The sequence below is a fragment of the Kogia breviceps genome, chromosome 9 (assembly GCF_026419965.1).
Source record: "Kogia breviceps isolate mKogBre1 chromosome 9, mKogBre1 haplotype 1, whole genome shotgun sequence".
Classification (NCBI taxonomy): Eukaryota; Metazoa; Chordata; class Mammalia; order Artiodactyla; family Physeteridae; genus Kogia; species Kogia breviceps.
The window spans coordinates 110,723,194-110,795,282 of NC_081318.1; positions in this window are offsets into that span (position 1 = coordinate 110,723,194).

Consider the following 72,089-nt stretch of genomic DNA (forward strand, 5'->3'; position numbering starts at 1 on the left):
ATATATATTAAGGCACCATAACAAGTTTAAAATAGCTAAACACAAGGATTGTCTTATGTAGGAAATTAAACATATATAATCACTTAAATGCTATTTCTATTTACATACAATAAGCTTCTACTAAGACCTAATACGGAAACTACTTGACAACAGGAAAGTGTGGACACTCACCTATGAGACCAGCCTTGGCTTCAGCTCTAGCGTAAGCTTCGGTGGGGTGCTTCTGGGCTGTTTCAGTTCATAGAGATGGGGGTCCCATGGGAGGGGCTGCCAAAGCAGTAGGTACACCTATAAGCTTGGGCAGAGACTTTTTACCAGAAGTACATTGTAAGAACAGGCCCAATTCAAGTGTGTAAAGGCTGAATGCCAAACCAGCACCAAAATAAATAGAAACAAGTGAATAAACCTATAGGCCTATTAGCCTGAATAAACCAATGAAAATACTTAACTTTATCTTAATAAAATAATTGAAGAATTAATCCAGAAATGAATTACTAAATGTTAGCCTATCAGTCTTACAAATGAAAGAATATGTAATGAGATGTACATGGCTGTCCTATACTGTATAGGAGAATCCATTGATTCTTTTTTTTTGGCCTCTCGCGTTGCGGAGCACAGGCTCTCGCGTTGCGGAGCACAGGCTCCTGACGCGCAGGCTCAGTGGCCACGGCTCACGGGCCCAGCCGCTCCGCGGCGTGTGGGATCCTCCCGGACCGAGGCATGAACCCGCATCCCCCGCATCGGCAGGCGGACTCTCAACCGCTGCGCCACCAGGGAAGTCCCTCAAATCTTTTTTTTTTTTTTTTTTTTTTTTTGCGGTACGCGGGTCTTTCACCGCTGTGGCCTCTCCCGTTGCGGGGCACAGGCTCCGGACGCGCAGGCTCAGCGGCCATGGCTCACGGGCCCAGCCGCTCCGCGGCACGTGGGATCCTCCCGGACCGGGGCACGAACCCGCGTCCCCCGCATCGGCAGGCGGACTCTCAACCACTGCGCCACCAGGGAAGCCCCCATTGATTCTTTTTAAGGTAATTTGAAAAGACTTAAACACACACACACACATACACACACACACACACACACACACATCATTCATGTTTAAATATCTATTGATTCAGCAATCCAACCTCTAGAAATCTATTCACAAGTAGATAATATTATATTGCAAGGGTATTCAGTGTAGAATTATTGTAGAACAAACATTCAGAAGCCATCAAATTGTCTATCCACATAACAATAATTAAATTTGCAGTACATCCACCCAAATTTTTATAATATGTAATTTACATAATCCAACAGAGGTAGACTATGTATGGACTACAAAGATTTTCATGTAACACCCAAGTTAACAATAACATATATGTATATTACACAAATGCATAAATATGACTTTATAAGCAAAGGGAAATAAAAGGCAATTGTGTATAATTGATGTAAAAGAGATGAAATATGTTTAAACTCAAGAAGCTAGAAATAAACACATCGAACCTAATAAAAACAAAATGTATTAATAACAAAGTTAGAAACAGACATTACCGAAATAGAAAACAAAACTTCTGTTGATAATATTAACTTACAAAACTAAATAAAAGGCAAGTGCCTGGGAAGTCTGACCAAAAGGGAATAAAATAATAAAGAGAAAGGGACAGAGCTATAGAAAATTTTCTGAGCAAGATACCAAACGCAGTGATCATAGATAAAGTTCAAATTCATAAAATTATCTTTTAATGTTTATTAAAAATTGCTCACAAAATGAAATGATAAGAGCATATCAGGGATAAATTAGTTACAACATATTTAAGAGTGGTAATTTCTATTATTGGCAATGTAGGGAAGAAAGATGTTTCATTCATGGCTAGTGAGACTGAAAATTAGTTGAAATTTTCTGGAGAAATTTGACTTTGTCTGAGTTTAAAATATGCACATTGTTTGATTCTATAATTCTTTCCCTATGAATCTATACTATAGAAATACTCACATACATGTGCTTGTTAAAGAATACTCTATATAGCATCTTTTTAAATAGAGAATGACTAACTATGGATTACCTGGCAGTGATTAGAAAGATGAATCAAATCCATAACCATATGACAGGAAAGCAAAACTGCTCTCCTTCCTTCTACAATAAGTCAACCTTACTTAGCCTCTCTCTAACTTTCCTTATGACGGAAGACAAGTTGCTAAATATTGATGGGGTCATTCATTTTATATTGCTGCTCTAACAAATTACCACAAATTTTACAACTCAAAACAACAAAAATATATGATCTCACAGTCTTATAGCTCAAAAGTCCCAGTTCCCTGGGCTAGTTTTGTACTTCAGGTTTCAACTGAATTTGCCATTGAAATCAAGTTGTTGGTCATCGATCATGGAGAGCCTCTGAGAAGAGCCTGCTTCCAGGTTCTCATGGATTGTTTGCAGGGTCTCGGTCCTTGCAGTTGTAGGACTGAGGTAGCCATTTCTTCGCTGACCACTAGCTCATGGCCACCCTCCTTCCATGGAGGCCTCCGCAGGGTCCTGCACCCTCCACACTGCAGAGCTAGCAAGGGCACATCAAGTCCTTCTCTCTGATGGGGAGTCTCTCTGATGTCCTCCCTGTTGCATCTCTCTGCCTTCCTATCCTGCCTGTAAGGGTTCATCTGGTTTCTTCGGGCCCACAAAGATAATCCTCATTTTAAGGGCACCTGACAAGTAAGCTCAATTACATCTGCAATGCCCCCCTACAGCGGTAGCTAGATAAATGTTGTATTGAATAACCAGGGGACAGAAGTCTTGGAAGAAGGGAAAATCTGCAGAAGTCTTTATCTCCCAACTGGTAAACAGGCCAGGAATTTCCTGGCCCCCTGGAATAAGCAGTTCTTATTCCCTACATTTGTCCTTTTTTTCATTGCATGCATTATGTAACTTCCCTTTTATCACTCCCTTTCTTCCAAGCATCTTCATAAGTGGGCTCAGGATTTTCCCTTGGAAGACCTACCAGCCAACAGGATTGATCTAATACTTCCATCCTAACTCAGAGTTGCCTGAAGTGAGTGTGCATTGTTACACCTACAGGAAACAAGGGTCACCGTTTTTACCTAAGGACATGGTCAGAAACACCACTTGTTCACATGTAAATGAAGCTGTTAATGCTACTTTTGTAATATATTTGTGAAGAATTTAGGTGATGCCTGATGTAAAATGAATGCTCCATGAATATTAATTTTGTAGTAATTGTTTATTGTAACAATAATAATTACTTGGGGAAGACTCAAAATGTTAGAGCAGCTAGTAGCAGCTTTGGGGTGCAACTGTATTTAGAAAAGTATTTATTTTGAGGTCAAGAATGGTTTTTCTAAGATCTCAAATTTGGCAGTTTTGTCTATGGTCTTGATGGCTTTTCAAGCTGGAGGATGTTTCCTCAGAGACTGTAAATGGCTGGGTGATTCCATTCTCCTCTCTCTATCCTTAAAGATCTGTAAGGTGAGTAGATACTTGTCAGGATCATGTAAGGCTTTTTCTGAACTATGAGTGTCAAACTGTTAGCATTCTGTCATTATTGTTGGGTTTTATTCTATGACACCGAGTTAGCCACCCTGATTCTGATTTCTGTTTTTTTTTTTTTTTTTTTAATTTACATTTTCTCATTCTGTTTTAAATTGGGGCTGAAATAGTCGTGGTACATGAAATGTTGAAAAAAGAAAGTAGGTGGCAACAATGATTTTCATATGGTCATTTCATACTGATTATTACCAGTTTATAGTTGGTAATGAAATAGCTGAGGACGGTCATGGTTTTGACAAGCAACAGACAGCAGAGAATGACTCTCAGCGCTTACTGGAAAAAGCGAGTGTCAGTGCAGAATTAAAAGAGCCGTATTTTGAGGCCAACATACTTCTTACTGGACTTCAAATATAGCAACAGAGCAATTCTGGGCAAAGGATGCCTTGGTTTATGCAAAATTTGAATGGAAACATTAATTTTAGGATTGACGATTTCTATTAATAGATTTAATGTTGCTGGATTGTGGAAAATTGATGGGGCCTAGGGACATGTTGTCCCCAAGACCCAGGGAGATTTCATCATTTCTCTCCTGCTTTCCCAGGCCACCCCTACCCAGTTTCTGCTGTATCTCCCACGAACAGCAGTGGGCGTGGGACTGAGGCAGTGGTATGGAAATCTGCTCCATTGGCTCTCGGAGACTTTGGGAAAGGTAAGCCCATGGGATCCTTGCGTGACGGAAACATCCACACCTGTGTCACTCTTGTCATGGTAGAGTTGTTGCCGGAACTGGTTGCCCAGCCAGGGCCCAAATTTCCAAGCCCACCTTCCATTGACGTGGCACTCTTTGAGTAATTGTCAAAGTGAAACACGAGTGATATTATGTGAGTTGCTCCTGGGATGATCCTTCATGGTTTCCCATCCGTTGCCTGCAAGTTTGGGACAGCAAGGTTTCTGGGGGTTGGGGGAAATCTTGAAACCCATCCGGGAAAAAGATGCCTACTGATCAGGAATATTATTAACTTGTGATCCCATGAGAGAAGTTTTATTGTGTTAAGTCAATAACAACTTTGGTTTAACCTCACAAATATCCAGGAGTTAAAAATACATGGATAATTAAACTATAGAGGTGGAGATGGAGCTATGAGCACTCCTGTTGAATAAAGTATAGTCTCTCCATGTTAGGAATTGTACAGTGTATAATTTCATATGTCCTAAAGTTCCAGCCCAATTGTCTTAATTAGAACACCGCTGAGCCAAGATAGGAAACAACTAGCACGGTAATAAATACACACACTGAAGCTTTCTGTGTAACAGCTAATTATTTTAAAAGTTACAAGTTTGTTTTTGAACTGCGTATCATCAGGAAAAAAATATTTAAGATGAAGACTGATTTTTTTTAAAAAATAAAAGCGGTTTTCAGCAGACTTGTAAAACGACTATGCAAATAAACATAAACTAATGCGCTATAAATAACACACCTTCTCTAGGCTTACTCAGCCAAAATATATAAATAGAATATAACCATTGATATAATTACTTAATTTTAACTTTCACGCCACAAAAACCTCAGTGCTCTGCAAAATGCCAGGTGTCACCAAAGGCAAACTTCTGCCCACACACAGACTGACCTCTCAGGTTATCTTAGTCCATTTCGCCTCATCCAGGACTCGGTGCTTGCAGGTTGCAAAGCTCACGCAGAGATACCGGCATATTTTGCTGATAACTCTGCCAAGGTTTATATTGACTATTGCCCTGAAAGGGTTAAGTGCTGAAGTTTCAACGTGTTTTTATCTTCTCCGTGGTCCTCCCACGAATGGTGCCCAGCTGTACAAAAACATAAAGAATGTCTTCCTTCCCAGCTCTCAAAAGGCAGCTAGCAATAATTGCCCATGGACATTCTTCTTTTGGCATTTGTCTGCTTTTTGTACATACAAGAGTCCATAAAGAGAGGCCAGCTTTGGGCTTCCCTGGTGGCGCAGTGGTTGAGAATCCACCTGCCGATGCAGGAGACACAGGTTCGTGCCCTGGTCCGGGAAGATCCCACATGCCGCGGAGCAACTAAGCCCGTGAGCCATGGCCGCTAGGCCTGCGCGTCCGGAGCCTGTGCTCCGCAACGGGAGAGGCTACAACGGTGAGAGGCCCGCATACCGAAAAAAAAAAAAAAAAAAAGAGAGAGGCCAGCTTTGCAGCATTTGAAACAGCCCATGATATTTACTCTCAACATCAAGCTATCCTCTTAGAACTTAATAAAATCATCTCCACATCATCTTCCAATAAAATAAACAAACATAAAATCACACTAGCCTCATCTAGTAGATCACACCAGACCCATCAATATATTTGACAAGATTTAAGGGTGAAGTCCAAGTTTTTGTTGTATCAGTAACACTTCAAGATGAAATAGCATTGTACTTGTATTTGCAGATTTTTAATTCCTCAAATATTTTCACATATGCTTAATTTAGTGTAGAACATAATGTTGGTATTATAGGAATGGCTAGAAGGTCAGATTAAGGAGCATGCCCTTTGTAGCATATTAATTCTGTGTCTGGTAGAAATACCAGCAATTTGCTAAATTTGCACAGTAAGTGAGTGGATGAATGAATGACGTCAGTGGGACAGGTTTGGAAGAGGCATCTCGGTGAAAAGAGCATTAAATTTAAATTCAGTAAGAATCAGTCAAAAGTTTTAATAATATCGTTGCATAGTACCAAAATTTCTGGAGCCTTGGAAGGGAGCAAAGCCATAACAAGTTTTTCAGAACAATGGGAGAAGGTGATTAAAGAGGATGGTTAACTGCAGGACTAGGTTTTCAAGATCAATGTATCTTGTTTATTTTGGAAACAAAAGTAAACTTCTAAAATTCTAGTTTAATCTGTACATATAGGTGCATTTATATACATAATGCCTTTAATTGTTTCCACCAAACCTCCAATACCTTGTTCCTACCAAAGACATTATTTTTTTCTTTACCATACTATTTTTAGAAATATAATTGCCCACATCTGGGGAGGCATTACTGTAGTTCTGACAACAGTAAAATGATAAAATTGGCTACTGTGCAGTTTAAACAGTAGGTAAAGTTATTTTTTTACCAAAATGATTTAATCCGTAAAGAAGATAGAAGACATACCAAGAGGTGGCTGAAAGTGAGGTGAACAAATTTTCTAAAACAACCACCGCAAAGTTTAAACATAGTGGAAGTTTTGGATTTATGGAGTGTTGCTTAATTTCTAGTTTTGTATAGTTGAGTCCCAGAAACATGTAAAGGAGGAGTTCTTTTTTTTTTTTTTTTTTTCATTTTTATTGGCGTAGAGTTGATTTACAATGTTGTGTTAGTTTCTGCTGTACAGCAAAGTGAATCAGTTATACATAAACATATATCAACTTTTTTTAGCTTCTTTCCCCACTTAGGTCATTACAGAGTATTGAGTAGAGTTCCCTGTGCCCTACGGTAGGCACTTATTCTGTGTGGTAATATTTTGCTGTTGCTGTCTTAGACTTCAGTCTCAATTACACAAGAAGATATAAAACGTGTCAAGAATGAGCACACAAATACTCCCCTAAAGAATTTTCAAAAGAAAAACAGTATTGCCAACTCTAGCAAATGTGATGACTTCTGACTCAAGGAAGAAAGTGCCAAAAAAAGTTTATAACTCAATTTTACAGTCCCAGATTAGAGCAGCTGCTATTGTTTTAAATGAAGAATGAGTCCATATGTTTTACCTCAGTTAGTTCTCTTAGTCCTACTATGAAAAACACAGGTAATTCCTAATTAGTTGATATTTATAGTATGAGGCAATTGTTGCCTGAATCATAGACATTGTTTTATAAATATCAACTACATATATTTGCGGACAGCCTAATTAGCTGGCTAACAGTAGGTTACTCCACCTACCTGGCGGTAGGCACCATAGCTATCTGCATATAGCTTAGCAGACATGACATGCTTCAGTAGATATGCATCAGAAGTCCTGGTTTATTTCATTGAGAATACTATCACTTCTTTAAAGACCTCTGGTGTAGTGTTACTATTTGTAAGAGTTTTAAAATCTTGTAAGACAATCTAAAGTTTATTTGTATTATAAGTATTGCTTTTATATTTCCAAAATTTCAAGTCGATTTATTGACACGAGGGTAAGAATAGTCCACTTTCTTTTGGACTCCTTGTTAAAAGAAACTTTAGCCACCAAACACATATATTGCATATTTGAAAAAGCTTCTAGGGTGTGTGCTTATTTGATAGAAAAAAAAAAAAGGAAATATTACTTAACTTGGTTTAAATTAAATTAAAATAGTTAAGTTAAATAACCATTGATTGGTTGGTTATTTTATTATTTCATTTTTATTATTTATTGGCTTACCTAATATTTATTAAGTAGAATTCAGCTATTGGTAGAGACAGATCAGATATTTCAAAACAATCTTCTCTTTGAGAAAGAAAAGCTGTGTTTTTCTACATCCAAAATGAAACAAAATGAAAAGGAAAACCTTCTGTCTGAAGGCAGTGAAGACTTCTTAAGGTAATGTGAATTTTCAGAAGTATGATCTAGGAGATGAGGGGAGATAAGACAGGAGAGGCTAGAATTTGACTTTGACCTTGCTTCTTTCCTTGAGGGGAAAGTAGCAGCTGAGAGGCTAACAAGGCAAGAAGAGTTTCTAAATCTCGGGGGCCTGGTGAGAGGGAGAAAAAAAAATTGAATTCAGGACCTGCCAAGCAGGAGAGGCCATGACATATATTAAGGGACGAACAGTGTCCTTCAAGTAAGAGTGACCAGTAAGTGACAAGTGCTGACAAGCTTTGAGACACAGCTTCAGAACATTATAATCTTCATAGACCGAGGGCTGACCTTTCCCTAACTGCCTAGAAGCATACATAAACACCCATAAAGTATCCCAGACCTCAGTATATGTCTACAATTTCTACACTCTGCATCTGGAACTCAATTTACAAAAAGCATACGAGAAGACAAGACTTAGCTGAGCACTAAGAGAAAACTGACAAAGGAGTAGAACAAGGAATAAAGTAAATGAAATGCTCAGGTCTGGGTATTAAAAATATGATGAGGAACATATTCATGCATTCAGAACACAATAGGATGAGTAGAAACAAACAATAAAATGAAAATTATATAATTAAAACATATTAGTAGCAAAAATAGGTTATTATAACTTTTAGTTTCTGGTCCCATTTGTAAAGTGTATGGAAGCCATGACTCCTGCCCTCACAATGATGACCACAAAAAACCCTGATAACCAGCAATTCGTCTTAAATCCATTAGATAATTGAAGTCAGATAGCAAACTTCTGCTCCAAAAACTGAAGAGAAAGAGAGATACTAAGGATCGTAGCTTTTTGAGAGCAGAAACCCAAGAGGACAGTCCTATAACTAGAGTCAATACTAGAAGGAACAATACTTAACTGGATATGATGAAATCCTGGAAGCTCCGTGAGGATAAGGTTGATATTTAAAAGCTCCAGGGAGAAGAGTGGGCTATCTTGAGTGAGGAGGCCACAGTTTTGTGAGTTTTACTTCCAGGAGAATAAAATATCTCCTTGTGAATAATGGAGAAAAACCCCTTTATGAAGCCTGCAGGGATGTGTGGGAGGAATTGAAAATATTATAACATGTTAACTGTACATGAAGTGATATAGTGTTACTTGAAAGGGGGCCTAGAGTATTTCAAAATGTATATTGTAAGTACTATGGCAATTATTACTTTTGAAAAATTGAAGTATAAATTATATGCCAGCAGAGATAAACAAGCAATCATATAAAATGTTCAACTGAAACCAAAGAAAAAATAAAAGAAAAACACTATTTTGGTGGGAGTGTAAATTGATAACAGCCACTATGGAGAACAGTATAGAGGTTCCTTAAAAGCTTAAAAATAGAGTCACCATATGATCCAGCAATCCCACTCCTGGGCATATATCTGGAAAATACGAAAACTCTAATTTGAAAAAGATACACACACCCCAGTGTAAATAGCAGCACTATTTATTGACACAATAGCCAAGGTATGGAAGCTACCTAAACATCCATCAACAGATGAATAGATAAAGATGTGGTACATATACACAATAGAATGTTACTCAGATATAAAAAAGAATGAAATATGCCATTTGCAGCAACATGGATGGCCCTAGAGATTATCGTATTAAGTGGAGTAAGACAGAGAAAAAATATCATATGATATTGCTTATATGTGGAATCTAAAAAAAAAAAAAATCAACTTAACTTATTTACAAAGCAGAAATATACTCACAGACATATAAAACAAACTAATGTTTACCAAAGCAGGAAGAGGGGGAGGGATAAATTAGAAATTTGGTGTTAAAATATACACACTACTATATATAAAATTAAAAACAAGGACCTACTGTGTAGCACAGGGAAACTATACTCAATATCCTGTAATAACCTATAATGGAAGAGAATGTAAGAAGTTATCTATCTATCTATCTATATATATATATATAACTGAATCACTTTACTGTACACCTGAAACTAACATAACATGGTAAATCAACTATATTTCAATAAAATTTATAGGAAAAAAGGAAAAGAAGAAAGAAAGAAAGAAACGGAAAAAGAAAGAAATGGAAAAAGAAAGGGCAAATTAGATAAATAATAAAGTTACAACACTGGCAGAGTTTTTGTCTAACTATATCAACAGTCACTTTCAATGGGAATGGTCTAACTATAACACTTTAAAATGTATATTTTCAGATTGGTTTAAAAAAATCAAGACCTAACTTATGCTGTCTATAAGAACTATATATTAAGTATAAAGACTTAGGTTAAAAAGTTGTAGAGAATGGACATGTGGACGGGGGGAGGGGCAGAGGGGAGGTGGCAGGAACTGGGAGATTAGGATTGACATATATACACTACCATGTAAAAAACAGATAGCTAGTGGGAACCTGCCGTATAGCACATGGAGCTCAGCTCAGTGCTTTGTGGTGACCTAGATGGGCAGGATGGGGGGTGGGGGTGGGAGAGAGGTCCAAGAGGGAGGGGATATATGTATACATATAGCTGATTCACTTCATTGTACAGCAGAAACTAAAGCAACACTATAAGTAAAGGATGGAGAAAGGTATACCATATTGACACTAATCAAAAGAAAACTGGAGTAGTGATATTCATTCAAACAAACTGACTTCGGAAAAAGGAATATTACTGGGGTTAAAATGTGACACTACATGATGATCAGTTATATAGTTAATTCTGCAGTGAGACATAACACTCCTAAACATGTGTACTCATAACAACAGAGTATGAAAATATATGTGGGTGAAACTGATAAAACTGGAAGAAAAAATAAATTCACTATTGAAGTTGGAGACTTCAATGATCTTCTGTCAGTGACTGATAATTCAAGAAGGAAGAAAATTAGTAAGGGCATGGATGTCTTGAACTGTATTATCATTGAACTTGATTAATTGACATTTATAGTATTCAATATCCAAGAAAAGAGCAATACACACTTTTCTTAAGTGCACATGGGCATTTGCCAAGACAAATCATATTCTGGGCCATTAAATACATCATACCAAATTTAACAATACAAATCTTACAAAGTATAGTCTCAGGTTACAAGGGAATTAAATAATAATAAAACCTGATAACAGAAATACAGCCAGGTAATTCCCTGGTATTTAGAAATTAAACAATACAATTTTGTGTGCTTATTTGTCATCCAGGTGCATTCTTTGGTGAAATATCTGTTCAAATAATTGCCTTTTTTTCTTCTAACATAGGGATTCAAATGTCATAAATTTCCTTCTAAGCACTGCTTTCACTGTGTCTCCCAAATTTTGATAAATTGTATTTTCATTTAGTTCAACTATTTTTTCAAGTTCTCTTGAGAGACTTCCTCTTTGATCCGTGGGGAAGTGTCATTTAATTTAATGTAGTTCAGGTCGTCTATATCCTTACTGATTTTCTGTCTGCTTGATTGAGTGGTTACTGACAGAAAGTTGTTGAAGTCTTCAACTGCAATAGGATCTTTGCCATTCCTCACCTATTAAATTGCAAACAGTAAATAGAATAAACATTCCACGTATATTGTAGGATATGGAGGAACTGAAACACTCACACACTGCTCATGGGAGTGTAAAATTGTTCAATACGACCATTTTGGAAAACAATGTGACAGTGTCTCAAAAACTTAAGTATATACCGACTAAATGATCCATTTCACCCTTAAGTATTTATCTGAGATTAAATAAAGCATATATCAATACAGGACTTTTGTATAGCCAAAATATTGAAACAACCCAAATGTTCATCACCAGGTAAATTGATAAACTATAGTACATTAATACAGTGGAATTCTATAAAGCAATAAAAGGAAGAGACTACTGAGACAGAATAACATGAATATATGTAAATAACTATGCCAAATGAGCTAAGCCAGAGAAAAAAATAGTGCATACTGTCTGATTACATTTATATAAAATTATAAAATGCACACTAATCTATCATGACAGAAAGTGTAGGAGTAAGTGTCCGTGTAAGAAGATATAAGGGAAGGATGGATTACAAAAGAGCACATGAAAATTTGGGGGGGTGATGGGTATGTTCATTATCTTGGATGTGATGATATTTCACAGGTGTATACATACATCAAAATTTATCAACTTTTACGCTTTATATATGTGCACTTAATTAGTTGCCGAATATACCATAATAAAGCTGTTAAAAAATAAAAATAAGTATCTGCGTGCAGGGCTTCCTTTCCAGACGGAGGTACCCAGCTTTGTTTAGTTGTGGGCTCAGGGCAACTGCATCTCCTCCTGCCCTCAGAACTCCGCTTCCATTTGAATGGTTTCAGCATCTTCAAGCAGCAGTTACATTCTAGTTTTTTTGAGCTTTCTAATATCCCCAGAGGCAGCCTCTGGCTGACCCCAGTGGTCAGCTTTATTATGTTACTGCTCTGGTTGCAAAGTTTTCTAGTTCTATCCCTAAATACGCCCAGAAACAGTTCTCTTCGGTGTGCAGTTTTCCGTAGCAGAAATGCCTGCACTGTTATTATACCTGTTTTAATAGATAAGAGTGTAAAGCAATTGAGTTTTACTGATTTGTATATAACAGAATAGAGAGCGAGTCAAGGTTTAATGCAGGTGGTCTGATTTAGGGGTGAGTAAATGACCCCAGCCACGTGTGTCTGGTGACAGACATGACAAATCCAGGAAACATTTTTTTTTTTTTTTTTTTTTTTTTGCGGTATGCGGGCCTCTCACTGTTGTGGCCTCTCCCGTTGCGGAGCACAGGCTCCGGACGCACAGGCCCAGCGGCCATGGCTCACGGGCTTAGTTGCTCCGCGGCATGTGGGATCTTCCCGGACCGGGGCACGAACCCGTGTCCCCTGCATCGGCAGGCAGACTCTCAACCACTGCGCCACCAGGGAAGCCCCCAGGAAACATTTTTAAGTGGCCGCCTCCACGCTCCTGCATCCCTTCAGTGGCGTGCTTCTCCAGTTTCATTATATCTTCCTGACATTGCAGCAACCACAGGCACATATTTATGGATTCTTTTAGACACATGATCCACTTTTGTGCAACAAACATACATCCAACAACAAACATCCACTATGCAACAAACATAGTTTTCAAAGTCGTTCCATTGAAGCTACCGTTGTGAAAGGTTCTTGTGCCTTCTTATGTCTTCTTGAAATATTTTGTGCCACAATTTCCACAACCATGGTTTTATTTCTTTTTTACTTCCTCTGTAGCAATTATGGAATTGTATAGAGTCCCAGGATACAAAACAGAGAAAGGATAGGCTTTCTTTAAGCAGAATAGTGGCCCAGAGCCACACCCTGTTTGCTTTATGTTCAAACCACCAAATGATTTAAAATTCTCCCACAGCATCACCATGGAAACTCTGACTTATTTGAAACACAATTTTCAAACCAGTTTTCTCCAGTAATGCCCAGGCACCGTCACAGGTCAAATCTGGGAACTCAGCTTTCCCTCTATAATGTGGATTTTTCTAGCACATCCTGAAGTTTCCCTATTGAAGTCAATCTGTACAATGTCTATCTCTGTCACACCTTTAGTACGGATATTTCCAAAGACAAAAATGATTTTAGGTATTGATAATTTAAAAAGTCTTCACATTTTGATACTAATAGATTTTTATTTATTTCCTCTCTATTTTCATTCTCACTTTCTGTCATTTTAATCTGACACATTAAAATAGAATATACAATTTAGGCCAAGGAATATGATTGTGAAAATTTTGACTTTTCATTATTTGAGTTTATATTTGTCTGTTACTGTTGCTAATGCTGATTGTTTTTAGCACAAAATGATGATCTTTATGGAGAAGCATTGCAGTTCAGCTGACACTGGCTTGTTCATGTTTCTTAGCAATTTATTTATTTTTACCTTTCAGTTTTATTGAGATATAATTGACATACAGCACTGTATAGGTTTAAGGTTTACAGCATAATGACTTTACATATATACACCATGAAATGATCACTACAGTAACTGTAGTAAACATCCATCATCCCATATAGATATAAAATTAAAGAAATCAAAAATTTTTTATTGTGATGAGACATTTTAGGATTTACTTTCTTAACGATGCTCATATTTAACATGCAGTGGTGTTTATTATATTAATCATGTCGTACTCTACAACCCTAGTATTGTTTTATCATATATGGCAAGTATGAAATCTTTGGCTATTTTTACCCAACACTGCCTCTGGTAACCCCAAATCTGATCTCTGTTTCCTATGAGTTTGTTTGTTTGTTTACTTCGGTCTGGAGTATAATTGACCTACAACACTGTGTTAGTTCCTAGTGCACAACGTAGTGATTGTATATGTCTATACGTTTGAAAATTGTCACAATGATAATTCTAGTTATCCTCTGTTACCATACAAAGTTATTGCAATATTATTACCTATATCCCCCACACTGTACATTTTATACCCATGACTCATTTATTTTGTAGTTGAACTTTGTACCTCTTAATCTCACTCACCTATTTCTCTCATCCTCCACATCCCTCCCCTCAGGCAACCACCTGTTTCTTCTCTGTGTTTATGACTCCGTTCTGTTTTGATATTTTTGTACATTTGTTTTGTTTCTTAGATTCCACATATAAGTGAAATTACACAGTATTTGTCTTTCTCTGTATGACTTATCTTAAGATAATACACTGTAGGTCCAACCATGCTGTCACAAATAAAAGTTCATTCATTCTTATGGCTGAGTAGTTAGTATTAATTATATATAATTATATAATATTAATATTTTATATATATATATATATATATATATATATACACACACACCACTTCTTTGCTACCAGTTTATTTATTGATGGGCACTTAGGTTGCTTTATTAATTGGCTATTATAAATAATGCTGCAACAAACATAGGGATGCATATAACTTTTCTGATTACTGTTTTTGTTTTCTTTGAATAAATACCCAGCAGTAGAATTGCTGGATCATATGGTCGTTCTATTTTTAATTTTTTGAGGAGCCTCCAAACTGTTTTCCATAGTAGCTGGACCAACCTATATTTCCCACTGACAGTGCACAAAAGTTTCCTTTTCTCCACATCTTCACCTATACTTGTTATTTGTTGTCTTTTAATAACAGCCATTCTGATGTGTGTGAGGTGATGTTTCATTGTGGTTTTGATTTGCATTTCCCTGATGATTAGCTATGTTGAGTGTCTTTTCATTTGCCTGTTGGCCATCTGTATGTCTTCTATGGAAAAATGTCTGTTCAGGTCTTTGACCATTTTTGTTTGTCTTTTTGTTTGTATTCTGATGTTGAGTTATATGATTTCTTTGTAAATTTTGGATTTTAAGGCTTTATTATATATATTGTTTACAAATATCTTCTCCCTTTCAATAGGTAGACTTTTTGTTTTGTTGAGAGTTTCCTTTATTGTGCAAAAGCTTTTTAATTTGATGTAGTTCTCTTGTTTATTTTTAGTATTGTTTCCCTTGCTTGAGGAGAGATAATCCAAATATATATATATATATATATATATATATATATATATATATATATATATATTGCTAAGGCTAATGTCAAAGGGAGTACTACCTGTTTTCTTCCAGAAATTTTATGGTTTCAAGTCTCACATTTAAGTGAGTTTAAATGTGAGACCATTTTAATGCATTTTGAGTTTACTTTTGTATGTGTTATGAGAAAGTAGTCCAGTTTAATTCTTTTGAATGTAGCCAACCAGTTTTTCCAAAACCATTGTTTGAAGAGGTTGTCTTTTCTCTATTGTATATTCTTGCCTCCTTTGTCATAGATTATTTGACCATATAAATGTGTGTTCTTTTCTGGGCTCTGTATTCTGTTCCATTGATCTATGTTCCTGTTTTGAGGACAAGATCATAGTGTTTTGTTTATTGTACCTTTGTAGTGTAGTTTGAAGTCAGGGAGCATGATACATCCATCTTTGTTCTTCCTCAATATTATTTTTACTATTTGGGGTCTATTGTCTTTTCATACAAATTTTAGAATTATTTGTTCTAGTTCTGTGAAAAATTACATTGGTATTTTGATAAAGATTATGTTAAATCTGTAGATTGCCCTGGGTACTATGACCATCTTAACAAAGTTAATTCTTCTAATCCATGATCACTATGTATCTTTCCATTTGGTAGTTGTGTTTTCAGTTTCTTTCATCATTGTCTTAAAGTTTTCCATGTACAGGTATTTTACCTACTTAGTTAGATTTATTCCTAGTTATTTTATTCTTTTTGAGACAATTGTAAATGGGATTGCATTCTTAATTCATCTTCCTTAGAGTTCATTGTTAATGTATAGAAATGCAACACATTTCTATATATTAATTTTGTTATGTTGCAACTTTACTGAATTCATTCATGAGTTCAAATATTTTTTTTGCATAATGTCGAGTATTTTCTATACATAATATTATGTCATATAAAAACAGTGACAGTTTTTCTTCTTCCTTTCCAATTTGGATTCCTATTTTTTTGTTTGTTTTGTTTTATTTAATTTTTCTTGCCTGATTATTCTGGATAGGACTTCCAATACTATGTTGAATTAAAGTGGCAATAGTGGGCATCTATGTCTTGTTCCTGATCTTAGAGGAAGTTTATTTCAGCTTTTCAGAGTTGACTATGATTTTAGCTATGGGTTTGTCATATATGACCTTTGTTATGCTGAGTTATATTCCCTCTATTCCTACTTTGTTGAGATTTTTAATCATAAATGGGTCTTAAATTTTCAAAAGTTTTTATCTATCTATTAAAAGTATCATATGAATTTATTATTCAATTTGTTAATGTGGCATATCATATTAACTGATTTGCAGATATTGAACCATCCTTGCATACCTGGGGTAAATTCCACTTGTTAATGGTGTATGATCCTTTTAATGTATTGTTGATTTGGATTACTATTATGTTCATCAGAGATATTGACACGTAACTTTCTTTTTTTGTGGTATAATTGTCTGGTTTTTATATCAGTGTAATGCCGCCTTTGTAGAATGAGTTTGGAAGCCTTCTTTCCTTTGTGATTTTTTATAATAGTTTGAGAAGGCTAGGTGTTAATTCCTTTTTAAATGTTTGCTAGAATTCACCTGTGAAGTTTTCTGGTCCTAGAATTTTGTATGTTGGGAGATTTTTTGTTTGTTTTGTTTTGTTTTTTAAATTACTGGTTTTAAAAATGTTGAACTGTTTTGCTGTTATTCTTTTTAACTAATATTCTTTATCTTTCTCTCTTTCACACAACACATACATGCGCACACACACACATGCACACACACACTACTCAGTATACATGAAGAAAGAATTCATACAAATTTTACCCACACTATAGCATAATGACATATCACACTATCACAATTCTCAGTAAAACAACCTATCCTTTCAGAAGTAGTAAAAATATAGGCACTAATATCTAGAGTTTAATGAAAAAATACCTGTAATGAGATTTTAAAATTTTAAATTTTACACACACAATTTTAAAAGTCTACTTGGAATTTTCCCAATATTACTCTAAATTGTAATTTAATAAATTGGAATTCTAACATATTAATATATTTACTTGCTTTATATTTTACAATACTGAAGAAAAACATGAGTTAAGTATTTTAATCAATATCCTGCAAAAAGTTCTTCTGGAAATATTATTTAAAATGTCATAAACTTGAGACCATTTATTGTAATATATGTACATATATTTATACTGCTGTTAGAGGTTTTTCAAAATTCCAAATATATATTAAAGCATGATAGTAGAAACTGAATAGTTATGCTATAATATTCTTAAATGTGTCTCAATAAATTTCTATGAATGTTCTATTTTTCACACATTTATATATTTTGTATTTTTCACAAAGCTAGTGCTTAAACATCTGAATATCTTCATCCCATTATATTAAAAACAAGAGAGAGAGAGAGAGAGAGAGAGAGAAAATATTATCACCAGTTAAAACCTTCATGAACTCCCTTCAGTATCAACTAATTTTGATATATTAGTCCAGAAGCATCAGTGAGCATGGAGAAAATATTATGAGTTATTTCATTAGATATTTATAAGCATTTACCTTTCAGTTAAGCATTAAAAGATGAATCACTTGCCCTTAGGATATTTTATGTTTTATGGCAAAGATAAAGAACTTGGTCAAATTTACATAGCTACTAAGTGTCACAGCTAATGATAAAACAGGATTCTAAATCCACTTTATTACATTTCTGGATACATGTGACCAGAAACCATGACATATAAAATTTAAAATAACTTTCCACCCAGAATCCAGAGTACTTGAGTATAATATCAAGACTACAGTTTGAAAAGGTGGTATAGGAGTGGGGCTTTCTTCATTAACACACCACACATAAACAGGATAAAAGCAGATGACTGGTATTATTTTCCTTGTAAAACAGTCAATGGAATATACTCTCCACATCCTCTGCCCTTGGTTTAACCTGCCCATTAGTATCTGGCCTCTGGCTACTCTGTGGACCTCTTATGGTCATTTTATAATCAAGTCTGTAATTATATCTTTTAGGAGACATTCCCCTGACCAACAACCCCAGTTTTATTCTTTGTAATAATTGAAAAGTATTCCTTTAGCTCATTACCTAAATTCACCTAAAATCTCAGGGCAGAATGTCTGGTAAGGAGACAGTTTGAAGAAGATCACAGTCTTCTTTTCTAGTAATAAAATAATGATGAAGAAATAGTACAGGAGATTGGTTCAAGATGGTGGTGTAGAAGGACCTGCTCTCACTCCCTCTTGAGAGAGCACTGGAATCACAATTAAATGATACCCCATAACAAAAGACAAAGGAGAAGCCACAATGAGACTGTAGGAGGGGTACAATCACAATAAAATCAAATCCCATAACTGCTGGGTGGGTGACTCACAAACTGGAGAACACTTATACCACAAAAGCCCACCCACTGGAGTGAAGGTTCTGAGACCCACATCAGGCTTCCCAACCTAGGGGTCCAGCCATGGGAAGAGGAATTTCTAGAGAATCAGATTTTGAAGGCTAGCAGGCTTTGATTGCAGGACTTCGACAGGACGGGGGAAAGAGAGACTCCACTCTTGGAGGGCACACACAAAGTAGTGTATGCATTGGGACCAAGGGGAAGGAGCTGTGACCCCATAGGAGACTGAACCAGATGTACCTGCTAGCGATAGAGGGTCCCGTGCAGAGGTAGGGGGTGGCTGTGTCTCACTGTGAGAACAAGGACAGCAGAAGTTGGCGGCAGAAGTTCTGGGAAGTACTCCTTGGCATGAGCCCTCCCAGAGTCCACCATTAGCCCCACCAAAGAGCCTGGGTAGGCTCCAGTGTTGGGTGACCTCAGGCCAAACAACCAACTGGGTGGGAACCCAGCCCCACCCATCAGCAGAAAAGCAGGTTAAAGTTTGCCTGAGCTCTGCCCACCAGAGCAACAGCCAGCTCCACCCACCACCAGTCCCTCCCATCAGGAAACTTGTAAAAGCCTCTTAGATAGCTTCATCCATCAGAGGGCAGATAGCAGAAAGAAGAACTACAATCCTACAGCCAGTAGAACAACAACCACATTCACAGAAAGGTAGGCAATATGCAAAGGCAGAGGGTTAAGTACCAGATGAAGGAACAAAATAAAACCACTGAAAAACAACTAAATGAAGTGGAGATAGGCAACTTTCTAGAAAGAGAATTCAGAATAATGATAGTGGAGATGATCCAGGACCTAGGAAAAATAATGGAGGCAAAGATTAAGAAGATACAAGAAATGTTTAACAACACCTAGAAGAATTAAAGAACAAATAAACAGAGATGAACAATACAATAACTGAAATGAAAAATACACTAGAAGGAATCAATAGCAGAATAACTGAGGCAGAAGAAAGGGATAAGTGACCTGGAAGACAAAGTGGTGGAATTCACTACTGTGGAACAGAATAAAGAAAAAAGAATGAAAAGAAATGAGGACAGCCTAAGAGACCTCTGGGACAACATTAAATGCAACAATGTTTGCATTATAGGGGTCCCAGAAGGAGAAGAGAGAGAGAAAGGACCTGAGAAGATGTTTGAAGATATTATAGTCAAAAACTTCCCTAACATGGGAAAGGAAATGGCCGCCCAAGTCCAGGAAGTGCAGAGAGTCCCAGGCAGGATAAACCCAAGGAGAAACACACCAAGACACACAGTAATGAAATTGGTAAAATTTAAAGACAAAGAAAAATTATTGAAAGCAACAAGGGAAAAATAACAAATAACATACAAAGGAACTCCCTTAAGGTTAACAGCTGATTTCTCAGCAGAAACTCTACAAGCCAGCATGGAGTGGCATGACATGTTTAAAGTGATGAAAGGGAAGAAAATACAACCAAGATTACTCTACCCGGCAAGGATAACATTCAGATTCGATAGAAATATCAAAAGCTTTACAGACAAGCAAAAGCTAAGAGAATTCAGCACCACCAAACCAGCTCTACAACAAATGCTAAAGGAACTTCTCTAAGTCAGAAACACAAGAGAAGAAAAGGACCTACAAAAACAAACCCATAACAATTAGGAAAATGATAATAGGAACATATATATCGATAATTACCTGAAACATGAATGTATTAAATGCTCCAACCAAAAGACACAGGCTTGCTGAATGGATACAAAAACAAGACCCATATATATGATGTCTGCAAGAGACCCAATTCAGACCTAGGGACACATTCAGACTGAAAGTGAGGGAATGGAAAAAGATATTCCATGTAAATGGAAATCAAAAGAAAGCTGGAGTAGCAATACTCATATCAGAAAAAAATAGACCTTAAAATAAAGAATGTTACAAGAGAAAAGGAAGAACACTACATAATGATCAAGGGATCCATCCAAGAAGAAGATATAACAATTATAAATATATATGCACCCAACATAGGAGCACTTCAATAAATAAGGCAACTGCTAACAGCTAAAAAAGAGGAAATTGACAGTAACACAAAAAGAATGGGGGACCTTAACACCTCATTTACACCAATGGACAGATCATCCAAACGGAAAATTAATAAGGAAACGCAACTTTTAAGTGACACAATGGACAAGAAAGATTTAATTGGTATGTATAGGACATTCCATTCAAAAACAGCAGATTACACTTTCTTCTCAAGTGCACATGGAACATTCTCCAGGATAGATCATATTTTTGGTCACAAATCAAACCTCAGTAAATTTAAGAACATTGAAATCATATCAAGCATCTTTTCTTACCACAATGCTATGAGATTAGAAATAAATTACAGGTAAAAAAAGTAAAAAACACAAACACATGGAGGCTAAACAATACGTTACTAAATATCCAAGAGATCATTGAAGAAATCAAAGAGGAAATAAAAAAATACCTAGAGACAAATGACAATGAAAACACAATGATCCAAAGCCTATGGGATACAGCAAAAGCAGTTCTAAGAGGGAAGTTTATAACAATAAAAACCTACCTCAAGAAACAAGAAAAATCTCAAGTAAACAATCTAAGATTACACCTAAAGGAACTGGAGAAAGAAGAACAAACAAAACCCAAAGTTAGTAGAAGGAAAGAAATCATAAAGATCAGAGCATAAATAAAGGAAATAGAAACAAAGAAAACAATAGCAAAGTCCAATAAAACTAAAAGCTGGTTTTTTAAAAAGATAAACAAAATTGATAAACCATTAATCAGGACTCATCAAGAAAAAGAGGGAGAGGACTCAAATCAATAAAATTAGAAATGAAAAAGGGGAAGTTGCAACAGACACCACAGAAATACAAAGCATCCTAAAAGACTACTACAAGCAACTCTATGCCAATAAAATGGACAACCTGGAAGAAATGGAAAAATTCTTAGAAATGCACAACCTGCCAAGACTGAACCTGGAAGAAACAGAAAGTATGAACAGCCCAATCACAAGTAATGAAATTGAAACTGTGATTAAAAATCTTCCAACAAACAAAAGTTCAGGACCAGATTCACAGGTGAATTCTATCAAACATTTAGAGAAGAGCTAACACCCATCCTTCTCAAACTCTTCCAAATAATTTCAGAGGAAAGAACACTCCCAAACTCATTCTATGAGGCCACTGTCACCCTGATACCAAAACCAGACAAAAATAATACAAAAAAAGAAAATTACAGACCAATATCACTGATGAATATAGATGCAAATATCCTCAATGAAATACTAGAAAACAGAATCCAACAACACATTAAAAGGATCATACACCATGATCAAGTGGGATTTATCCCAGGGATGCAAGGATTCTTCAATATATGCATATCAATCAATGTGACACATCATATTAACAAACTGAAGAATAAAAAACATATGATCATCTCAATAGACACAGAAAAACTTTCGACAAAATCGACACCGTTTTATGATTAAAAACTCTCCAGAATTTGGGTATAGAGGGAACCAAACTCAACATATCAAAGGACATATATGACAAACCCACAGCAAACATCATTCTCAACGGTGAAAAACTAAAAACGTTTCCTCTAAGATCAATAACAAGACAAGGATGTCTACTCTCGCCACTGCTGTTCAACATAGTTTTGGAAGTCCTAGCCCCAGGAATCAGAGAAGAAAAAGAAATAAAAGGAATTCAAATCAGAAAAGAAGAAGTAATACTGTCACTGTTTGCAGATGACATGATATTATACAGAGTATCCTAAAGATGCCACCAGAAAACTACTAGAGCTAATCAATGAATTTGGTAAAATTGCAGGATGCAAACAAAATTAATGCACAGAAATCTCTTGCCTTCCTATACACTAATGATGAAAAATCTGAAAGAGAAATTAAAGAAACACTCCCATTTACCATTGCAACAAAAAAAATAAAATACCTAGGAATAAATCTACCTAAGAAGATAAAAGACCTGTATGCAGAAAACAATAAGACACTGATGAAAAAAATTAAAGATACAAACAGATGGAGAGATATATCATGTTCTTGAATTGTAAGAATCAATATTGTGAAAATGACTATACTACCCAAAGCAATCTACAGATTCAATGCTATCCCTATCAAATTACCAATGGCATTTTTTACACAATTAGAACAAAAAATCTTAAAATTTGTATGGAGACACAAAAGACCCCAAATAGCCAAAGCAGTCTTGAGGGAAAAAGATGGAGCTGGAGGAATCAGACTCCCTGACTTCAGACTATACTACAAAGCTACAGTAATCAAGAGAGTATGATACTGCCACAAAAACAGAAATATAGATCAATGCAACAGGATAGAAAGCCCAGAGATAAAACCATGCACCTATGGTCAACTAATCTATGACAAAGGAGGCAAGGATATATAATAAAGACAGACTCTTCAATAAATGGGACTGGGAAAACTGGACAGCTACATGTAAAAGAATGAAATTAGAAAACACTCCTTAACACCATACACAAAAATAAACTCAAAATGGATTAGAGACCTAAATGTAAGACTGGATACTATAAAACTCTTAGAGGAAAACCTAGGAAGAACACTCTTTGACATAAAACACAACAAGATCTTTTTTGATCCACCTCCTAGAGTAATGGAAATAAAACCAAAAAGAAACAAACAAATAGGACCTAATGAAACTTAAAAGCTTTTGCAAAGCAAAGGAAACTACAAACAAGACGAAAAGACAACCTCAGAATGGGAGAAAATATTTGCAAATGAATCAACTGACAAAGGATTAATCTCAAAAATATATAAACAGCTCATGCAGCTCAATATTAAAAAAACAAACATTCCAATCCAAAAACGGGCAGAAGACCTAATTAGACATTTCTCAAAAGAAGACATACAGATGGCCAAGAAGCACATGAAAAGCTGCTTAACATCACTAATTATTAGAGAAATGCAAATCAAAACTACAATGAGGTATCACCTCACACCAGTTAGAATGATCTACAAACAACAAATGCTGGAGAATGTGTGGAGAGAAGGGAATCCTCTTGCACTGTTGGTGGGAATGTAAATTGATACAGCCACTATGGAGAACAGTATGGAGGTTCCTTAAAAAACTAAAAACAGAATTTCCATATGACCCAGCAATCCCACTACTGAGCATATACCCAGAGATAACCATAATTCAAAAAAACACATGCACCCCAATGTCCATTTCAGCACTATTTCTAATAGCCAGGTCATGGAAGCAACCTAAATGCCCATTGACAGGCAAATGGATAAAGAAGTTGTGGTACATATATACAAAGGAATATTACTCAGCCATAAAAAGTAACAAAATTGAGTCATTTGTAGAGATGTGGATGAATCTAGAGACTGTCATACAGAGTGAAGTAAGTCAGAAGGAGAAAAACAAATATTGTGTATTAATGCATATATGTGGAACCTAGAGAAATGGTACAGATGAACCAGTTTTCAGGGCAGATATTGAGATACAGATGTAGAGGACTAATGTTTGGACACCAAGGGGGGAAAGTGGTGGGGGTGGTGGTGGTGTGATGAATTGGGAGATTGGGATTGATATATATACACTAATATGTGTAAAGTGGACAACTAATAAGAACCTGCTGTATAAAAAAATAAATAAAATTAAATTTAAATAAAACAAACAGTACACTATCAAGCAAACACAGGCAAGCAAACAAAATAAAAATCCCAAGGAGGACAAAACTGGCAAAAGAATGAGCAAATCAATTGTGGTACTATCATACAATGGAATACTCTACAACAATGAAAATTTTTTAAAATTACAATTATATCCAAAATTATGGTTGACTCTCATAAACATATTATTGAGCACAAGAAGCTAGATCCCTCAAGATAAATAAACTATAAATTCATTTGTATAGTATAGGCAATGGGTAGAACAATTATCTTCTATGTCTGTCTGAGTAGTAACTTGCTTTGTGAGAATGGTGAACACAGGCACTAATTGAAGGAGAACTTAAGGGAGTCTTCTGGGGTGCCTGCAGTGATCTGATACTTTACCTGGGTGTCAGTTACTTATGTGGGTTCACAGTATAAAAATTAATTAAACTGTATACTTATAATATGCATATTTTTTACATTTAGTAATTAAATAAGATATTTAAAGCATAAGTGAATAATTTTTAGTTTGGTAGGACAAAATCTTAATTTTCCTTTCCTTTAAGAATGTTTTTGTTTTTAAAAATGTGTCTACATAACAAATAAAGATGATAAGAGAAAAACTCTTCCCAAGTAGGAAACAGAGTTTATTTAACGCCATAAACTTTTTAAAACGGACATTTCATTTTCTGCCCTCACCCCTTCCCTCAGATTCTACAATGTGTATATATCATGAATGCCTACCTTTATAATCTAGCAGAGGAGAATTCATAAAAATAACATCTTATAAAATAAAATGGAGAAACAACAGATGCATTCTCACTAGGAACACTAAAGCTAAGGACACATACTACTCCACTATTTTATGCTGCATTAGAGAAACCAACCAAATCAACAAGAAAATAACAAACAATTACAAAGTAGTGAATCCATCGCTATTCCAGACTATATATAGCTGAAAACCCAAGAGAATCAATGATACCATGAATAAAAGTAATTTAAAAGTTCTTAAGTCAATCTAAAAATAAAGGTCATTTATATATAAAAGTATTTTTTAAATGGCAGAAAAAAACTTCATCTAAATGGCTCAAAAGCAGAAGAAGCAAGAAGAGAAAGAGGAGGAGGAAGAGGAGAAGGAGGATTAGATGACGATGACAAATTTACACATAAACTTAAGAAGAAGTGTGGGAAGACCACATGAGGACAACCCAGAAACAACTCTGAAAAACACAAATATAGACTTGAATAAATGGAAAGATACCTTTGTTCTTTGGTAGAATGACCCAATATCATATCAAAAAGGTGATTTTTGGAGTTATAAAGGATGACTTCAAAGTTCACAGTAAAGGAACAATAACTTTGGTACAACTTGAATGAGAAAAACCAGACAGTGATATATTTTAACATATTGAACTAAAAAACAAACAAACATGAGCACATAGTTGTTAGCTGATAAAATATTGTAACACATCACCACGGGCCCAACACCCAGTTTCAATGATTATCAGCTCACTGCCAATCTGCTTTCACATATTTCCCTTTATACCACCTAATTCTTTCCTTTCCATATTATGCAAATGAAGAAAATGAATAAGATGTGAAAGGATAAACATTAAACTGATACTAGTGTGATTTCTGGGAGTCAGAGAGGGAGGCTGAAAGGTGGAGAGTCAGTTTGTTCATCAACAGCACTTATTTCTATTCATAAGGTTTATTTTTTCAAGTACTCCATAACTATGGATTGCCTTTTAAAAAATCTGCTATTAATATTCCAGTGTAAAAATGATGGATAAAATAGAAAACTTACTAGTCATCCTTTTTACATTTGGTAGTGTATATATGTCCATGCCACTCTCCCACTTCATCCAAGCTTAACCTTCCCCCTCCCCGTCACCACACAGCACAGGGAGATCAGCTCAGCTCGGTGCTTTGTGACCACCTAGAGAGGGGTGGGATATGGAGGGTGGGGGGAGATGCAAGAGGGAGGAGATATGGGGTTATATGTATACCTACATATATATATGTATAACAAAGCTGATTCACTTTGTTATACAGCAGAAACTAACACAGCAATGTAAAGCAAGTATAGTCCAATAAAGATGTTAAAAAAAAAAAGAGAACTTACAAAACAGACCACAGAAGATTCATTTACGATAATTTCCCAGTATGAAGAAACCATTGAATCTGCAGATGGAATAGTACAAAGAAACATTTCCAAAAATAGCCCTCTCTGAGTGATATCCAAATAAATTCATCTCAGAATTGTAGGAGTAATTCTTCAGGTAGCCAAACCAAAAGAGAAGGTTACATTTAAAATAAAATCAGCTCCCAGATTTCTGCACAGCAATTCTTAATATCCGAAGAAAACCCAGCCAGATACTGAAGATGAGTTTGACCCACACATTTTATACCCAACCAGCCTAGCAAAAATACAAAGATATTCTCTCAAAATCTCAAATGTTAAAACAAAACAAAAAACAGAAAAAATTAAAAACATCAGGGAAAATAATGCCAATGGACCTTTAAAAAATACACAATGATTGAATCCAACTAAATTAAATTTCAAATAAATTTAGCCACTGTTCCTGCTTCCCCTGTTTGTCATTAATAGAATGTAAACCATTTCACAATTGTGCCATTTATCTCTCTTTTATATTCTCTCTCTCTCCCTCTTTCTCTCTCTCCCCTTCTCCTTCTATCTCTTTTACTCTTCTGATCTCTCTCTGTAAGGTTTCTTTTCCTTTCTTAAACCTGGCTGTGTTTCTTCAAAAGTTAAAAATGTGGGCTTCCCTGGTGGCGCAGTGGTTGAGAGTCTGCCTGCCGATGCAGGAGACACGGGTTCGTGCCCTGGTCCGGGAAGATCCCACGTGCCGCGGAGCAACTAAGCCCGTGAGCCATGGCCGCTAGGCCTGCGCGTCCGGAGCCTGTGCTCCGCAACGGGAGAGGCCACAACAGTGAGAGGCCCGCATACCGGAAAAAAAAAAAAAAAAAAAAAAAAGTTAAAAATGTAAGTCCCTCAGTTTCTACTATATAATATCCACATCTTCCTTCTTACACAATACATTCTTTCTGATCACTATTTCTCATTTTTATCACTTTCAATTTTTTTTAACATTATATGATCCTTTAGACAATATGTCTGTGATGAAGAGACATTTGTTAGTCATCCAAATTCCTTCAATATTATTTCAGTTCTTTTAAAGTTAAAATCCATTAAAACACATTTAATAGATTATATGAAATACATATTCAGTGTGATCTTTTTATAACAATATTTTTATCATTCTAACTTTTCTGAAATATCTGAACTATTATGAAAAGAGATTTCTGGAAATATATTCACCAAAAGTTAATGATTATTTCTGATGATGAGATTAATTTTATTATTTTTATTTTGTCTTGGTTTTTACTTTCTTCTCTGTGCTTCTTTCTCTGTGTTACTTCAGTTCTTTAAAATTAGTAGTAACAGTAAGACAAATTTAACATGTCAAAAATATAAAAATATAGATTGTTAAAGAAAAAATATACCTTATCAATAATAGAGAGTTGATGGAATCAATATTTCATCCAATGAAGATTTACAGAGTCAATTGTGAATTGAGTTTTTATTATGCATTAGGCTTTTGGGAAAAACTGACAAAGAGCTTATCTCATAAAGCGTCAGAAGGTGAGATCGAAAAACAAGAGTAAACAAATGCAAATAGACATACACATGAAAACTTTGGTAAGTACTAAGGAAGAAACAAAGGTCACATTAGATTAGTGGATAATTATTTTAAGCGAAAGAGACCTGATTTAAATAGAGAGGAAGTTATAAAAATATTTTTGTTAGGAAGACGTTACAAGTGAGGAAAAGAAGCTGTCGCTGTGAAGGGGATTCCAGGCAAAACAGCTTGTGCTGAAGCCCAGAGACCAGAAGATGTGCGGGGTGAGAGAGGCTAGGTTTTAGATGTTATCAGTGTCTCTATCTGATAGGTAAGAAATGTGGGTTTTGAAAGAAAAATGTCTTTTAACAGAAATGCAAGGAGAAGCACGGGCTATACTAAGCAACAGATGATCAACTACGCGAGTTATGATGTTCTTCTGCTGTTGGGAGAATGAACCGGAAGATGGCATAACAAAGACGTGGAGGCAGTCTGGGCATTACCTCACAAGTCTGGGTGAGAAGTGAAGATGGTCCCGAAGAATCTGGCCAAAGTGCAGTTAGAGAAAAGGAGATGAGCTTGGGAAGTGCCTGTAGGTAGAATCAGTAAAGGCAGAGAAGAAAAGAGAAACTGGGATCTCCATCCAGTTTCTGCTTTGATAAATTTGGTAAAGAGTGACACCAAGTGCTGAGGTGGGTGACAAAAAGATTCAGGAGGGCAGGGCTTCCCTGGTGGCGCAGTGGTTGAGAGCCCGCCTGCCGATGCAGGAGACACGGGTTCGTGCCCCGGTCCGGGAAGATCCCACATGCCGCGGAGCAACTAAGCCCGTGAGCCATGGCCGCTGAGCCTGCGCGTCCGGAGCCTGTGCTCCGCAACGGGAGAGGCCACAACAGTGAGAGGTCCGCATACCGCAAAAAAAAAAAAAAAAAAAAAAAAAAAAAAAGATTCAGGAGGGCAAAAATTGAAAAGTAAATTTTGAGAACCATGAGACACAAAGAAGCTGAGAAGAGTCATAAACTCAGGAAAATTGCAACTAATGCAGTGTCTCAGTGCTGGGAAGGAAAGAAGAAAAGAATGAGAGCAGTTTTGCTCAGACACATGTGATTCTGTCCACTGCTCCATTTCTCTCTTTTATTTCTCGCTGACTTTAGATGAGGGACACAGCAGCCTCTGCCCCAGCAGCCGTCAGCCATAGGATTTTTCTATCACTTCATGATTTCACAGAAACGTTCAGGGACCGACTCAGTGGGATGTTCCTCTAGCTAATCATTTGTGACTCATGGAATGAGTCTTCAACCAAGTCAGGCACAGAATCTAACCGAGGATTCTGCCCAAGAATATCCAATCAACCAATGCCTCACTACAAATATCAATGCATGGCACTGAGAAGTAAACAAGCTCAGCTCTGCCTCACTTGCTGCCCTTGGAATGTGAAGGGTAAGTGATGTCTATCCATTCGTGAAAACTCATTTATTTCATGGTGCCTTGTAAAATAGACTTCCTTCTCTCCCTGACATTTTCTGATGATTAGAATGTACTTTTACTTTCTTCTTTGGAGTCCTGGTCCTTCTGCAAAACGCACCAAGCCCCTGGGATGAGAATTTTTACCTTCATAGTCTGTTCCTGGATGTTGTAAAAATAGTTCTAAATAATAATCAGAAATGCATGAAATGGACGTATAATATTTATTGCAGTGTTATTATATTACCTCAATAATTAGAAATTATTTAACTTACCACAAGGAGTAAACACTGTACATAAAGTATGATTTCAATTTTATGATAAAGTAAATCTATGCACATATATGCATAGAAAAAGAAGACTATTCGGAAATGCATTAAAATGCTGATGGTTTCAGGTTGGTAGAATTTCATACGATATTTTTTTCTTTTCAATACTTGCCAGTTGTCCAAGTTTCACTATATAGCATGCATTGTTTAACATTAAGAAATACAAGTGCTATATACAAATGGAATTCTTTGCAGTAAGAATGTAGATATGTTAAAAAAATAGCATAGTTATTTGGAATCATGAAAGTGCCACTCTAAATAATCCCATAGTCTAAGTTAATTTAGAAATCTATTATTCAGTCCAGAGGAAATGAGGGCCAAGAGAAGCCAGATGTTGCCTACTGGAGAAAATAGTAGGAGCTTCTGAACTCCTCAAAATGAAGAAGGGGTTGTGGTCCAGCAAAGAAACTGCAATGCAGTGATGGCCCCATGACCCTGTCTGAGACCCTTCCCACGCCCAGCATCACAGGCTCTCCTACCTCTTTGCCCGGATTTTATTCCTTGCACTCATGTCTAGCTAATACATTCAGGATGTGTTCTTCATTGCTTTTCTCTCTCTCCCATTAAGAGAAAGTTCACTTGCCTGTTTACTGCTTCAGCCCCACGCCCGGGTGAAGCACTGCCTCTGAGACCAGGCTCCAGAGCCTGTGGCTGAAAGAGCATTTGAATGTTGACTCAAATGTGGCGGAGGGGGGGGGGGGTGTCGAGATGGAAATGATTCAGAGCAGCTCCTGGGTCTCAGGGAGGCCTCAGTACTCAGTCTAAGAACAGGCTGACAATAATGTGACTGCCTGTTTTTATTCTAGTGGGAGTATGAGAATACAACCCAGCAGCCTGGCTGTTAGCACACGATGTTCTGAGGGAGGTGAGGAAGGGAAGCAGCAGGTTTGGGAACAATGCCTCTGCCATTTGATGGGAGACAATACAATAATGACATTCAGTATTAAGAAATCTGATGCTCCTATCTATGGACTGCTGTAATAATGTTTATTACACCAGGCTTGTAATTCAGAAATGTGATAAACCTTCATAGCAAAACTAGGAGAAAACTACTCTTTTTAAACCCATTTTTTTAGAAGATAAACTAAGACACAGAATTAGGGCAAAGAAAAATGTTCCTGTTATTTTTAATTGGAAAAAAAAAACATTAAATTTGTAGTAAGTATGTAACTGCTCTGTTCTTTTTTTTGAATTGCAGAAAAATTTTCCAAACAGTCCTTGATTTAGAAAACACTCTAATAAAAAATAAAGTAAAAACTTAAATAAATTGACTTAAATAAAGTCAATTTGAAATACTAAAACATTACAAAAATTCTTATAAAGATAGAAAAAAGAAATTAGAAAGAGTGTGGAAAAGGGTAATAAAGATATACCAGAAATCTAGGTCTTGTCTGAGAAATAATATTTGTTCACAAAGTATAGACTCAACTCACAGAGAGAGAGGCAAGGTACAAGGAGTTGTGATGTGTTGTATACAGAGAAGCAGACCAAATTATCTGCCCCCAAAGGGTTTATCCTGACATATGATTGGAGGCAAATATTTTTTACATCATTCTTAGGTAAAATATATTATGTCATACTGTAAAAAGAAAAAAAATATATTTTTCTCAGAAAGAAACTTCTTCTTTTGGTCAAGAGAAACCAAAAGCCTTAGGTCTGCCCGAAGAGGTAGGTTTTGGGATCAGTGAGCAAGACTGGGGACTAACGATTTAGGATGAATTTCCTGAGGTCCAGATAATTCAGCAAATTCAGGTGGTGTTTGGTGCATTCTGAAGACAAATGAAGACACAAATCCATTTGCCTAATTTTCAGCTTGGTTCATTATCTATTACCATAAAGGCATTGATTTACAATGGTTCTGCAGTGAGAACCTGCCCCTTCCGATGGGAGATGGCACAACATAGCCACTGAAGGACCTTTCTAGCTATCTTTGTTTATTCATCCTCTTAAAGTCCTAAAGGTGATGCTTTTAATTTTAATGGTGAGCTAAATTTTTACAAAAAAGAAGATCTCTCCCCTCATTTTAGAAATGTTTCTCATTTTAACTTCGCAGGAGAAATCCTTTATTGCGTGAGGAGATGTAAGTTAAAATATGCAAATGTATATCAGTTAAGCAGTGGGTGAAGTATTGAGTGTAGGAGAGTTGCTGGGGTGTGTGGAGAAGAAATACATCCCATGGGTGCTCTGAAAAATGTCTGGGCTTCCCTCCACCAAACCCCAAATTTTAGGGAGATACACATGGCATGATTTCCCAAGACCACTAAAGTTACTACTAAACTATAAAGATCTTTCCTCTCTATTATTAAACAGTAAAATATTAGCAATGTTGGAAATATTCTAGTAGAAAACTTACATTGCATTGAGAAATTTAACTTATGTCAGTCTTTTAAGAAAGTTATTCCTTTCATCACAACAGAACTAAAAACTGTCGCAGCAAAACTGAAGTGAAGGAAGTGATAGGAAATGCCCAGGTCCTGTTGGAAGCCTAGAAGGGGAGTTATCCATGGGACCAATCAATTGCAAGTGGCTTCCTTGGAGTCTGATGGCCCTTACATTTCTAGGGAGCTTCTACCTGGTCCTTGAATGCCTCCTTGATGAAATGTCAAGTGTCCTCATCAGCAGTGGAGAGCCAGGAAGGATTAGTACCCCATCTGCATGGGCCCAGAGTAGGTGTTGCAGGCTGAGCTTATCTCAAATGCCACATGGTGCAAATGAAGTCTCGAGGATTTATAAAATTTGAGAATGTTCAGCAAATTTAAGAAACCTAAGGGCAATGATAATTCAAAAATGGTTAATAATTCATGCCCTTTGCAATGAATTTCACTCTTTTGTTGGTGAACTCAAAACACTACACTTCTGGTCTTCTTCATGTGTTCCCAACATACAAGCACTAGTTATAAGTACAATGCTACGTATTTTCCCCATTTGATAATACATAGCACATAGATTGCTATGAAGCTGCATGAAGCAATGCTATTTTTTTTAAAACAAGACTTTAATTATAGCTATCTAGGTAAATTTTAAAACAATTGATATTTTGAAAATTGATAGTTTTTCTCAAATGCAACCTTTTTATAGAAAGTCAAATTAATTCAAAGTATATGGATTTAAATTCTGATTACAATCTTTCATATGGAAGCACAATTGGATATTTCCTCTGTTCCTAAAATCAGATTATGATGATAAATATAATTGCTATCTATGCTCACTCTATTTCTGTCACAGGTAAATGCAAACTTCTTTTATGGTAAGAAGCTTTATAATACATTTTAAAATCAATTATATTTTTGTATTTGTCTTCAAGCTACCTGTGGTTGACAACTTATTTAGCTGTGAAAATTCAATTCAGAATTCAGGTAATACAGCTGATAATCATGACAATGACAATGATGATAACTGCCACTTATTGAGTTTGTATTACCAATGAGTTTTCCTATTAGGAATTATCTACTCACTGCATGAGAAACATTTGGAAAAAAATTAAAAAAAAAAAAAAAAAAAAGAACCCTGGGCCAACAGAAAATCAAAGTCTAGTATGGGGTCTGGGTTTCTGCATTTTAGGTCCCTGGGGGGTTTTAATTCACAGATTGGAGACTACTGATCTCGACTAAGTATTTTACATAGGTCACCTCGCTTCACCCTTAAATCATCACAAGTTAACTCTTCAACAAGTCAAGAAATTGGTATTTAGAGATTTTAAGAAGCTGGATTTCACATGGATATTGATGTGTTGAGGCTAGATTTGATACAAGGTATCTAACCAAAGCCTTTGAGAAGTATTTTGGTGAGATGAAGAACTGAAGAGGCTTCATACTCCCTCTAATTTACCAAGTTTGGTAAATTCACTATCTACTCAGATAGATCATAGTTAAATAGAAGATAGATAGATAGATAGATAGGTGGATAGATAGATAGATAGATAGATAGATGATAGATGATAGATAGATAGATGGATGATAAATACATAGATACCTAGATGAAAGAAAGAAAAATACATACACACATAAATAAATTAGATGATAGATACATAGATACATAGATTATACATAGATAGATACATAGATACATAGATAAGCTTTATGAACTTCTCTGTTGCATCCAAGTATGTAGAATTGGCTATCATTGTGGCAACTTTTTAAAAATTTACCTGTTTTTATATATTATTTTTATTTGGCAATTTGTTTTATGAGAGTCAACATTTTTTTCCAAAGCTCAATATTTTTCTAGAAAACCTCATTTTTCATTTTGGCATCACAAGTAGTCATTAGGCTATGAGATTTATTAAAACAATTTATTCCTCGTTCTGTGTTGTAGTGATTCTGTTTTCTCTTGGTTTTTTTGTAAGTTTATTAAGAAAGACTGTCCCTTTGGGTAGTAATTTGCAATTGTAAAGTTGACCATTATTTTGAACTGTATAATTTTGTGGTAAGAAAACATTCAAAGATAACCAACAATGTCTGCAATTGGCTTGGACATATATTTATTCCATTTCTGGTATGAGTTCTTGTTTGGCCTGTGCTCTATGACAACCACGTTCACCAAGGCATCAGGTTATGAATCGAGGGAGCTCTGTTCTTTCTTCTTTCTTTCCTCCCATCATTCCTGTTACACCCTGTTGGCCATGACCTCCTCTTCCAAACACTCTGCTCTGTGGATCGCCCCACTCTGCTCTCAGAGTACCCTGACCACATCTCTGGGGACTTCTGTTGAGTGCCCTTGAGTGCTGTTCTTGACATTTGTTAATTTAGAGTTTCTTGTGATTTTGTTCTTAGCTTATCTTTTTGTTCAAATAAAGGATTATTTAGAGTCACTGAATTTTACTTTAATTTTAAATTTATTAAAGTTATAAATTTAAAACTATAGGCACTTCCAGGCTTGAAAGTTCAGCTTTTGAAACATGCTATACATTATTTTTAATCTAGGGAATAAATAAAAATCACGTTTACTTGTGCTTGGAGTAAAGTCCAATTAACCTAGGTTGAATAGCTCTTGATCTTTTAAAATGTTCCATGCTACAACCTGAGTAACATAGATTATTAAGCTGTCTGTGGATCCCTTGGTGGTGGGAATGTCCTTGGGTGTGCTTCAAGAAAATCAGAGTCATCTGAAAGGGTAAGCAAACATTCTTATGTCCATTTGATCCTATTTCTGGTGATCATGTTCGTGGACTTAATCAGACTGCTACAAGGTCTGTAAGATATAAAATGTAGTCTGTGACTGAAAAAAAAAAAATATATATATATATATATATATATATTTTTTTTTTTTTGCGGTACATGGGCCTCTCACCGCTGTGGCCTCTCCCGTTGTGGAGCACAGGCTCCGGACGCGCAGGCCCAGCGGCCATGGCTCACAGGCCCAGCCGCTCCGCAGCATGTGGGATCCTCCCGGACCGGGGCACGAACCCGCGTCCCCTGCATCAGCAGGCGGACTCCCAACCACTGCGCCACCAGGGAAGCCCCCTGAAATATTTTAAAACCTCAAAAGCTCCTAATTAAACAAAAAATAGTTTATTGTTATGAACTGAATGTTTGTATCCTGCCTAAATTGGTATGTTTAAGCCCTAACCTCAATGTGCCTGCATTTGGAGACGGGGCCTCTAAGGAAGGAATTAAGGTTAAATGAGGTCATAAGATTGGGGCCCTGATCCAATAGGATTAGTGTCCTTATATGAAGAAATACCAGAGAGCTCACTGTCCTCAAGTGTGTGTAGAGGAAAGGCTGACTGAGAAAAATCCGTATCTGTCTATAAGCCAGGGAAAGAGCTCTCATCAGACAGTGAACCCTGGATCTGGGATTTTGAGCTTCCAGAACTGTGAGAAATACATTTATGCTGCTTAAGTCACCCAGGCTGTGGTGTTTCATTATGGCAGCCCAAGCAGACTAACAGTTTATTGATGAGAGAATGTTAAGAATAATCCTAAACACAGCATATAAATGTTGTTCCCATACAACATTATTTGAAGAATATAAAGAAATTCCATGTCCCCCATTTCTTTTGTACTTTAGTACCTAAAAGGATGTAAATTCCACAATTAAGAATTACTTTCTTCAGGTCTGTATTCTTCCATTTTGATAAGCAGACTTTTAAGAGATAGAGCCAGGTTTCTGTATACTTCCTGGAGGACAGGTTTTCGAGGGATACTGTCAGAGAGTGGAGGGCAACAGATATGGCAGTTGACACTTACTGAAGCCACCTTTCGCATGTTTCACTCTTTGCCTTCTCTTACCCTGTAGAGTGGCATTCTGACAAATTAAGACCAAGGGTACATTTTTATCTTCTATTTGCCATTCGAGTACAACTCATTCTATTACCAACAGTTTGAATGTGACATAACTGCTTTCTGAAGTGATAGCTCAAGCTGGCCTCAAGAAATGCAATTACATAGTTGCTTGTCAACAAAGATTAATACATAGCTACTCCCAGTGCAAATACACACACAATGCAAGCATCACCACCACCGCCATACATCTTATATATAAACCAATACCACGGGCTCCAAATATCTCAAGTTAGAATGTGTCTTTTTTTAATGAGTGACCCACATTTTCCCTTCCCTGATAAAAATAATAATCCTGCGTTACTCAGAATTCAGATGGGTTTGATAAACATTTATAAAACAACAAAATCTGTTTCCAGAATCTGTTATTTTTATTTTTGTCTACTTGTTTTGAAATGAATGAAGATATCTAATTCAGAACTGGAATGATAGTGAAAGCCTCTCAAGGCTGGACTCCAAGAGCAAGAAGAAATATTATGATTGTTACTGATGTGACTATTACATAGAATCTACATAAATATGCTGAAATCATCATTAAATCCAAAGAAGAGAGGAAGTTCAAAATTCTGTCAAAATTCAAAGCAGGGAGATTTTGAGTTTTAAACAAAAAGGTGAGATAATTGATTTCTAGAAGTTTCATATCAAAATAATAAGACAGGGCTTCCCTGGTAGCGCAGTGGTTGAGAATCCGCCTGCCGATGCAGGGGACACGGGTTCGTGCCCCGGTCCGGTAGGATCCCACGTGCCACGGAGCAGCTGGGCCCGTGAGCCATGGCTGCTGAGCCTGCGCGTCCGGAGCCTGTGCTCCGCAACGGGAGAGGCCATGGCAGTGAGAGGCCCGCTTAATGCAAAAAAAAAAAAAAAAATCTCCTTTTAGGCATGGGAAGCATATAGCCTGTTTTTCAATGTGTCTACGTCACTGTAAAAAAAAAAACTTGTGGAAATTTCCTTTCATTGTAAATGAAAGGAAAACATAAATCTGGTGGTGGGAACTCCAAGTATTACAGGTTCATCATTTCAGCTCTACAAACACGTGTTGAGTGCCCACTGTGTACAGTGCTGAGTAGCTCTGGCTTACTCTGAACCCCTGCTACCATGTGGGGGCACGACCAAGTCTGGGTCCTTCCCCTTCTCAAAAGCCTCCGTTTTAACCCATTCAGAGGTAACCTATATTGTTGAAATATGTCTACGAAAAGGAAAGGAATTGTGAAACCTCCCACTGTAATGTGTTTCAGCATTATCAGACTAAAAATATCCTGGAATGAATAGATGAATCCAGTGTTTGACTGACAGCTCCCACAGATGGTACTTTCATTTTGAAAACAATCTAATCCTAGAGTCCCAGAGTTTTCACTAAATCCAACTTAATACCAGCTATGGCACACAAAATCCAGTTTTCCTCCTTCTATCTCAGCAACCATGAAGAAACCTGACCAAAGCATTGTATAATAATGCTTCATGTACTCACAGGAATTAGCGATATTATCCTGTTACAAAATGCCCCACAAAAACGATAGCCGATGATGAAAATCCTTCTTGAATTACAGGAAAGAAATGAATGACTCATGAAAATAAATGTATTCAGGAGACTCAATATTCAAATTATTTTTCATGGATTATAGATTTCTCCCACCATTTTGGAAATAAAATACACTTAATCTGTTGTGATATTAAAAACTTTTGATGTAAGAAATTTAATTCTGTGGTTCTAAAGCACATGTCATGGAGTCCTTTGGCTTCCTTCTCTTATCCACTTTGCCTTCTGTTTGTAATTGGTCTCCCCATGTTGTTTATATAGTTTTAAACCATAAAAAAAATTTTTTTGAGCTCTCTATACAGAGCACCTGTGTAGAAGCAAATTATGGGAAAGTACAAGAAAATGCCTTTGTTCTTGTTCTTAGGAAATGTGCTCTGAAGTGCCAGGGAAAAGATGTGCTTCCTTTCCCAATTACGTTCAAATGTTTCAGAGAGAGAGAAAGGGGGAAAGAGGCCAGGCAAATGACACAAAACACAAGTGGTCAATTTCAGTAAATGATATATGGAAATTCATTGTAGTATTTTGCCAATTTACCCTAAGTTTGAGATATATTTAAAATCCGAGAAATTCCAGTTGAGATGGAGTTAGTAGCTGCTGTAGGAAAGAGCAGAAGAGAATGATGGAACTCAGATGTGTCTTATGGCTATGGTATAGGGATTGGATAGGGCTTATTACTACAAGTAAAACTAAAAAGAAAATGTGCATTAAATGGTGCTGTGTGCACACATGTGTGTGTATATGTGTGTGTGTTTATGTTCAAGTGATGTGTATCTTAGTGTATGTGATATTTCTGTACGTAACTCACACACAAAGATATATAATAATTCAATCCTTTCAACCTCATTAGATTTGTTTTATAATCACCTTTATCGATTGAGGAAATAAACCCATCATTTTAAGTTAGTTTTGTGTATGTTTGGATGAATGTGCATTTTTTTTAACTTATACTGAAATATAGTTGATTTACAATGTTATTTTAGTTTCAGGAGTGCAGCAAAGTGACTCAGTTATATATATATATTCTTTTTAGATTATTTCCTTTATAGGTCATTACAGAATATTGAGTATAGTTCCCTGTGCTAAACAGTAAACTCATGTTTATCTATTTTATATATAGTAGTGTATATATTTTAATCCCAACCTCCTAATTTATCCCTCCCTCCTTTCCCCTTTGGTAACCATAAATTTGTTTTCTATGTCCGTGACTCTGTTTCTGTTCTGTAAATAAGTTCATTTGTATCATTTTTTTTAGAAATTGCATATAAGTGATATTATATGGTATTTGTCTTTCTCTTTCTGAGTTACTTCACTTAGTATAATAATCTGTAGGTCCATCATTGCTACAAATGGCATTATTTCATTCATTTTTATGGCTCTGTTGTGTATATATAGTATTATCATAACTATCATAATTACTTATGAATGCTTTATGTACATTACTTTCAATCTTCACAAGGAACTTGCAAGGTAACTATTATTTCTATTTTACAGGAAAAGTTACATGACTGTTGTAAGGCATCCATCCAGTTCTTAAGCATCACCACCAGGATTTAAACTGTGTTGTGTTTGATATGCAAGCCTATGTCCTTCCAAGGATGTCCCCTTCAGGTGAGACTCTACTTACCTCCAGTGAACTAACCCTTGAGAGTCTGGTTCTGTGTGTGGTTGTGAAATCGTCTCCACAAGGTCATGGGCAAGCTCCAGTGAGGAACTGCTACAACCAATTAGAATTTGCATGGGGGATCTCCACTGGTGCTTGTTACAAGTAAAATTGTGTGAAGCTTCAGAATGATAGAAAATACAACAGTCCTAGACAAATAGAATTAACCACATGTCTTTGTGTGAGGGAAGCAAAGACCCCACCCACAGCCTACTCCAAACTGATAATCTTCAATTAAAATAAGCAGCACAACACTGATGATTTCTGTCCACAGAATAGAAATGGTTTCCTTTTTAAAATTATGTGCAGTGCTGTCTGATTTGTACAGCTATGAGTTGTCAGCTTGAGTCTATTCACTGAGCAAATACTTAGTATCTACTATCAGCCTGGAACAATTCTAAGAAGATCAGGACTATTGCTTAATATTAAGACATCAAAACTGTCTTAGGTACATGTGCATGTATACCTGAATCACTCTGTTGTACACTTGAAACTTACACTACATTGTTAATCAACTATACTCCAATATAAAATAAAAAGTAAAAAAAAAAAAAAAAGAGAGACATCATCTGGGCTTCCCTGGTGACGCAATGGTTAGGAATCTGCCTGCCAGTGCAGGGGACATGGGTTCGAGCCCTGGTCCGGGAAGATCCCACATGCTGCGGAGCAAATAAGCCTGTTGCGCCACAACTACTGAGCCTGCTTGCCACAGCTACTGAAGCCCACATGCCTAGACCCCATGCTCCACAACAAAAGAAGCCACCACAATGAGAAGCCCATGCACCACAGTGAAGAGAAGCCCCCGCTCGACACACCTAGAGAAAGCCCACGTGCAGCAACGAAGACCCAATGCAGCCAGAAATAAATAAAATAAATACATATATTTTTTAAAAGCCATCAAATTTGTCTATTTTAAGAAGAGATTGATTTTTAAAACCTTCATAGATCTTGAAAAATACAGAAGATTGAAATTTAAAAATAAAATAGCTCCAAAAAATTCTTCCTGCATGGCTTATTGTCAAATCTCCTGAATGGAACTGCCCTAAGATAAGCTTATCAGGTAAATTTAGGATGTTGACTTCATCTATTTGAGCTGCTATAACTTAATACCACAGACTGAGAGCCTGCTACCTGGTTCATAAACAGTGTGTTCTGGCTGTGTCTTTGCATGGTGGAAGAGGTAAGGGATGTCTCTGAGGTATCTTTTATAAGACCACTAATACCATTCATGAGGGCTTCACCCTTATGACTTAAACACCTCCTTAAAGCTCCACCTCCTAACAACATCACATTGGGGTTTCAACATAGGAATTTGTTGGGGAGGACATAAGCAATCAGTATATGACAGACATCAGTTAAATTTAAATTTCAGATAAACAATGAGTTACTTTTACAATAAGTATTTTCCAAATATTGCATGGGACACACTTAAACTAAAACAAAGAAATACACCTAGAAGTGTTATTTAACTTATTTAACTGCAATGAAGATGGGTGTACAAATATCTCTTTGAGATCCTGTCTTCAATTATTTTGTATAAAGAGCCCAAAATGGGATTGTTGAATCATGTGGTAATTCTATTTTTAATTTTTTAAGGAACCACCACACTTCCCGTAGCTGCTGCATGTGGTTCATATATGGTTGTTAACTTAGTACCTCCATGGAGCAATGAGCACCTAGAGCTTCTCCGTCTGCCATCTCGCGCATGTCACTCTAGATAAGTCAGTTCCTGAGTCTGTTCTTTCAGAGCTTCCTAAAGCAAAGCTCATTCAAAAGACGGGGACTTATTTCAAGAACTCTTAGCCTGATGTCTTTATTGTTGAAGATAGTCTTAAGTTCATATTAGACTCTTGGCTTTCATTTTTATTTCCTGAGAATCTTCTAAGTCTTGCTCCACTGTCTTCCAGGATTGAATGTTTCTCTAAAGAATCTGAGTCCACATTAACTTTTTCTCCTTCATAAATATTCTTTTTCTGTCTGCCCCCAAAATTGTACCCCTAACTTTATGTCACATATATAAGCTTATATGTGAATTTATTAAGAAACACCTCAGTGTTTATCAGAATGGGTCCAAGACACATAATATGCACTTTAAATATTTAGAGTCAGTGTTTCTTTTTTAATACCAGCTTGAATTATGCCTTAGTTTGAATTTCCCTAGAAGCAGACCCTTAGGCGGGATTTTAGATGCAGGTGATTTGTATTCAAGGTGATCTCAGAAAACAGAAGTCAGGGAGTGTAGAAGGTGAATTTCTGAGTTAAGAAAAGGCAATAAGTGTGTGGCAATGAGCAGGTTACCACTGTAGGCAACTGTGGCCCAGTCCTACTAGGAACTCTCAGAAGAACCCTAAAGCTTGGAGTGATGAGGAAGCTGCCATGTTTCTCCACCAGCCAGTACCGTAATGATTGTGGACTGCTCCTAGAGATGTTCATTACCTAGCACTTCTGGGCTGTCCTGGGGAAAGGCTGCTCAAGTTCCAAAGGCAAGCTCTCAGGCTCTGAGGAAAAAAAGCAGAAAGATGCAGGAGATTAAGGTGGTCTGCTAGCAACCAGAGTGCTGGGGCTTGTCCGTTGTCACCGCAGAATACTCAGAGGTGGACCCGGGGTATGCAGAGCATATCAACCACATCTGCTGCAGTTTATTCCTGTCACCACTCAAGACTGACCCTGGTCCACTGTGAATCCACTCTGTTACTACACTTCCCACTGATAGCTGACTTCACTTTCTGCAAATAAGTATTTGAGACAGAATAGGACATAGCCCTATTGCTGCAGCTTGTCCTCTTGCTGTAGCTTAGTCATTTCTCTTTTATTTCATACACTACAGATTTTCTTTATCAGCAAGTTGTTCTACTCATTTAGTCTGCTTACTCAGCTCACACACTCTTTCCTGAGAGATCTGAGTGCATGGCTAATGTAGCCTGATCAAGATCCTGCTGTTCTAATTTCCATTTTACTGTTTTCACCAGTTATTAAACTAGCGTAAGTTATCTGGGCTCCACACAAACTTATCCGGGTCCCACTATGTAGCAGCAAGTTTGTCCCCTGATTATCTGCATCAGCATAAAACTCCTTCTTTGCCTAGTGGTCTACCAAAAGACCAGGTGGCCATTGTAGCTTTAGATTCAGTGGGACACCTATTCTGGGGAAAGCATGGGTGCCTCTAACCATACTGAGTCTAGAACTGTGGATAGAATAGCACAGATTCTCCATATGACTAACTGGGAGTGATAGTGGGAGGGGACCAATCCTTTTTTTACTCTCTTGGTTCTGAAATCAAGGAGACCCATGGGAACCCAAACACATGTAATGGAGTTAGGTTCCACATATATACTGCATCCCGAAAAACAGTGCTACACCCTACAAGATATCATCTTCAAAAAGATGCCCTCACTGAGACTTTAATACTTGTATACATTGCACTGTGACAGCAGCTTCTGGGGACAACGGGAGATTCCATCATCATATACTCATTGTCCATGATTCCATCACCAGAAAATGAACATTATTCATAGGGGATGCTACGTGTGATTTCATGTGATTAAATAAGAAAGTCTGTAAGCTCTTTAATAATGAGCTGTTAGAGGCACTGTGGGAAATGAATGCAAACCCATGATTAGATTAAGAATCACTTGTAGCAAGGGCCAATGCTGCCTTCACCATGGCAGAATAGTTCTGATGCACTCAACTTTTTATGCAGTATTTTTTGTTGTTGTTGTTCTGTTTTTCGGTCTCCTTGAGGCATGTTACCATATATATAGCTGAGAATTCGTATTGACAATATGTTGGATGTTCAGTAGGTGCAGTTGCTGGATCAGCCATGGTGAGGAAATGTCTGTATTGCTGAGTTCACAAATAGACAAAGACTGACTCACTTCCCCTGCCACTATTCTATGCAATAACTTGCTCACTGACCTTCTGTCTTGATGATTTCTAGTGAGCACTGAGGTGAGATGTAGAGATTCTCACACTTTGTGTGATCCTCATAGACCTATAAACACATGGCTCTCCCTCAGACAACTTTTCCTCTCATAGTCTAATCTTTCTCCTAAGCCTTTCACCAACAAGCTGAACCATTCACTGCTAATGCTGAGTTCCTGTATAGCCTCATCTCAGACCACTGTGCTTTCATGACAGTGTATACTCAAGCTCTTCACACTGAGAGATTCCCCTCATGGCTGACCTTTCAGGCAATCAGTGAGCCAGACTTTCAATAACTAGGTGTTGGAATGCTTTTCTTCAAGGATTTCCAGGCTTACTGTTACTTGATGAGCTTAGAGTCTGATAAATGGTTCAGAACTGGAAACAGGCAAAGTATCATAAATATTTCACTAGGGTTACTGGGAACATCATTCTGCTTGCCAGTTCCTGATTCGCTTTGCTGTATGTCAAGCAATATTCTTATTGACTCAGAACATCATGGTCTATTAGCTATATCCAAAGATCCCTGCATTTGAAACTGCCCTGGATGGTTCCCCAACTCTAATACCCATCATTTTCTTCCTCATTGTTTCTAAGGATAGGAAGCTTCTCTAAGACAGCAGTTTTCTTCGATTCTTTGATTAGCCCTGTCTTCTCTGCTTCTCTGAATCAAAGCTATGCATGTAAAGAAAGGTTCTCTCACTGTTACATGTAAAGTATAGAGATTTTTACTTGTAGAATGAGGCTTCACCTTGAGCAATTGTACACATACTGACATTTTCTGAATCTGATACCTCTGGGCCATGTCCTTACTCTCCATTTTGAGTTCGTTTTGTTTCCATTGTCTTTCCTCCTTCATGGATATTGCCTTATCTTTACTGTTTGTCCCTATTCCTAAATTAGTGACTTGGAAGCCCTTCACCTCTGTATGTGTATGTTGTTGGTTCTTTCTGAGCTCCGCTATCTCAGTACACATCATCCTCTTCAGTACACTCCTTCCTTATACATTTGCACAACCTCAGCATATTTTGGTAGCCATTAAATATTTGTACAGGCAGAGCCATCCAAGGTGGAAACTAAGGAAGATCCTGAATGGGCTTCTTCCATGGACATACTGAATGTACAGCTACATATGGAGCGATCCTCTCTGAAAAAGATCTGAAAACTAGCTGTACAGTTCCTTTACAACAAGTGATAAAAGAGACATACCAAGATAGGTCAGAGGAGCAAAGAAGTGGTCTTGCCAAACACCCAGCTTGCAGCGCGGTGACCACATTATGGCAGGATCTCACAAATCCAGAGCTTCTTCTCGAGGAGCAAGGGGCTCATACCCTACCTCAGGCACCCCAACCCTTAGGACCCGCACAAGAGGTATGAGCCCCCACAATGTCTGGATTCGAACACCAATGGGACTTAAGTCCAGGAGACCCAAAGGGCTATGGGGAACTGAGGTATTGCCCTTAAAGGGCTCAGCTGCAGACTCACTCACCACAGGGCTCACCACAAAAGCAGCAATTTGAAAAGGCCGTGAAGAAGATTTATTTGCTACTCTTAAAGCATCTACCAGAGGGCTAAGGACCTGTTTGGAATCTCTCTCAGGGGACAGAGGTGTGGGCTGGCACCACTTCTGTGGTCCCCTCTGCCTTGCTAGTGTTGGCTGCCACATGCAGCCTTTCACTCTCCTGCTGCTTCGCTAAGCCCAGCAGAAGTCCCCCAGCCCTGCATTTCCCTGTGGCCTCACTAAAGCCAGTGGGCGTGATAATCCATACAGGGAACACTTCTTAATCACCTGGCTCTGGTGGCTAACAGGGAGGGGTTTGCATTACTGGGTCCCACAGAAAAATGAAAATTGAAGAGATAGTCCTCAGAAGGCTTACCACCTCCTGGGCACTACACAGACAGCAGTCAGCAACACAGCCCCACTTGTTCTGTGAAACGAGTCTCACCCAAGAGACAACTCTAGATCATCTGGGCCAGGGGACAGTAGGATTTAAGATTACAGTCCCACAGAACTATGTATATTTGCATACTTTAAAAGCTTCTGCCTGGCTTCCAATCCGTCTGAAACTGACTGAGACTCCTCCCTTTGGAACACTGAAGAGTCTTGGCTCACCCTCAAAAATGAACCTATAACAGTAAATCATACTGCTTAGATAATCACAAAAGTTTGAGAGACAACCAAGAGCTAAGGCAAGGATGAACTATAAGGTTCATCTTCTGCAAAGACATTCCTTCAGGACTAAGAGAGTTAGCTGTTTCACCTAATACATGAAAATAAATACAAGGATGAAGCAAAATGAAGATGCAAAAGAATATGTTCCAAATGTAATAACAAGATGAAACCTCAGGAAAAATAAACCTTAATGAAATTAAAGTAAGTAATTTACCTCATAAAGAATAGTGCTCATAAACATGCTCATTGAACTTTGGAGGAGAATGGATGAACACAAAGAGAAATACAACAAAGAGATACAAAGATGTAAGATAGTACCAAACACAAGTAACAGAGCTCAGTAATACAATAACTGGACTAAAAAAATACATCAAGGGGTTTCAGTAGAAGACTAGATAAAGCCAAAAAGCATCCATGATCTGGAAGACAGGGCAGTAGACTCCAAAGAGCAAAAATTTAAAATAATAATAATAATTGTAATAGTGAAGGTAGCTTAAGGGACCTATGGGACATTGTCAACTGGAACAACATTTATATTGTAGAGGTCCCAGAAGGCAAATAGAGAGAGAAAGTGGCAGAAAAATTAGCTGCTGAAAACTTCCTTAACCTGGGGAAGCAAACAGATATCTAATCCAGAGAGTTCAAAATAAGACAAACCCAAAGAGATCCACCCAGGACACATTATAATTTAAATGTCAAAAGAGAAAGAGAAAATATTAAAAGCAACAAGAGAAAATCAACTTGTTTTGTATGAAGGAATCCCCATAAGACTATCAACAGATTTTTCAGCAGAAACTTTTCAGGCCAGAAGAGAGTGGCATGACATATTTGAAGTGCTGAAAGAAAAAAAATAAATAAATAAAAAATTACAACCAAGAATACAACCTAGCAAGAGTTCAATTCATTCAGAACTGAAAGAGACAAAGAGTTTCCCAGACAAGCAAAAAATAAAGGAGCTTATAACTGCTAAATTGGCCTTACAAGAAATGTTAAAGTGTCTGCTTTAAGCTGAAAAGAAAGGGCACTAATTAGTAACAAGAAAGCACATAAAAATAAAAACCTCACTCGTAGAGGTAAACATGTAGTAAAGATAGTGGATTAAGCACTTATAGAGCTGGTATGAATGTTAAAAGACAAAAGTAGAAAAAATAACTATATCTACAATAATTAGTCAAGTAATACACAAATAAAAAGATGTAAAATGTGACTTAAAGCACAAAATGTGAGGATTAGTAAAAACATAGAGTTTTAGAATGTGTTTAAACTTAATTTGCTATCAACTTAAAATAGGCAGTTTTTTATATATATATAAACACACATATATATATATATATATATGCTGTTATATGTGAGCCTCACGTTCCACAAAGCAAAACCTTATCATAGATACACAAAAGATAATTATAAAGGAATCTCAGCATAACACTAAGGAATCTTAAGAAAGAAGAATGCAGCTGGAGACATCATGTTCCCTGATTTCAAACTATACTACAAAGCTATAGCAATCAAGACAGTAGGTACTGGCATAAAAATTTAATCAATGGAATACAACTGAGAACCCAGAAATAAACCAATGCATGTATTGTATTGTCAATTACTTTATGACAAAGGAGCCAAAAATATACATTCAAAAAAGGGCAGTCTTTTCAATATGGTGCTGGAAAACCTGGACAGCTACATGCAAATAATAAACCTGGACCACTACCATACAACATACACAAAAATTAACACAAAATGGGTTAAAGGCTTGAATGTAAGACCTGAAACCATAAACTCCTGGAAGAAAACACAGACAATAAGCTCATTGCATCATTCTTGGCAATATTTCTTTGGAGCTGACTCCAAAAGCAATGGCAAAAAATCAAAAATAAACAAGTTGGACCCATCAAACTAAGAAGCTTCTGCACACAAAAAAAGAAATGATCAACAAAATGACAAAGCAACCTGAAGAATGAGAGAAAGTGTTTGCAAATCATACAACTGATAAGAGGTTAATATCCAAAACATATATTTTTAAATCCAATTAAAAAGTGGATAGAGGATCAGAATAGACATTTTTCCAAAGAAGACTAACAGATGGCCAACAGACCCATGAAACAATGATCAAGATCACTGATCATCAAGGAAATGCAAGTTAAAAACACAGAGAAATATCACCTCTCATTTATCAGAATGGCTATTATGAAAAAGACAAGAAATAATGTGTTGGTGAGGATGTGGAGAAAAGGAAACCATTGTGCACTGTCGATAGGAAGGTAGATTGGTGCAGCCACTATGGCAAATAGTATGAAGCCTCTTCAAAAAAAGAAAATTCTAAAAGAACTACCATAAGATACAGCAATTCTGCTTCTAGGTATTTATCCAAAATAACAAAAACAAGGACAACAGCACTACTTTGAAATGATATATTCATTGCAGCATTATTTAAAGTAGCCAAGATATGGAAACCACCTAAATGTTCATATATTAATGAAAGGAGAAAGATGTGATATGTATGTGTGTGTATGTATATAATGAAATACTACTCAGCCATAAAAAATAATGAAATCTTGCCATTTGAGAAAACATGCATGGAATGGATGGACCTTGAAGGTGTTATGCTAAATGAAATAAGTCAGACAGAAGAAAACAAATATCATGTGATTTCACTTATGGAATGTAAAAAAAAAATGGACTCAAAAGAAAAAAAAATGAACAAACAAAACAAAACTCACAGATACAAAGAAAAGATTGGTGGTTTCCAGAAGGGAGTGGATTTGGGGGATGGGTGAAATGGAGGATGGGTGAAATGATGAAGAGTGTCAATACATACAGACTTCCAGTTATAAAGTAAATAAATAAGTGTGATGTACAGCATGGTGAGTACAGTCAATATGGTATTACATATCTGAAAATCGATAAGACAGTAGATCTTAAAATTTCTCATCACAGGAAAAGGACAAAAAAAAATGTAACTTGTATGGTGATGGGTGGCACCTAGACTTAGAGTGGGGATCATTTTGCAGTGTATACAAATATTGAATCATTATGTTGTACACCTGAAAGCAATATAATATTAAATAGCAATTATAGCTCAATTAAAAAAAAACAACCAGGAAACAAGCTGGTATGCGTAGGGCAGTAGATGCAAAGGGAGAGGTTAAGGTTATTAAAACCTGGAGTTTTGGAGCCCAATCAATCGTCTGAGGTATGGGCTCGCTACCAGCTGGTATTCATACTTAAGGGGGTGTCTCCCAGATCTCTGAGATGGTTTCTCTGCCCTGCTTCTTGGTGGCTCCTCTAAAGGCCAGAGGAAGAAAAGGAGCTAGCAGAGTCTCATCTGGGACTTCTAAAAAGTGGGTACTGTGTGGTTGGTTCTGGCACCCTAGGAGCTCACAGGACAGCTTCTGGCTCCAGACTGTCAAGAAATAGGTGCTGGGCTTCCCTGGTGGCGCAGTGGTTGAGAGTCCACCTGCCGATGCAGGGGACGCGGGTTCGTGCCCCGGTCCGGGAACATCCCACGTGCCGCGGAGCGGCTGGGCCCGTGAGCCATGGCCGCTGAGCCTGCGCGTCCAGAGCCTGTGCTCCGCAACGGGAGAGGCCACAACAGTGAGAGGCCCGCGTACTGCAAAAAAAAAAAAAAGAAAAAAAAGAAATAGGTGCTGGTCAGCCAGTGCTTATTCCTCTAAAGGACAGGGTGAGACTGGTTCGGCTAGCATAAAATTAAAATCTACAAACTGGGTGTCGGGGGTTGTGTTGATTTATTCCAGTAATAATGAACACATCTGTAACAGTCACTGAGCTTAGAGTTACCATCTGATTAACTGTACAATAATCCATAGTAATTTTCTAAAATAGATTCACCTTTTTTGATAGCCCCAAAGATATGTGCATATTTCAAGTTTATGGTAGCACTAATACATGTGATTCCCACAGGGATGAAGTATTCATTTTCATTTACTGTCCCAGTAGGAAATAGAAGTTCCTGAGCTTCTCAATATGAGTTTCCTACCATTTTCTGAGTATGTCAAGTCCAAATATCTATTAAGGGTCTGGGAAATAGCCACACAGTCGATTTACAGCTCTACATGGACCACTGTGGTTTGAACCTGGGTCAAAACACTACTTATCACCTCATCACCATAAGCCTGCACTTTTACTGATGGACCACCGTGGTGTTTGGGGTCACAAGGTATTAGTATCAACTTAGAGTCACAATGTACAGATAACTAAGACCATCTGCATCCACATGGCTTAATTATCAGGATTCAAAATTAAAGCCCCTGCATCAATGAGACTTTGATATTTATTCTAGGAAATTCTTGCCCAGGTGGAGAAGATTATAAATCAGAACATAATTTCACTGTTAGTTTTATCTATGCAATAGACTGTTCAATCGGTTCTCTTTTCAGGACAACTCAGGTGCTTTCAGATAATTGTGTCTCATCAAGACTCTTCCTCAACTCAGGCTCACAGTGACCACCAAACGTGCTGTATCATGAATTTTGACCATTTCCAGTCATGTCCCTGCATTGTCAGAGCCACTTCAAACTACTTAAATACACATCCTCAAACTATACACACCTATCCTTGATCTTCCCATTCTGAAACACTAAGATTCTGTCAAGACAGTGTTTAAGTTTACTAAAGTAATAAACTTGCCTTTGTTTGATCATAAACTATATATGTGGAATTTTTGTGGGCTTTCAAATCAAATATAATTCAGAAATTTTGATACTAATTATCCAACTATCTGGAGCATGCATGTTAATGGGTTTGGTCTGAGGTAGAGCTTTTCTGAGCAGGAGAATGTCCTTCTCTGAAGTATAAACAACCTTCACCTTTTCTTTGTCAGTAAGACTTCAAGCACTTTCATGTGTTACTCTCACCATCATGTAGTAGAAGAAGCAAAAGGAAGGAGAAAAAAATAGGTATGCATTTGGAGCCAGTTGGATATGGACTCAAAATCTGGCTGTGCAAATTAGTACTAGATAAAGCTGGTCAACTGATTTCCTATGAGCTGCAATGTCATGATAAATAAAAAATATTATATCATATACTGTCTTTACATTGTATATCTCTTTTACTTTGCTGAAAATGTTTGTAGAATCCTTCATCTGTTACTCCTACCTTCCACCCCATTCACCTGGTTGCTTTGATGAGGTCCTGGAAAAGAACAGGAAAAATATGGTCTCACATAGCTCTGCTTATATGAGAATCTGCAGATTAGAACCATTCAAAAGAAAGGACCAGAACTGCTTGCCTGGCAAATCAGCTTTAATAAATAGAATTCAAATTTGAAACTCTATGTGTGAATGAATTAGTAATTTATATGTAGTAATAACTAACAAATAGTAGACAAGGAGACTTGTACACTATGTATGTTCATATGTCTTATTTAATAATAATAATATAGGCATTATGGCTTTAATATTTTTTATTTATCATGACATTGCAGCTCATAGGAAATCAGTTGACCAGCTTTACCTCGTAATAATTTGCACAGCCAGATTTTGAGTCCATATCCAACTGGCTCCAAATGCATACCTATTTTTTTCTCCTTCCTTTTGCTTCTTCTACTACATGATGGTGAGAGTAACACATGAAAGTGCTTGAAGTCTTACTGACAAAGAAAAGGTGAAGGTTGTTTATACTTCAGAGAAGGACATTCTCCTGCTCAGAAAAGGTCTACCTCAGACCAAACCCATTAACATGCGTGCTCCAGATAGTTGGATAATTAGTATCAAAATGTATTTCTGATTTATATTTGATTTGAAAGCCCACAAAAGTTCCACATGCTTAGATTAAACCATAAAGTACAGCATACTAATGATAAAAATAGTTGTTGAAAGTTTATTAAACCATAATTCAATTCAATATTTAGATAATACAATATTGTTTTCTATTTCTTAAGCAACCCAGAAGTAGAAATACCAGTTTGGTGTCCACCAGTATAATAGGGAGATAACCTAGTTAAAGAAGTGCTGTTGGGTGAGAAATCTATATATCATTGTTAGATACCAGCATTGTGTACATCATGAATTTCCTGGTACTTCAAAAAATATGTCTGGGCTCTTTATTAAAGAGGATGTGGTTTGCCATGAGGATATTTTTTGAAATCATATTCTGAACTAAAACTAGCTGACTATTCTAGTTAAGGTTTTCAAAAGTGTTACTCTTTGCTTTACTGCAGTACATACGTTATCACTCAACACAATAGTTTTTGGGTTTTTTTTCCCTCTTTCTTTTGCCTATAAAATGTTAAAATCCAAAGCTGTTATCAGTCATGTTTTCACTGTCGGTACCTTTCCATTCCTAAGCTTCCAAACGCTATCCGAGTCCATCAGAACCGAGGTATGAATTAAATTAAAGAACATTTTACTCATTCAATATCCATGATCTATTAATTCTGTCCCCTCTAATCTCTCTACCTCATTTGGAGGATTACAGATAGTCGATTTAAGCATGACATTGCTTTTTAGTTACTGGATTGGAAAGCAGGCTTACATTAAAGAGACTTTTCTTTCTTTTGTGGAAAGGTGAAACTACAGTTGATAATTCAAAATCAGGTACTTGCAACATTATTGGGTTAGCAAACCAAGTAGATTGAAAAGAAACTGAAACAATTTCAACTAGATTGTTCGAATAAGTATATGTGGGGAATGGCAAGACAGATGGATAAATTTTAAAAGATTAATTAAACCCAAATACAAAAATAGGAAGAAAGGGACAGGTAAAAGGCAGAGGCGAAGACTGACAGATAAAGAAAGAAAATGACAGAGAAAAGATAGTTGTTGAAATTGTTCCTCTGACATGTCCTCATTATTTAAACATTAACAAATTTCCAAAGAGATTTCATTACTTTCTCCCCAATTTCTCCAAATGTTTACCAACCCCCTCTTACTTCTGCAAGCATCCGTTTGCTTTCTGCACTACTGCCCCTCTCACCACCCATGATCTTTCTCAGATGGACTTAGTAACCTAACTTCAGCTTTTCTTCTCCCAGCAGTACTGCTGTCTGCTCTTCCCCAGTCCCAGTGAGGGGACTTATTCTGTGGGGTCCATACCCTGTACCTGATGTAGAACAGGTATCCACATAAGAGTTGGCACTGGAGGAAGGGTCAAATTTTGGAGGCAATTACTTGCATCAATCAGGCTGATATTTGTCTTGCTCGGGAAAGGATTCTTCTGTGAACTAAAGTCATTCTCCTTGAGACAGGATTTCAATAAGCTATAATAATGGACATTGGGAGAAATGGGGAAAGACACAGTGTAGAAGTGGAGCGAAGTCTCATGGAGTATCAAGTTGCCTTCAATTGGTGAGAGCAAGGAATGAAATCCGGGCTGAAAATGGGCATTTAAGCAAATAGGAATTGTCTTGGCATTAGAGGAGAGTTGGGAAAAGAGTGGAGTTGGAGGGTTGAAGGCCAAGAATAAGGGAAGACACACAGGATGCAAAGAATCATGGTGACAGCAGCCTGGTGACATCAGATGTGGGCGTGTGTCTGCTTAGTTAAGGACAAAGGTTCTCAACAGCTACATCTTCCCTACCCACCGCTACAACCTCAACATCCCTGCTTGAAGTTAGAAGGCTTAAGCTAGGAGAGCCCTAGCAGATGTTTTCTCCCACTGTTATGCTCTGCAAGTGCACGGTTTGTAGGTAAGGGTAGATTGGCAACTGAGGATCATTGCCAAGTCGTTCCCCCCGGCCGAAATAAGAAAGGTCACTGGGCCTGTCTCTGGAAATGCCTAACATCTTTTTACAATAATAAGGGGTTTGGTCTACAGCCATGACTCATAGCTCATTTAGGATTCTCTAGCTGCCTGGCCCCACCCAGGTAAGACTTTGAAAGGGTTCAGTAGTGGAATGTCTCAGTCTTTGTGACTTGCACACGCCAATTTGAACAGGCTGAAAGTAAATTCACAAAGACTGGAAGTTGGTAAGCATGTCAAGCCTGTGACACTTCTATGGCCAGAGCTCTAAGGAAAGCATGAGATTAACCTGTCTATGTAATGCAAGGAGTCGTAAATATTTTACAAACTGCTGTTATTGTATAAATAAATGTTTACTGAATGCAATTGAAAGAGTGGTAGTAAATGTAAAGGAGAAGGTAATGTTTGCAGAGTTCTAAACTGGGTCCTATGAGTTTAACAAAACCTCTCTCGCTCAGCAGTGCAGGGCATCAGCAGAATCAGAAGACATTGTTAAATAGGCTAAACAGAAGATGACTCTACGGTATATGTTCTTCTCTTGCGGAATTAAAGTTATCTGTGAGAAAGCATTTGTTCCTACCCTAGGCTCTCACAAATGCCAAGAGTTCAGGCAGGAGTGAACACGCCAGGTTACCTTCCCAGTGCTGCTCTCCTAATTCCTTCCAACATTTGTAAGCGAAGCCCGGATAAAGGGCATTTTACACCCAAGTGTTGATGTGGGAGAAAGAAGCGGGTCACTGAGACAATCAATGCACAATGCCAGTCAGATGACTCTGGACGTGAGACGGATGTTTTCTCTGATACAGTTCTCGGGGACACCTGCATTTGATATTGCCTAAGAATGCTCCCGAAACTCATGTACTTTGAGCATCAGGTAGCACTTTAATCTCTTCCTACATCTGCTCTGCAGGATCATTTCCAGTATCTCAGGGACAGGGAGCTCGATGAAAAGAAATATCCTCCTTCAAACAAAAGAATGTAAGAGTGGCTAGGCTGCCCCATGGAGAGGTTAAATCAATGAACAGAACTGCTCGAGAGAGACCTACATTTCCAACAAAATCTCTCACATGGATGGGTGTCTTCTTATTCTCCACACTCTTTTTTTCTCACTGAGTGTTGTGAAGAGGAGGTCTCTCGGGCTTTTATTCCTTTCTAGCATTTCACATCTTTTAATATGGGTCGAATGCCCAGAAATGCTCTGTTGCTGTTCTCAGGTGTCTCAGAGAATAGTTTGAAGTACCTTTTGAACTCATGTTGACCTAAAGCATTTGAAAGGATTTCTGAGAGGTTTCGAGCATGCCAGGTGGACAGAGTGATGACTGATGCCTTTCTACCGCCTGTGATATGGAAGAGGCAGAGCCTGCAAAGTACGGAGACCTGAACTTGAATCATTATTCGGTGCTCCTTTTTAGCTACGTGATATGGGCCAAACTGTCTTATCTCACAGCATCAATATACTGACTTGAAAAGTGCATCATTATTCGTGTCATTATTAATATTGTTAAATTTAAAAATAGAAGTGAAACATCTCCTGGACTCTTACCTTCTAGCCAATGAGCAATAGCTGTTACCACCGCCATGCCACTCTCCCCTTACCTCCTCTGTCTCTTTCCTCACCGTCCTTCTTTCGTGACTTCTAATAGATCTAACTCAAGACAGATAGACTCCAAATTTAAAAAAAAAAAAAAAAAAAAAAAAAAGCATGGACAGAGAGAAAAGTATCATCTACCTAGGTACTGTTGTGTAAGAACAAGTATAATATACAATAATTTAACAAGATTATATAATACACACAGGAAACCTAACTTCATTTTTTTTGCTTCTTTTCTCTAAATCAGGTTTGTCTCAATATATTTTTTAAATTTTTTCTACCTCAAACTTCCCACTTTCGAGGTAAGTGCTTTTGAGTGAAGATCCTTTATTTCTAGTCAAATTTCCACAACACTCAGAAATATGTTTTCTTAGTTCTGTTTTTTACGTATTTGTATATTTCTAGTTATGTGAAATTTTTATCACTAAAAGGTAAACATTTTTTATCCTAAGAAATTACAGGATGTCCTTCTCAAGAGGCCAAGACAATGGAGTACAAAGACTCTGAGCCCACCTCCCCCCATGGACACACCAGAAGTACAACTGAAAGAGAAACCATGTATGAGAACGACCCAGAGACTAGCAGAAAAGATTTTCCACAACTAAGGATCTAAAGAACGAACCACAATGAGACAGGTAGGATGAATGGAGACACAGTATAGTGAAGACCCGCACCCCCAGGTAGGCAACACGCAGACGGGAGAGAAATCACAATCGCAGAGGCTCTCCTCCGGGAGCAAGGGGTCTGAGCCCCACATCAGGCTCCCCAGGCAGGGGCCCCTGCACCAGCAAGATGAGCCTCCAGAATGTAAGGTTTTGAAGGCCAGCAGGCCTTGCCTAATGGAGAGCTAGAGGGCTGTAGGAAACTAAGACTACAGTCTTAAAGGGGCTACGCAAAGTGTCACACATGTTGAGTCTCAGCACGACACAGTAGTTTGAAAGCGGTTTGGGTCAGATCTCCTTTCTGATCTCGGAGAGCATCCGGGGAAGCAGGACGTAGTTGGAACATCCTATGGGGTCATAAATGCTGGTGGCAGCCATTTTTAGAGGCAGGTTACACCACAAGGACACTGGCGCTCACAAGTGCCATTTTGGAGTTATCCCTCTAGCCTATTAATTCTGGGGGCTTATCAATCCACCAGCAGGCCAGTACCAACCCTGACCCCACTAGGCTCACAGCCAGCTGCCCCAGGAAATGGCTCCACCCACAGAAAGCTAGCACAAACCTCTGGGCCTAGAGATAAATCTAACCAAGGAAGTAAAAGACCTGTACTTGCAAAACTATATGATATTGATAAAAGACATTGAAGAAATGGTCCCCCAAAAGATGTCTACATCTTCATTCCCAGAACCCGTGAAGATGTCAGATACATTGCAAAGGAGAATTAAGGTTTCTAATCATTTGACCTTCAGGCAGGGAGATTCTCCTTTATTATGCAGGTGGTCACAAGATAATCAACAGAGCCTTTGTAAGTGGAAGAGAGAATCGGAGGGAGAATCAGATATATTGCAGCCTGGGAAGGACTTAAGGATGATACTGGTTTGAAGATGGAGGGACGGGGCCAGGAGTCAGGTTATGCAGGTGGCCTCCACTTGCTGCAGAGAATAATGAACAAATTATTTGCTAGATCCTCCGCCAAGAAATGCACACTTACCCACTGAGATCTATGTCAGACTTCCCATCTACAGAACTGGAAGAAAGTAACTCCGTGTGGTTTTAAGCCACCAAGTTTGTGGTAACTTGTTACAGCAGCAGTAGAAAACTAAAACAGAATACACAGTATAATCAGGAGGTACAGAAAATATACAACTATAATGACTTCACAAAATGACATGGCAGACTGAGATATCCTAGTAGTTGAGGGAAGCACTTCAAAAGAAGCCTGTGCTCTCTTTCACAGAACAGTTGCAACAAACGATAAAAGGAACATTTGTATAGTCATGATTGGAATAAATTTCTATCATATTAAGAAGATATAAATAGAATTATATTTCATGATATTATAACTTACATTTATATTCATATATATTTATGTTTATAGTTATCTTAGTCCAATATAAATAGAATAGATATTACAATTATTTAGTATAATATTTATTTTTAATATATTTGAATATTTAACATTAAAATAAGTATGATAATATGCAATGGAATACATATTCTATTATAAATATACAAGTATATGTATATTTTATATAAATAATAAATATTTACCGATAACATGTTATTTATATTATTCACATATGGTATACAAATTTATAAATAAGATGATTATAATTATTTTATACAATAGACAAATTTGCAGAGACCACATATTCAGTCTAATGAGAGAAATAAAACTATCACTGTCAAGTAAAAATCTCATTATAGTAAAAATAAGTAGAATAATTTTTTTTTTCTGCTGGATATATTTCCAGAATAGTTTATTTTAAAAAAAACATAGTCTTCACACTATAAGACACTTAGAGAAGATTTAAAAACTGTCATCAATTTAAGACTATTAGGAAAATTGTTTTATACTTTTCATTTGCAGACCACCACTAATTTCTATGTACCTCACTTTTTAACCTAACACCTTGTATTCAGGAGATAAACCTATGAAACCAGAATACACAGAACGTTTCAATTTCATGGTGTGGTTCTAAGATAATAAACGTTCCTAGTGTCTTCCAAGTGTTCAATGCAAAGTGAAGAGAAAAATCTAGAGACATTTCTGGCTAACAAAATTATCACAGAAATCATTGAAATAAGAGTAAATGTAGAGAGTAAATCCATGAGGCTTGATAGCTGTGAATTTAATTACTGGATATATCTTCATGGAATTCAGATAAGTAATCATTTAAAATTGTTCATCAATATTTACATATCCAAAAATGTATATTTCTTGGATTTCTAAAATTTATTATTGCATATATTAAGGTAAGATATGTACATTTGGGGAGGAAAAAAGTTTGCATGGCTAAGCCATATGTATCAGGTTGCTAAAAGTTTTCTCAGAATTTGCTTTAACATAGTATTTATCATTGTGTAAATTGAATGTTCAATGTAGACAATCTCAAAACACAGAAAGGACATCCAAAGAACGTGGAAATTACTATAATTGTGAAATACTGAAAAATATTCAAACTCAATATTTTGATGTTTATTTTATATTTCTAAAGAGTTCATACTGATCCTACTCCATCTTAATTAATCATACATTTTTAGACATTCAGACTGTTCTCTTTAAAAGAAAAAAATATTGCAAAATATTGACAGTGAATTTCAAATTCTTTCTGCCAGAAATATTTGTACATGTCCATATACTTGAAAATTCAACACTTAAATATTGTTATTAATTTCTCTACATGTTGTTTTCTTTTGTTATATTTTTGCTTATGTCCCTCATCCATTTTTCTATTGAGATTTTTCATTCTTTTTGTTTATTAGAAAGTTTAATGATTTTTTATGTTTATGGATGTTGTGAGTGTTTTCTGAAGTATTAAATATACATGGATTTTGGGTGTTTTAAAACATATAATTTAATATCCTTATGTACACTTAAGTAAAAATAATAACTATGCTTTTTTGTGTTTTGCATTTGTTATTTGCATTTATTCTTTTAATTAGTTTATTTAATAAGACATTTATTTACAGTTGTGTATATTTTTTCGTGTGTATGAGTGTAGAGAGAGAAAAAGACAAAGAAAGAGAGAGACGGACACGTAGAGAGAGAGAGAGAGAGAGTGCCTTTACACGAAGCCAAACTTGGTGAATAAGGCAAATCCTGCCATCCAGGTACTTATGCTTTATTTCTGGGTTCTTAAATCTCCTTTCGTTCTGAAGAAATTCAGATATCCGATTTATAGAGTTATAATCTTGTCTTTTGGATCCTCACACAATAAAGTAATTGAAAATATGTATTGTGTTAACATTTCAGAAGCAAATCAATTAAAAATTAAAGTCAAAAGAAAATAGTAGGTAACCATTGCAGTTATAACTAAATCAACAGAACTCTATCTCATTAGACTGTTCTTAGTAGGGCAGCAATTTTACTCTACTTACAGTCCTGCAGTTTTGAGGGTAGAAGGACTGACTAACCTTTTGTTCACCTAAATGCAAACTAATCTAAAATTTAATTTAGAAATAATTTAATAAATGCAAAATTAGTAACCTTTAAGTTGGTCTCATTGCAAATTCATGTTTTTAAAATCCTTAGGAGTGATTGCATATTTAAGTAGTGATTGTACTAACATGCTATAATCCATAATGTAACAGATTACTCTGCAGTACAGTGGCTCTTGAGCTGTTTTACTCTGAGCTTTGAGCACTACGCAGTGCTTCCAGGGTGCCTGGAGCAAAGGGAGGCTGTGCACACAGGCCACTATGCCTTCACTGCACTTCAATTCATATACCTCATTTCTGCATAACATTTTGTCTCATGCCAAAAAAAAAAAAAATTCTCTTTGAATGCAACAAGTAGTACAACTGTTTGTGTCCAAGAAAATGAAGAAAAAAAAAAAACACTGTGAAATCTGATATTTGGAAAATGCATTATAGAAAGAGCAAAAGGCCTTTAAAAAAAAAAAAAGAAAGAAATCCACAGATCAGCAGGAACAATGGCACCAAGCTGCATAGATGGGTGGATGATGTAGAGGAACATAATCCCTGGGTCAGCCCCGATGGTCATTCATTCCTCAGCTCCAGCATTAAGAATAAAAACCTTTATTTTCTTCTAATTAATCCATGAGGCACAGTTTTCATGTCATAAGGCATCCACTTAGTCTATTATTAATGATTCTATTTCGTCACTGTAGAAAACTTTTTTTTATTAGAGTTCACTTTTTTTCCCACAAATCATGCTCTCCTGTAGGCTATATGGACACAAATCTACTCCTAGACAACCCAAAGCATCTGTCTTATATGGTTGACATAGGAAGACCTGCTATTCTCTCTTTCTTTATTTAATAAAAGATAATTTAATTCTCATATATATTCGATCTATTGACAGAAATGGCCACATTAGCTGGAAAATGTTGCAGTATGTTACACATCCTATAGACCAATTTATGGCAGAGTTGTTCCTCCCAAGTTAACTTGCCACGTTAGGTTCACTGACTTCACGCAAGTCAATAAATAACTGAGGTCCCTTGTGTTCTGAGCATTAACTGGCAAGTAGACTCATCGAAGAAAATGCAGGTCTTCTCCCCACGTGGTTGTTTACCGACTCTTTCTCAGTATCCACGCCACCCTTGCTCACCCTGCATATGCAAGGCTGGATTGGATAAGTGGCCTTCAATCTCACAGACAGCAACGTGACTGCAGAATTCCAAGCCTGGAATGAACCTCACACATGATGTATTTTTCAATTTATAGATGGATTTTGCATTGTTTTAAAGTTTGGGAAATTCATACAAAATCATTCGGCTACTGAATGGTAGAATTAAAACTGAAACTCAGTGTTCTGCACATACTTTTATTTGAATTTAGTTGTTATGTCCAAAATGCATTGAGAAAGATCCAAAAGAGGCTGCATAAAATGAAATTATACTCATTGAGAAGTGAGTTGAAAGTTCTGTATGTGGAAAAAGAACTTGTTTCCTCAAACGCCCCATTTTGTAGATAGCAATTAATTCTCCCAGTCAATTCTCCTTTCAACTTGGCCGTGACCGTCTGTTTTTAATTCTGAGAGGCCATTGTCACATTCTTCAGAACTCCATGTACAGAAAGCAGAACCTAAGAGCTCAAACGGAGTGGAAAATGAATCCAACTCTAATGTTGAACTTCTGACCAAATACTTCCATTCCTCATCAGCTGGACCTCCTGATCTGTGCACTTTTCATGCTCAACAAAACTTCCTTAAATTCACTGCTCATTAAGCATACCTCATCACCCCCTGTCTTCAATAGACAATTCACATGAACAGATTGTGTGCAAGTTTTTGATATGTAAGGCCCACTGAATGTATGCTTAATGTTTCAGTATTTCAAACCAATTAGTGATCAGTAACTTTTCATGGTAAACTTTATATTTTTGACAGATATACCGAATCTTCCTTTTCTGTAGTTCTGCTAATATTTTTTTACCTTGAATACTAACAGCAAAATTATCTTAAACCACTGTATTATACATCCTAGATGTCTTTACAGCCTCACCCTCCAGTGGGCTTCCAAACTAGCTTATCAGGTATATCCAAACACATATTACTCTGTGTGTCGACTGAAAAAAGATGCATAACGTGAGAGTTCTAAGTTAAGTTTTATTTGGGGCAAAATGAGGACTGTAGCCCAGGAGACAGCCTCTCAAATAGCCCTGGCGAACTGCTCCGAAGAGGCAGGGGGAAAACTCAGTATATACTTGGTTTTAGTGAAGGAGGGTACGTGCAGTCAAGCACACATTTGGCAGGAGCGTGCTGCTAGTCACGAGGAACAGATGTCACCGTTTATGATTTCAGTGCTTTTCTATACATGAAAGCATGCAAGAAATTGGGCTCATAAGATTGTCTCCGGAAAATATCTAACTACCTGAAGCCTTGTTATGCAAGTTTTCCCAGAGCACAGAGGGCCTCATTCCTGATCTCTACCCTGAACTCCTTTCAGGAGGTGTTGAAAGTCAGTGAATGCAGTGGGTCGTGACTTAATCCTTGTAGAGGCAGGTGGCAAGTGTCAATTGTTAGCTGGCATGTGTGTGCTCTTGGCACTGGATTGAAAACCTAGCTTATCTGCATGTAAATCTGACTGTTAAGCATTATTTATGCATTAATTGATCATTAGTACAGTGGACAAAACACTCCTTTTGTTTTCTAAGGGGTAGGGAGTGTTGACGGGTGACAAAATTCCATACATCTTGAAACTGACCCTCGACATACGGTGTTGCGGTTAGCTTACAGAGATTCGAGGGTGAGGAAAGAATATAAAAGCTTTACATTTCAAAGCTACAGACATTCTTTCATTCTGCCTAAAAGTGTGGCCCAGAGCCCATAGCCCTTTGTTTTAGCAGAAACTTTAGAGTCCTTTGATATACAGAGGCAGATGCGATGCAAGTACAAAGTGAAGATCTCAATTTCTCTTCATAGTGTAGTAAAAAGGATTGGAAGCCAACTGAAATAAAGCAAGTGGGATGAAGAGGCCAGCTGAAACAGAAATGGCCATGAAACATTAAGTCCCAGAGGAACTGGGTAATAGAGCCAGTTTGATTTAAGTTGCAAAGAACAGGGTGACCTTAGCTAACACTTGGGTTATACAGTTGAACTATCTTATCATGACATGTACATGTTAAGCAAAACATTCTCTCCATAGACTAGAACTTTGGGAATTGAGTCAATTCGTCTTGTTCTTTGCAGAAATAGACTCCTGAGAAGGGGGGAGGGGGAAGGTAATAATCTCTTTTTCATGGCATGTTCATATATATGGGAAAGATGAATTAAAATCAGCCTAATATTAATGAAAATCAGCATAGTATAATCCAATATAGATTATAGTGCTCCCATAATATAATTTCACTTCTGTACGTTCTTTAGCAATCGTATAGACCTTTTTCTCCTATAAGTTGATAATGATATTTTAGCTTTATTAAACAATATATATAGTATTATGGTATGTCAATAGTAAATATCATTGAAGAACCAGAATGTGATTAACCTGATAGAAAACAATGTAAACCTATGTTGTCAAGTCCTGCCTCTAGAAGAAAAACAGAATAAAGGTCCAAGTTCAAATAGCTTTGAATTTTTAAAAATGTCTTTATAGTTCATGTATCTCATGAAATAATATTTTCCCATATTTTCTCACAAATTTAATGGAATACACACACACACACACACACAAAGTGTTCACGGAAAAAAAAATTGGGATGCTCTTTAAAAATGGTAGGAAAAACTTTATTCGAGAAGATCTATGGGACTTCCCTGGTGGCACAGTGGTTGAGAGTCTGCCTGCTGGTGCGGGGAACACTGGTTCGAGCTCTGGTCCAGGAAGATCCCACACGCCGTAGAGCAACTGGGCGCAAGTGCCACAACTACTGAGCCTGCACCCTAGAGCTCGCGAGCCACGACTACTGAGTCCGCGTGCCAGAAATGCTGAAGCCCGTGTGCCTAAAGCCCGTGCTCTGCAACCCGAGAAGCCGCTGCAGTGAGAGGCCTGCGCACCCCTGCTCGCTGCAACTGGAGAAAGCCCGCGCGCAGCAACGAAGGACCCAACGTAGCCAAAAATAAATGAATAAATAAAATTTATAAGAAAAGGGAAAAAAAAGAAGCTCTAACATGACAGGCGTAAGGACCACTGCAATGGGATGTGCAGTGGGGGAGAAGGATTAGGCTCAGCTCCTAGTTCAGCACGGGCAGGTGGGGATTTATGCCAAAAAAAGTGTGGTAAGTGGATGGAAAATGACTAAGAGGAAAGATTGAGGGTAATTGAGCTAATGCTGAAGGCAGACCCCGGTGATCAGACATCGCCTGTGGGACGGTGGGGAATGAGGAAACGGGTCAGAGCAGATGTGGAGGGTGAGGGATGCTGGCTAATCGGACGTAGCAGGATTCCTGCTAAAAGTGGACAAGGCAGAGATGAACACAGAAGCCCCAAAGTCAGGGTCTAGTTGAAAAAGAGCTGCCTTCGTACATCTGGGCTGCTATTAAAAAATACCGTAGACCGGGTGGCTTATAAACAGCAAACATTTATTTCTCACAGTTCTGGATGCTGGGAAGTCCAGGACCGAGGCAGCCTCAGATTCGGTGTCCGGTGAGCACATGCCCCTTAGTAGATGTCAATCTTTTCCCTGTATCCTCACATAATGCAAGGCGGGAAGGAGCGCTGTGCGCTCTCTTTTGTAAGAACACGAACCCCTTTCATGACAGCTCCTCCCTCATGACCTAATCACCTCCTAACGGTTCCACCTCCTAATGTCATCATTTTTGCGGGCTAGGTTTCCCACATATGAATTTTGTGGGGACACAAACATTCAGACTGTAGCAAGAGTTCAAGGAAGCCTGAGAAGAGTTTGGTCAAGGAAAGAAAAATATGTATATATCTACACACACATATGTGGGAAAAAAAAGCATCCTAAGAATCTGAATGTAAAAAAGTCCTATATTGGGCTTCCCTGGTGGCGCAGTGGTTGAGAGTCCGCCTGCCGATGCAGGGGGCGCGTGTTCGTGCCCCGGTCCGGGAGGATCCCACGTGCCGAGGAGCGGCTCGGCCTGTGAGCCGTGGCCGCTGGGCCTGCGCGTCCGGAGCCTGTGCTCCGCAACGGGAGAGGCCACAACGGTGAGAGGCCCGCATACCACAAAAAAAAAAAAAAAAAAAAAAAATTCTCATATATTTCCATCTCTTTTATCACCTATGTTGATGGGTGGGTGGGTTCCTTAACTTGATCTTACAAATCATCTGTTTACTTAGTGCTATCATCCTGTTATTTAATCTATCTATTTGTTTTAACTTTTAACTTGGGCAAAAAAAAAACACCTTTTTATCTTTTCCAAAAACTGTTTTGTGATGTTGACTGAGCCTTTTTTAGAACAACACGTCTATAGTTTACAGATTTAACAGCTTTTTGAATCATTCTAATTCCTGGTCAACTCCTCTGCCTGTGACAGATTGATTTCTCACTAAGCTCATTAGCTGATTGGGAGTTTGAAGTCTGGCTTTGAAAATCGGAAGGTATAGACTAAAGCACCTCAACTTAAGACCTGTGGATATGAAAAACTAAACCCTGAGACATCCCAGTCCCCCACCCCCCCAGATAAATTGCTTCTTTTTATCCTCTTCTCGTCATTTTTTGTTGTCTGTAAGAAGATGTTTTAAGGAGAGAAAAGATATCGTTCCTCATAAATCTGCTTCTGGAATCAGCTCAGAGCCTGAGGTGTGGGCAAAGGTTCTCCCACTTGGGGTGCTTTGGACAAACTTTGCTTTGGGTGAGTCACCAAGACTTTCTAATGCAGTCTTTTGTATTGTCTGTGAGCATCTAGTTATGAGTGAGAGCTCTTTCCTAAGCTTCTGCTTAATGAGAATCCCACGTTATTGAGTCTGTGGCTGATGAAAGCAAATTCCAAACAGAAGACATATATAAACAAACTTTTCCTCAAACTGTTACCGCACTGTTATGGGTTTTCTCAATCTAAACCTAAGTCCATGACTCCTTTGGGCTAGATCACTTCCTCCTATATGAATTTATAGCATAATTCAAATTTAAGTAACTATCCTTCTAAAGAGCTTAGATTTAACAAGGAAAATTTAACATTACAGTGCTAGTTTGGAGAACTTTGATAAGAATAAAATTTTTCATATGAGAGGTTATTCAGAACAGGATGGGAATAAAAGCCCATTCAGTGATCTGCTTTTTTTTTTTTTTCCTTTGGAATGAGGAAGCTTCCAAACAAAATTCAGATACATAAATTGTTTCCTTATAAAATTACTTAGCCAAGGTAAATAAAAGTATAACATGTTTAAATCTATCCCTCTTTTAGATCACTCCAAATGAGAACTTGAACTTAGTAGCCTTTGGTCTTCTCTTCTATCCCCATCTTACGCTTCTCAGTCTTTCTCTGCTTCTGACCTTCTTTCCAACCCATTTTCCCCTCTGTCTCAATCAGAAACCTGCAAAACTCAATCCTTTCTTATATTTAAATCCCTAAGGACATTTTTAGCTTTGGTCTCACCCTGAGCTGACAGCTTATGTCAAGCTTTCAGAGGCCTAAACAAGATAAACTAAAATCTACAGAGGGATTTGGAATAGCCCTAGGAATGTATCATCCAATGCTATCAGATCTATACGGATGGTTTCAGATATTACTAGAAATCTCAGATACAAAAAAAAAAAAAAAAGATGGAAAATGCATTGTGGGAAGATACTGAGAAATTGCAGATAAATGCAGAGATTTGGAAAAGCTGTAAGTATTGAACGGCATTTTTTGGCAGCTCTTTCCAAAATCTTTCTTGTACTAAAAGATTGAATACTAAAACATTTCTAAAAGTCCTTTGGAGAATTTAGGTTTGAGATTTGTAACACCTTTACAAAACATTCAAAAACAGATCTTGAAGAAAATGTGACCTCAGCTCTTTACTCACTTTTTGTGAATGGCTTTAAGCCAGAAACAGGGGATTAAATACACAGAGTATTGGAGAACAAAACAAAATAAAAAACAAACAAACAAACAAAAAACCCAGAACAAAACTCTTGCCAATCTCCTCACAGACAACTTGACAGAATTTTAGAACAAAAGCAAAAATAAACATAAAACAAAAAACCTCACAATATACCGATAGCCTTAAAGATGTAGCAAGGAGACGTTGCCCGCTGAACCAGTAGAGGGAAAGTCGTGTAAAAATACCTGTAAGCAAGATAAACAAAAAGAACATTGGAACTCAGTTGTCCCACACTAGCTAAAAAACCGAAAAAAAAATGAAGTGGGTGATTAATGAAGGTTTATGTTTAAGGGTAATTAACGGAGCTTATCCTCCTCTGAAGAGGAAACACAGCCCGATTTCCTATTTTACCCTAAGCTCACAAGGAGAAATCTCTCTAAATATTAAAGGACAATCTTGCAGAACTGTTATTGATATGAGTACTACAATATCAACCACGAATCCCACCACTGTCACACAAGCTCTCCCTTAGTTTCATCCCATGACTTGTCCCCACCAGAACTTTGAAGGGAATCCTTTGCTCCTGTGACACCTCTCCTGCTAGCTTTACAGTTTGTGGTCTACTAGGAAAATGGGATCTCCAAAACCAATGCTCCTCCAATCACATTTTTGAGACCCTTGAGTACTCTCCTATTCGTAATCAGTTTCCAGCTCATTTGGACATTGAATTACACCATATCAAGCACAATTTAAATATCTGCAGGAAGTGTGAGATGTGCTGTGGAAAAAAAAAAAATATATATATATATATACACTATTTTACCTTCAATATTATCTAAGGCTAGATGTTTTATTGTTATAGATCTTTGTTCTGCTTTCTTCAGTGTTGCTTTAGATCCAGGTAATCAATATCTGCTTCACTTTTTACAACAATTCAACAATTTATTTGAACAGTGAAGCCACAGAGGTTTACTGAGACACCCCTTGCTTTTTCACAGGTCATTAACCAGGACTATAAGGAATGCTTAACTTCTCTGTGATTCTGTCCTTAAGCAACGTATGGCGGAACTTTTGCTGTACTCTAAAGATACTGACCGTTAAGAGTTGATGTTTTAACTCAATATACATTCCAATGAAAATGTATAATTTTGTCAGAATGAGTATGTTATATGGGTCATAATTCATCCTTGCTACACTCTGAATATTTTGCCGTCCCAGAATTCCCATGTTGAAATCCTAATCCCCAAAGCTGATGGTATTAATCAGGGTCTTTGTGCAATGATTAGGTCATGAAGGTTGAGCCCTCATGAATGGGATCAGATGCTCTTATAAAAGAAACCCCACAGAGCTCCCTGTCCTTACATCATGTGCGGATACAATGAGAAGTCTGCATCCCAGAAGAGAGCCCTCACCAGACCATGCTGGCATCCTGATCTCAGACTTCCAGGATCTGAAACTCTAAGACATAAATTTGTTATTAATAAGCCCCCCACTCTGTGGTATTTTGTTATATATGACCTTAAACTAAGACAATCCTAAAGAGTTAAGTATCTCCATCCTGATACAGTATAAATCACTCAAAATTATAAGCAAGTAAGAGGTTTTCTAGTTCTCATTGGCTAGTGTGGGCAATAGGTTTCCAATTTTCATATAATCACCAAATATGAAGAATAGTACGGTTCTTGGTGATTGAATCTCCTACTGAAGCTTCAATAGGAATCGTAGTTTGCAGCTTAAAATTAGGCTTTCAACAACTGCTCACTCTAGATCTTCTTAATTATCATAAATGTTTACACCCATTCGTACATGAAAGATCTGGACAAACCCTTAATATTCTGACTCAACTTCAAAGGAATATTGATATACCAGTTTCTTACTTCAGCTTTTCTTTAGATCTAGGGGGAAAATTCTACTCTCCTTGTCTAAGGGCGATAGTAGCATCAGACAAATAAGTGAAAGTGTCTACTGACAATTTTAAGATGCCTCTGCAACACTACAGCCCATTAGGCAATACAATCCTTGTTGCTCACTGGAAATTTACGACATTTTTCACATTTTTCAGTATGCAGCCTTAGCCCTTATGAATTTTATCATTTTATTCTTCACATAATTCTCTCCATTATGATAACACCATAACTCCTGCTATTCTCTTCCTTTACTGAAAAAGGAAAATCCATGACTATCTCTCCTCTACTGAGAACTGACTAAGCCTTGAACAGATTTATTAGCCCCTAAAATCTCCAGATGCAATCTTGTTTGTTGACAGGTCATATCTTAAGACTGAAATAGGAAATATGCAAGCAGGATAGGCCTTAACAGATTTCAATTCATTCTTAGAATATGAACCTAAAACATAGTAAAGTTTGTTCATACGGAGGAACCAATCACTTTCGCCACAGACTTTCAACTGAAAAGAGAGTTACTAGATACCCAGGTAACAAGTATGCCTTTAGAGGAGTCCACGATTTTGAGATGTTGTGGAAACAAGAGTTTTAAGCCTCAGAAGGAAATGCATCGAAAATGGTCAACATATTAAAGAACTGTTAAATGTTCTAATATCTTCTAAGATGGTGGCTGTCATAAAAGCCCATTCAAGAAGAGATAACATGGAGGCATGAGGAAATGCCCTGGTTAATCATTCAACAAGTAAGCAACTCCTAATATGGCCTCGGATACCGTGATACTTCAAGAAGTCAGATCTTTGAAGAGGTTCCAAGAAGCTATTAAACATAATAAAAGTAATTTAAAATATTCTAAACAAAAATTAAAATAGTCACATCGAAGTATTTTAAAATACTTTGGGAATATGAAGAGTTTGGGGAACTATTTTGGTTGTCAAATTTATGAGAATAATCTCTGAAACTTTTATGAAAGCTACTTGTTTGTGTCAAGAGAATCTCAAATAAAACCTAGCAGAGTTTTCATGAAATAACTGAATAAAGCAAAGATAGTCTACTATTATCTACATGGATGGGGAAATTTTACAAATATTGCTCGGGGTGTCTCTGTTCTTGTAATATTGTGAGTTGTAATAAGAAATATATATTTGGTCTTTGTCCTCTTTTCTGGCACAGAGCTTCTAAAATCCTTGGGATTTCCTAAGTGATAAGAGCTTTAAATGTGTCTTAACAGTCATAACATATTCCTTTCAATATTTCCAGAGTATGTATGTTAATGAGGTGACTTTTGGAAAGTACCTAAGGATGGGGGTTGGTTTCCAGGGGAACTAACCATGTGATTAGAGGGCTGGAACTTTTAATTTCACCCGCTGACCTGGACGTCAGATCCAAAGAGAGGAGTGGTCCTGGAGGTTGAATCAGTCCTCAAGGAATGATTTAATCAATCATGCCTGTGTGATGAAGCCTCCACAAAAGCCCAAATGGACAGGGCTTGGAGAGTTTCCAGGTTGATAAACCAGAATTCATCCATATGCCAGACCCCAATCTTCACTGGGACAAAGATCATTTGGTCAGGACCTTGCCATGTTTATCTCTTCATCTAGCTGTTCATTCATGTCCTTTGTAGTTTACTGGTAATCTAGTGGGTAAACAGGTTTCCTGAGTTTGTGAACCACCCTAGCAAATTAATCAAATCTCAGGAGGGGGTTATGGGAAACTCCAACTTGCAGCCAGTTGGCCAGAAGCACAGGTAACAATGTGGACTTGTGACTGACATATGAATCGGTGCAGTCTTGTGGGACTGAGCCTTCAACTTGTGGGATCCGTTGCTGCCTCCAGGTAGATAGTGTCAGATTGAGTTTAGTTTGACACCTAGTTAGTGCCTGAGCAGAACTGAGTTGATTGCCTGGTGTTGTGGCAAGTCCCCATACATTGAAGTTCCGCAGCTCACCTGTCACCAGCATAACTCTGATAAAACCAGGAAAGTGGGAAGCTAAAAAGAACCCAAACCTCGGATGCATCTGTGAACTCCTCCATAGTACTTTTTCTATGGGTCCTGATTGTTGCTGTCTTATTCTCAGAGTGGACTGAAGCTTTTCCTGCTAGAGAGATGCAGCTCTGACATGGGGGGGGGGGGAAGAAACAAACAAAAATAACCTTTATATTTTGTTTCCGTGAGGAATTCCAACCTCCATTAATGAAGCCACTCATTTTTGTTGGCACATGCAATAGAGAACTTTGTAAAGCCTTTCCACTTCCTCAGAAACTTTATTGTTCCTATGAACACATCACCCTCAATCCTCAGGAAAAGTGAGAGAGTCAATGTCATTTTAGTACATACACTAGCGAAATGATAAAATGATCTGGAACTCTAGTGGTCCATTGACTGAGAGTGTAACTGCTGGCTCTCAGGACCTGGAAAGAACCACATCCTAGCACTGGTGACTCTCATCATATGAACTTATTACAGGTTACCCTATATGGCTAAATATGCCTCCCCTGATTTTCTCAATTCGACCTCATTTCAGGCAGATATGGCTGAGTGCTGCAAGTAACTCATGTAATATAATCAGTCTTATTGCCAACAGGCATATACTGTCTTTCCTCCATATCCTCTCAAGAAGTCTTGTGCCCTGGAACCATGTTGAGAAAGACCATGCCAGTTATTTTTGACCAAGGTGACATCAAGCAAATATGAAGGTGTAGATGTCGAATTCATGTCTCCCACATAAAAAGGCACAAAGTTATCATTTTCAACGCCTATAGTGCCATTTTTTTTTCTGGAGATTTATAACGAAAGAAGTTTAAGAATCCTTCAAAAGCAAACTACCTTCAAAAGTAGACAGCTTCTACCAAGAGCTTCAGATCAAGAAGCTGCATGACACATCAACAGCTTCTGCCTAAAACCTATGGGGCATGATCTAGATTGAAGAGAGCCACAGATTGTCATGTGTTAATTCACATGATTTTGTTTGTTATTTTCTTAACTTTTAAAAAACTTTTATTTATTTAAGTTTTTGGATTGTAACCGAACACTGGCTATGCTTTAACTGTAATACTTACAAGATTCTTATCCTTGCTTTCTGCATTCTTACTCATTCTTCGGTATGAATCCAATACTTGGCTGTAAGTTGTTTGTGATTTGGTTAAAGCATATGATTGAAATTACTAATAAGTATACAAAAATTCTCCTCTTACTACCCATCAACTTTTAAAATTATCTTTGCTTTAGAATTACATCTTTTAGTTCATCAGTAATTGGGCTCAAATTCTTTGTTTGTTTGTTTATTTTTAACATGGCAGACAATAAAATAGGCCAGACAGATACCTAAGATCTAAAACTATCTATAACATAACATCTAAGAATCTCCAGGTTCTGGTTTCTTTCACCTAACAGTTTATTTACTTTCTCCTTCTTTTATTTCTTTTTATTATAATCAGTTAGGGAAAAAGAGTCCACACCTTCCATACTTTGCTTAGAAATCTCCTAGCTAAATATCCAATTTCATTGCTAACGAATTCTACATTTTACAAAATACTAGAACACAATTCATTCAAGTTCTTTGCCACTTTATAACAAGAATCACCTTTCCTTCAGTTTCCAATAGCATATTCCTCATTTCCATATTTGACTTTACCAGAATGGTTTAACATTCATGTTTCTATAACATTTTGTTTATCATTATCTCTGCATTCTCTAAGATGATAGAAACTTTCTCTACAGCTCTCCTCTTTTCTTATTGAGTTCTCACCAGATTTACCTTTAATACCCAGATTGCTACCAATTGTCACTTCAAGGCAATCTAGATTTTTTTCTAGCATTCAGTTCAAGACTCTATCAGGATCTAGCCATCACTTAGTTCTACAGCCACTTCCGCAATGTTAGATGCTTGTTATAGAAACACCGCACCTCTTGGTACCAAAATCTGTATTAGTTGGCTAGGGCTTCAGTAACAAAATACCAAAGACTAGGTGACTAGACAACAGGAATTTATTTTCTCAAATTTCTGGAGTCTATAAGCCCAAGATTAAGGTGATAACAGTATTGGGTTCTGGTGAGCTGTCTCTTCCTGGCTTGCAGATGGCTATCCCCTCACTGTGTCCTCACACAGCCTTTCCTCTGTGTGCACACAGAAAGACAGAGGGACCGCTGGTGTCTCCTCCCTTTCTTGTAAGGACACCAGTCCTATCAGTGTTAATGAGGAAGTTTCAAATAAGCTTTTAAAATATACAGAACTGGCTACTCAGCTACAGATATACATTCTAGCCTATTTTGAAGCTAGGTGTAGCCCCATGTCTGAGCTCTGGCCAAAGGCA